Raw genomic sequence first — 72,089 nt, 5'->3', positions numbered from 1 at the left:
TCCTATTTGGAACCAGTCTGTTGTTCCATGTCTAGTTCTAACTGCTGCTTCCTGACCTGCATACACATTTCTCAAGAGGCAGGTCAGGTGGTCTGGTATTCCCATTAAGTTCTAGATCCAGATTATCTGAGGTCATAAAATTCTAAATATATGATCAGCAAAAAACATAAAATTTCTTTGTGTACTCAAAGCAATTTTTTCATTCTTATGAAATTTCCCTCTCCCTGAGATGTGTTGATAAACAAGAACTCAATGCTTGGGCTTGCTTCAGAGAAAGTGATATACCATCACCTTCTCCACAACGGAGCATTTGTTATAGACTTTGAAGTATATATTTTATCTGGAATACACAATGAAAGTGATGATAAAAATGTGAAAGTAAGAACTGCCTCTAGCCTTAATTATTGTCAGTGTTCACCATACATACTGTTCTAACATTTGAGAGAGTATGAAGAGAATGGGCGTCCATTGGCATAAGATAAGAACAATCGAGAAGGAAAAATAAATTTTCAAATTAAATTATTTTAATTAAAATTTTTAATTAAATAAATAAAAATAAATTTATTTCCCCTAGAAAGGAAACATCAGTCTGCTCCAGCACTCTCGCCTGGGAAATCCCATAGACAAGAGGGTTGCACCGAAGTGACTTAGCAAGCACAAAGTAAATTAATTTAAAAACAAAGAAAAGCTATGAAATAAAAAAGCAAAGCAATGAATTGTCAGGTACTGTTATATTATATTATAGGTACTGTTATATTATAGCCCTGTCAGGTACTGAATACATTATACCAGCCAACTAAGCAGTAAATGGGGCTTTACAGTAGTAGTGTAGGACTGCTGCTGCTGCTGCTGCTAAGTCACTTCAGTCGTGTCCGACTCTGTGCGACCCCATAGACGGCAGCCCACCAGGCTCCCCCGTCCCTGGGATTCTCCAGGCAAGAACACTGGAGTGGGCTGCCATTTCCTTCTCCAATGCATGTAAGTGAAAAGTGAAAGTGAAGTCGCTCAGTCGTGTCTGACTCTTAGCCACCCCATGGACTGCAGCCCACCAGGCTCTTCCATCCATGGGATTTTTCCAGGCAAGAGTACTGGAGTGGGGTGCCATTACCTTTTCTGACAGATCTATTTAAGAAGAGAAGTCTGGAAATGTATCTAAGAAAAAATATATATTTAATACACAATACTGAAGATCCACTAGGGGAGAAAATGGCAACCCACTCCAGTATTCTTGCCTGGATTATTTCATGGACAGATGAGCCTGTTGGGCTACAGTCCATGAGGTCACAAAGAGTTGGACACAACTGAGCAACTGAAAAATGCACACATGCATTGGGAAAATTTACAAGAATTTTAAAAGAAAACTCATTAAAATAGTCTTGGGACAATGGATTAATAGTTTAATCAGTTACAACATATACTATTACTGCTTCCAAGCATATGAAGGAAAAAAAAAAAAGACTGGGTTACTATTTCATTCTTTGATAGACTCCTTGTTCTGTACTCTACCCTGAAAAGTCTATTCTTAAAAGCAGCCCATGTGATAATTTAAAAACATGTTAGACCACGTCAATATCTTTTCAAGTGTTTTTTCATCTTTCCATCCCACTCAGCATGAAAACCAAGTCTGTAAATGGTCCAGATCAGTTCAGCCACTCAACTGGGTACGATTCTTTGTGACCCCATGGACTGCACCACTCCAGGCTTCCCTATCCATAACCCACTCCAGGTACTTGCTCAAAGTTATATCCAGTGAGTCGGTGATGCCATCCAACCATCTCATCCTCTGTTGTCCCCTTCCCCTCCTTCCTTCAATCTTTCCCATTATCAGGGTCTTTTCCAACGAGTCAGTTCTTCACATCTGGTGGCCAAAATATTGGAACTTCAGCTTCAGCATCAGTCCTTCCAATGAATATTCAGGACTGATTCCCTTTAGGATGGACTGGTTGGATCTCTTTGCAGTCCAAGGGATTCTCAAGAGTCTTCTCCAACACTACAGTTCAAAAGCATCAATTCTTGAGTGTTCAGCTTTCTTTATGGCCCAGCTCTCACATCCATACACGACTACTGGGAAAACCATAGCTTTGACTAAATGGACCTTTGTAGACAAAGTAATGTCTCTGCTTTTTAATATACTGTCTAGGTTTGTCCACAAGGCCCAAATAATTCAGTTTTTCTTCTACATGTCTGATTTTTTTCTACCATTCCTCCCCACTGCTTCCTTTGGTCCACCCACTCTGGGCTTGTTTCTGTCCGATAAGCATGGCTTGTGTTCTCCTGTCTCAGGGCTTTTTCTGTTTCCTTTACTTGCAATTCTCTCTTCTCAGAGTTCTGTGATTTCTTTTCTCCTTCAGTAATATGTGTAATGCCACCTTCTCAGAGAAGCATTCCCCTTCCACTCTAACTAGAGTATCCTGTCCTGTAAGCCAGGACCATTTTATTCAATGCTATATTCCTAATGCTAATATTGGTGCCCAGAACAGAACAGAGATTCATTTGTTAAATAATATCTGGATAAATGACTACATGAATGAATAAATAACTTCATAATTTAAATATTTCAGCTTTTATATTTCTAAAAACCAGAGTCACTCAGCTTGTTTAGATTTATACAACAATTTTATTTTTGCTGTAATGTTATAAATTCAAGCAAACAATGTAAAATAAAAAAGCTGACTGGTGACTTGTTTTTTCCCTGGTTACATTTCTACTAGAAAAACCTTAAATCAAAAGGACTAGAATATTCTGACCCAATGAAGAGTATGAAAAGTGAAAGTAAAAGTATTATTCGCTCAGTCAAATCCGACTCTTTGTGACCCCACGGACTGTATCCCACCAGGCTCCTCTGTCCTTGGCCCTCTCCAGGCAAGAATACTGGAGTGGGTAGCCATTCCCTTCTTCAGAGGATCTTCCTGACCCAGGGATTGAACCCATGTCTCCTTCATTGCATGCAGAATCTTTATCATCTGAGCCATCAGGGAAGACCAGTGAAGAGTATAAAATAATTGTGGATCAGAAATTACAAAAAAAAAAAAAAGAAGTCAGTGAAAAAACTATCCTGCCCCAAATTCATGTTCCTAGTAATATTTTGTATCCCAAAAGAGATATTATTCCCTCCTTGAGACAGTTACCAGTTTGCCTTGGTCCAGAATTTGCTTTCCCAGAGTAGAAATCCCACATAGAAAGCTGCCCTAGACTTGCATAGACTCCAGGTTCAACCATTGTCCAGTAAGTAAACTTGGGACATTTTCAGATACCTTGCCAACCTGGTCTAAGGTATTAGGAATATATTTCTCAGGTTCTTGTGTGTGATGGTGGCCCATTTTCCCATTATTTGAAGACAAAACTTAGTTTTAATTTATTTAATTCTGGATAATTTCTATGTCAAGGATTTAAAACAGAGATTGAGATTCTGAGCCAAGAGTAAGTATTACCTCCTTCATTTTCATTTCCTAGCTCTGCTTCATGGCTCAATATCTGCTTTCTCATGCCTTAGTGAGTTAAAAGTAAATGCTTTCACTGCCTGAATGGCTCACTACTGTTACACTTTGTTCAAACTACCCTTGATAACAATAGTTTTCCACCTATGTTGCCCTAACAATAGTTTATTTCTGGAAATTGCTTTACTTGTCTAATGGTTTTCCACCTCAGTACCCTGTAGACACCTGCACCTCTTCTCCATAAGATAGAGAACTGGCTACTTCAACCCTTTGCCAGAAATTTTTCCCAATTTTGCAGTTTTTGAAACTTTAGTCCAGTAGAGTGACTCTTCTGCCCTGTGTTCTGCCAAGATTTCTATAAATTGAGCTAAGGTTAATTGCCTCCTGAGGAAGGCTCTTCAATATTGTGCCCTTCTTGTCCACCGCAAAACAGAAACAGCTAGTTATCTCAGGTCTTTTTCATGTTTAAAAGAAATAAGTTAATAGCCAGTGGCAAAATTCCTGTTTCAAGGGTGGCAAAAACATTTTGTTTGTTCAATTAAAGTGTCTCTGATACCTTTAGGTATGGACCAGTTTGCCTTTCTCAGTCTCTGCACTTCAGTTTGCTGAAATGCATCCTGGAGCAGAGAGCTCTTGAACTGCCTCTCCGGACATGAGATAATTAGAGGACCATACACAGAATATTGGCACGAACTTTGCTGATTTTCCCCCACCCCCACTACTTTAGGTGGGATAAGCTTTCACACAAAAAGTGCAGTGATCAATCCAGACACAACTCATTATCATTTCCAAGGGCAGGAAGGAAGTCTCTACTCAGAAACATCAGTGGTTTTGTTTCCCAGATAAGCTTCCTGAGTGACATGGAATTCAGATATAGATAAAGCACACGTATCTTACACAGACTTGCTTCTTCTGCCAATTAGAAAACAAAAGAAAATGAAAGTGCTTTTTATTTGATAGATGTTGTCTACAAACATCTAGAGCAAACATAATTATTGGTGATTTCTTAGAATTAAGACCACTTTAAAGTCAAAAGCCTAAAAACATCAGTGTTATTTAACATCATGCCAGAGGAAGTTTATAGCACACTGAAGAGCTTTATAAAAATCTTTTGTAAATTCAGACTTTATTGTAATATCCACTAAAGGATTGCAAATACAAATATACATTGAAAATGGAGGCTTAATTCCCCCTATTGCAAATAAAGAAGATTTTCCTTCTCTCATTTTCCTCAGCTTATTCACTTTGGAAAATCTGTAAGTTTTAAATACTAGCTCCTCCCCTTGAAATGACTGTAAATTATTCTGAAGACGAGGCTGGCATTTAATTAGCTTTATGATCCGAAATTGTCTTTCTCAAAGATCTGAGAGCCACTTCTTTGAAATGTAAACATCAGAGGTGATGTTGGCCCAGTCTCCCAGTGTCTGTGGGAGTGAAGGACCTAACTTCTTCTGTGTTGAGGTCCTTTAATGGACTGGAACCTGGTGGTCTGGAGTTGACTGAAAAGAAAATAGAGAGAAAGAGGTTGATATTCCTTGGTTTATGCAGAAAGCCAATAAAGCCCCTGGCCCAGGGCTTGCTCTGTTCACAGAGGCCTCAGGCGCCCTCTCGATGGGGTGAAGGCCCAGAGTGCCTTCTTGAGAGGGTCTTAGAAGCCCGGGCAGGAAAGTGAACTCAGAGAGCCTCTGAGCTCCAAAGAAATAGCCTGAGAGAGAGAGAGAGAAAGAGAGAGAGAGAGAGATAAAGAAAGAGAAAGAAAGACATGGGAACAAAAGCTCTGATGGAGCAAAGGTGTTTTAATCAACATGGGGTGGGCATATATACTGTAGTTATTCTCAGCAAAGATAAAGATTAAAATTCCAGACTTACAAAACATAGGTGATTCATATTTAAGAGAGAGAGAGAGTTGTAAATAATCACTTTTACCGTATGGTTCGCAAGAAGGAAGAGGGTACTTATCATCGTATTGAAAAAGTAATGAGGTAAATGCCTGGATCCCTCAGCCCCGGGAGATGCTTGCCTCTCCTCTTAATTCCTGAATATTCAGGAATTAATAAGGAACAGAGGGTTCCTGATGGACCCAAAACAGCACACATGAAGCCTCCTGTTAAATGCTTCCTGACACTTCTGGACACCTTGCTCCCACTTGCAAAAGTCCTTTTGTTATAAAGATATGAGAAGTTTGTTTTTCCTCTGGATAAAACCTATTAGCAAACACAGATAGTCACCTCAGTTACCAAGGTGTGCTAGTTTGTGTGAACATGTGTGACAAATGGTGCCCTCGAGTACTTGTACTTAGGACTTGTTGTTCAGTCGCTAAGTTGTGTCTGACTCTTTGTCACCGCATGGACTGCAGTACACCAGGCTTCCCTGGTCTTCACATCTCTCTGAATTTGCTTAAACTCACATCCATTGAGTCAGCGATGCCATCCAACCATCTCATCCTCTGTCGCCCCTTCTCCTCCTGCCTTCAGTCTTTCCCAGTATCAGGGTCTTTTCCAATGAGTCAGTTATTTGAATCAGGTATCCAAAGTATTGGAGCTTCAGCTTCAGCATCAGTCCTTCCAATGAATATTCAGGTTTATTTCCTTTAGGATTGACTGGCTTGATCTGCTTGCAGTCCAAGGGACTCTCAAGAATCTTTCTAGCACCACAATTAGAAAGCATTAATTCTTCAGCATTCAGCCTTCTGTATGGTAGAGATTGTTTATCTTGGAAAAGGTGTATGAAGAGTTGTAACATAACAGCTTGGCTACTGTTATGAACCAAATATTTATGGCCTCTTAAAATTCCTATGTTGAAATCATATTCCCACAATTGTGATGTTATTAGGAACTGGGAGTCTTTAGCTGATAATTGTATTTTATGAGGTTATAATCGTGGAGACTTCATGAATGGAGTTAGTGTCCTTATAAGTCATGAGAGGTCTTACTTGCCCTCTCTGCTCTCTGCCATGGGAGGATACAATGAAAAGTCAGCAGTTTGCAACCCAGAAGAGGGTTCTTTCCAGACCCTGACCAAGCTATGACTCTGATCTCAGACTTCCAGTCTTTGAAACTATGAGAAATAAATTTCTGTCACTTAAAAGTAACCTAACCTATGGCCTATTGATTTCAGTAGCCCAAACAGATTAAGACAGCTTTCTAAGTGGATGAGATTCCGTCCTGTCTTTGCAATCTCTTAGCTGACAGCATGTGATGCACATCACATCTGGTTTAATCCTTATTCAATAATCAAACTGTTTTCTTTTGCTATTACTTTGTGGAGAAGCTTTCCAGGTGGGGAGACCTTTTAAAATTCTATTTCCCCAGCAGGATGCAATGTCAGCAAAAATATTACCAGAGAAATTAGCTGGTAAATATTCCATGACACAGCCTCTTGAAAGTCAGTTCTCCAAGAAGGCATGGTTGGATTGGTGGTGATGGAATTTTTCCTGAGCAGGAAGCAGTTCTGCGAAGTTCTGCAAAGCTCCATACCTTAAGCCTTACAAAGTCTAACTACTTCACCTAAAACCCTAACACCTTTGCTTCATATGGACCCCAAACAAACAAAAGAACCAACAAACCCACAAAAACCTTTAGAAGTCTGTGGGGATTAAGGGAACAGTTTTCTACTGTACTATGAGTACATTCGCTATTTTTTTCTACACAGTTCTTAATATGAAAACTAGACATCACCTATGCAAAACTGCAGTGTAATCTTGTAATGATGACCAAAATGTGGTTATGCACAATCAATTTAAAACCTTGAAAGAGGAGATTTGGAGATCTGCCAAGGGACAAATATATAAAGAAATATAAAAAATGAAATGGCATGGTTAATTATAATTTGAAATATGTATCCATCCATTCAGATTTGATCTAGCTACAAACAAAATGATAACAATAAAAAAAATCAGTGGTCTAAATAAATAACATCTTTTCTGTCTCAAAGAGCATAGGGAAGGTTACTATTCTTAAACCAGACAGGCTCAACACTGCTACTTTTTTTCAGAATTCTGCACACTAAAGGAAGAAAAAAATTGCTAGATCTTAGGAAATCCAAAAAGATCTTTTTATACTAATTCTTCAGGGCAAGAATTGCTTCTACTTCCACATTTACATAACTAAAGAAGGTTTTCTTTTTTTTCCCTCAGAATAGAAAATATCCTCAAAATGACTTGGCATTTCCACCTCTAGGCTGAAAACAGACTGGCACAATTGTTTCAAAATTCCAAAGCACTAGAGGCTCAAAACTTTTAATTATTTGCTCACATTTACTGCAATGTCTAACTCTTATCTTGTAAAATGATCCTTCAGTTCATATTTGTTCTGTTCCCTTGATCCTTCAAGGATTGAACTCATTAGTTCATTCATAATTTAAGATTGTGTCTGTCTGTCTCAGTTTTGGTGATGACCCTGATATCATATTGCAGATGGGATAATTTTGATAAGGATAATATACAGCTGGATGTCAAAGTGTCCTAAATAATTGTAGTAGACATCAGCTACTTTCATCAGTCCAGAATATTTTCTCCTTTATTTTCAGCAAAGTAGAATCTATCATTTCTTTAGGGAAACAAATTATCCCTGGAACTGAGCAGAATCCTGCATCCCTCCCTGCCCACTCAAGCACAAAGACACCCTCCATGTCCCCGACCCTTATTTGTAGAAAAGCTGAAGTCTCCCAGGCATCTCTGAAGCACAAAAGAGAATGTTCAGGCAGTTAATGATTAGGACAATAGAATCGTAGACTCAAGGTCTGATGCACATTCTTGAATTGTTCTACAGATACTATAACATCCATCAGAGGGGAAAAGCTAACTGAATGATGACCAGATTGTAATGATGACATAAGCTGCTCCATTTTGAGCAGTCCTGAATCTATGGTTAGTACAGTTCCAGTAACTGGCCTTAAGAGAGTGGGATTAACACTATTGCTCACAATAATCTATATTTTTGTGAGCATCAAAATAATTGTAGCTTTCCCTGCCTATAAATTGCCTATAAATTAAGCAAGCAACTAAAATTGTCAGCAAAGAGAACTACAGACCTATGTCAACATCTTCCATTGTAAGAATATGGCATGCTATGTCAACATGAAGAAGTTACAGATGACAGAATTTGCCCATAATCCCACAGAAATGGAATAATGTCTGACAAGTGAAGATTTGTAGCCAGCTTTTGGCAGGAAAGAGCTCTTTGCAGGAGACCTCTTTTGTCTTGTCACTTTAGCAAAGCTGTGTTTTAATTAACCTTAAACCAAGTATCCCCATGCTGTACTTCTCTCTGGCTCAAAAATAGCTTTCAAACCTTTTGAGAACAGGATATCCTTGCTCTAACCTGATGGTTCTTTCCATAGATCAAAGAAGTAGGTGACTAGATCTCTTTTCTAACTTCCCCTTCAATAATCTCTCCAATAAACTGTGTGAAGGAATTAGCATCTAAAGAAAGATCACAATAAGTCAACAAGCCTTCATGTAGTAGGAGATGGGAATGAGTCTGATTTCCTAACTCAATGATTAACTGAGATTACTTCCCCTTTTCCCTTTAAAAACTTTCATGACCAAGCAGAATCTTTGGAGTTGGATTTGAGATAAGGGTCTGCCTTCTCCCCAGAATGCTGGTTTTCTGATTAAAAGCATTTTCTGCTTCTACCAGCACTTGCTTCTCAAGTATTGATTTTCAAGCAACAAGCAGCTGAACCTGAGTTGAGTAACATCCCTACACTTGTGGCTTTAGGATGATCATTGATTGCCAAGCCAAGAGCACCTCCACCCTTCACTCCTGGGAGTAGGAGTGGTCACACGTGACCCAAAGAAGCTAAACAGAATTTCTCTCTCAGTTTCTTTACTTCTTGTTAGAATAAGGCATTTACAGATGTCAGTAAGAGGTCAGCTAGGTTCTGGGCAGGATGCTACCTAAATGAGATTCTCTATATGAATTTTAGATTGAGATTTTTCTCACTGTTCTTCCTATTTTTCCTAGAGTCTTTTATATATAATTTTTGTAATTTTGAAAGCTTACAAGAAGGGTTGATTGAATTGTTAGCCTGGATTCTTCAACTCTTCCATCACCTACGCTCTTGCCACGGCCTTACCTTGGGTTACACATTTCCCTTCATCCTGTGTTCCTCCACACCTCAACCTTGGTTTGGGCCATATGAACTGCTTTCACCAAATAACAATCCTTCTGAGCCTTAAGCTTAAGAAGTTCCCTCCCCCCATGATTCTGCTTACCATTTAGCACCTCTGTCATCACCAAGATAATACTGTACTTAAGAAAATCTGCTGCTCCCAGTAGGATTAAGCAGAACCACCATCAAAAATGAAGATAGCTAAGTGCAACCTAGATCAGCCAACTGTGAGCCATGCTGTAGTAAGTGAATAATAATAAGTGAATGCTGTTTTAATACACTATATTTTTGGGTGGTTTGTTTCATGATGATATCAGATTGATATACTTAGATCCCTTTGGAAAAATTCTCTTTTATCCCTTAAAATATCCAGGTCTCCTTTCAGCTATTGGCACCCACAGAGCACTGATTTAATCATCAATAAAATTATGTTAGTTTCCATCCTATAAAGACCTAGGAGGTCCTAGGAAATTCGGAGCAAGAGTGAAAATACCTTTATGATGATATCCTGATTTCAGAAGTAGACTCTCATTCTAAGGGATTTTCCCTACCCTTTAGAAAACCTGGTCTTGGTTCTTGAACTTTCAATATTTTCAACAAATGCTCTTGGAGTTCAATCTGTTACTTGAAACAATAATGATATATATTAACCTGGAAATTAACTGATTATTACATATACCAAGTTTGGGAATAAAAATTCTACTCCTGTTGAAGCAAAACTTATGATCACTGAATGTATTATAAAAGAAACAGTTGCTTGGTGAGCTAAACTTCACCAAAACTCATGTTCTGGAATATCTAAACTCTATTGCGGATAATAGGCACTGATGTGAGTTGTCCAGAAATGTCCAGAATTCTGTAGAGAATGGGTTCTGTTTGTTCAGAACCACAAGTTTAACCATCCTTCCATACCTTTTTCTTTTTTCAACTATCACACCCCTGTTAAAATATTCTTTATTCTAAGGCTTAAACGGTAAAGCGTCTGCCTGCAATGTGGGAGACCCAGGTTCGATTCCTGGGTCAGGAAGATCCCCTGGAGAAGCAAATGGCAATCCACTCCAGCACTCTTGCCTGGAAAATCCCATGGACGGAGGAGCCTGATAGGCTACAGTCCATGGGGTCGCAAAGAGTCGGACACGACTGAGCGACTTCACTTTCACTTAGAATATAGTGAAACTTCAGTGCTACCTGCCTAGAGAAATGATTGGAGGCAATGAAGAGGATATTCATTCATTGCAAATTATGACCATCAGTAGCACACACTGGGACTTTAGCTCATAAAGAGAATATGAGGGTCCCAGCAATTTTCCTCAGCCTGCTTGTACAGGCTACTGCTACAGGAAATTTTCCAATCAGAGCAACCAAGTTAAATACCATTGTATTGGCAGGAGAAAAAGAAACAAGTTAAGGCCACTTTAGTGATAGACCAGGATGGTTAAGACCACAGACTCCAGAATCACATTATTTGGGTATAAATCTCCATTTGCCACAGACGAGTTTTGTGAATTGGGGCCATTTACTTAGTTTTGTTAACTTCCTGAACTGTAAATGGGATAAAAATATTATCTACTACATTGGATTTTAGCTACCTGATGCAAAGAACTGATTCATTGGAAAAGACCCTGATGCTGGGAAAGACTGAAGTCAGGAGGAGAAGGGGATGACAGAGGATGAGATGGTTGGATGGCATCACTGACTCGATGGACATGAATTTGAGCAAGCTCCGGGAATTGGTGATGGACTGGGAGGCCTGGCGTGCTGCAGTCCATGGGGTTGCAAAGACTTGGACATGACTAAGCGACTGAACAACATAAGAAAGACAGTAAAATTATAGAAATTAAAATAAAACATTTTTTCCCTTGATTTACTGTCTTGCAAATGGTTCTTGATGCTCCAGTCAGAAACCTGGGTTTAAATTTGTCTCCTCATTCCTTACCTCTCATATTCAATCATTCAATCATACACGTACACACACACACACACACACACAATTTATGCTGCATCTTTCCAGTTGCCACTGCCATTTCTATAGTAGGTGGCTCTGTTATCTATAACATGGATTAAGGTCACAGCTTTTTAATGGGTCTATCTATTATCTTATTCCCTTCATTTTCTACAATCCCCTACTTACACACAATGTTTTTCAAGTCACTGCTTTCCTCTCTGTTTTCATCTCCAGCCATTCCCTATATTGAACTCCAATAATCCTGAACTTGTCTCAGTTTCTCTCTACACCAAACTCTTCATCTTATCCTTAGGATATTTCTAGCAATTCTCATTTCCATTTCTCTTTTAGATTGTTCATTTTATATTGATGCATAGAGGTGTTTTTCTTAAAATATATTCTAAATGTGACCTATTTATTGATTACATGTCAGGCAAATATTCTCTTCCACTCTGACTCATCTTTTTTTTTTTTTTTTAAACTAGAAGTGACTTTTGGTGAACATAAGTTACACATTTTAATGTGATCCAATTTATCATTTTTCTAGTTTGGAATATTTGTTTACAATTTAACAAATATTTTTCTACCCTAATAGCATAAAGTATATGTATATTATCTGTAGATATATAACTCCTCTTTGGAGGCTTATAATTCTAATTTTTATTCCATCAGCACTATGACCCTATCAAAAGCATTTTAATGTGTTCTAGTAATTACTTTTAAATCATTAAATCCATCATGGATAGCAATTCTGAAACTTTAGTGTACATCAGAATCACCTGGAGTGTTTGTTAGAATGCAGATTTCTGGACTCCACTCTCATATTTTTCCATTCATTGGATCTAGAGTATTGCTTGAGGATTTGCATTACTCAGAAGTCTGCATGTGATGCTGATGCTGCTTACCTCGGGCCACACTTTGAGGTCCAATGCTTTTAGAAAAGAAAGCACCAATTTAAGGCTCACATCCATGAAGTTTTCTTCCCTCTCATATTGAATCCTTCAATTTTTCATTGACATTTTAACTTTCTTAAACTTATAAACAGTTGTGTGCGTGTGTGTGTGAGTGTGTGTGCGTGTGTGTGTGTGTGTTATGTTACCCAGAGGTCCTAGTTCTCAATAAGGGGTGGATTGTTTGCTCCAAAGAACCTAGTCTTCCACAGTCAGCAGAAAGTTTTCTTTTTAGTTTTATATAACAGCAAAGAAAGGAGAAGGAATGGATAATGATGAATAAATTGGTTGGTGGCCACTAGTTATTATCTTGTGGAATTTTGTGAGATGGCTTTTCCTTACCCATGTCCCTCTAACACTGATACTGTATACTTGTTTCTCATTAGAGACTTTGCTGTGACCCTTGTTTTTGAATCAGTTTGACTCATTACATGTAAACTCAGACAGTGCTATTTCTGAGACATACTTATTTACCATCAATATTTTCTTTTTATTTTTTATCATTTTAATTTAGCAATTCTATCCTCAGAGACCGTGTTCTGCAGGTTTTCCTGGGTGATCACATAGCTGAATATCTGATATTTTCTTTATGGCCTTCCCCTACTTGTTAGTCACATTTGGAGATCAGTCAATTTCCCACTGATTACTCTTTTCTCCTTAGTCTTCATTTGCATTCTGGACAATGATAAACATCAACTTCCTGTCTTTTCCCTTCTTTTGGACTGATATGGTTATAAATCTCTTTTCTGAAAGCATTTGAATATCAGATCCTAATTCCCTCCACTTTTAGGTAACTAATAATTCTTCACTCTTTTCTGTCTGCAAGCCAGGTTAGAGCCTCTTTTGACCTTTCAGAAGGGCAGAAACAGAACATGTTTTATAATGAAGAATATTTACTTTTGATTACTGATATAATATATATATCCTTTAAGCCTAAAATTAAGATTCAAAAATGACCCAGGCATTCTGTTGTTCTTAAAATTCTAAAATCTTTCTGTGAAGTAATTAGTACTTACACAGACTTGAAATGTCCCTGTTGTGAATCTGCTGACACTGTAAATCCTCTACCATCTTAACTGGAATGGGATTGCATTATTAGTACTTTCCCACACAATTACATAGATTTTTTTTAAAGAAATATATCAACAATGCTATGAGTTATTTTTATGGCTAATATTCTCAATTTCTCATCATAATAGTTGGAAAATATTAGAAAGACTGAGAAAACAAAATGTATATAATGCAAATTTACATACCACAATGATTTAAAGGGAAACAAATGAGTGATATGTTTTCTGGATGAACTATTTCTAGAATCTAGAATTAAAAAATAATCTATGAATGGTGAATATATAGGATTTTTAAGAGTATGAATGTCCAGGTTATTACTCTTAGAAATGGGAAATTTATAAACTAAAGAATAATTAAGCAAGAGCTGACTCATTAGAAAAGATCCTGATGCTGGGAAAGACTGAGGCAGGAGGAGAAGGGGACCACAGAGGACAAGATGGTTGCATGGCATCACCGATTCAATGGACGTGAGTTTGAGCAAGCTCCGGGGGATTGTAAAGGATAGGGAGGCCTGGAGTGCTGCAGTCCATGGGGTCACAAAGAGTCAAAAACGACTGAGCAACAGAACAACAGCAACAAATTAAGCAATAAATCTGTAATCAAATCCTCTGATCTTAGGTGTCAGAGAACACTTAACAGGAGGATTCCTGCATGCGGTTTTCTATTTCTCAAGGATTCTCTTTTCCTTATTAGTTCCTATTCCGAGAACGAGTAAAGCTGCATGCAGTTCTCAGGATTGAGGTCATAGGCTGAGATATTCAGTGACTCTTTTCAGCGTCAGCGACCTTGTATGTATTAGACTATCCATATTGTCGGAGAAGGCAATGGCACCCCACTCCAGTACTCTTGCCTGGAAAATCCCATGGATGGAGGAGCCTGGTAGGCTGCAGTCCATGCGGCCGCGAAAAGTCGGACACGACTGAGCAACTTCACTTTCACTTTTCACTTTCATGCATTGGAGAAGGAAATGGCAACCCACTCCAGTGTTCTTGCCTGGAGAATTCCAGGGACAGGGGAGCCTGGTGGGCTGCCGTCTATGGGGTCGCACAGAGTCGGACACAACTGAAGTGACTTAGCAGTAGCAGTAGCATCCATATTGTGGCTACTGATAAAATTTCATCCTGTGTAATAGCTGAGTAATCATCTTACTAAAGATATATAAGCCTGCATTTCTGCTAATAAAGCACCCTTGCTCCATCAGAGCTTGGGTCCCCGTGTCTTTCTTTCTCTCTTTCTTTGTTTCTCTCTTTCTCTCTCTTCACTTTATTATCGTAGACTACGGACCGCCAGGTTCTGGTCCATTCAGTTCAGTTCAGTTCACTTCAGTTGATCAGTCGTGTCCTTCTCTTTGCGACGCCATGAATCACAGCACGCCAGGCCTCCCTGTCCATCACCAACTCCCGGAGTTCACTCAGACTCATGTCCATCGAGTCGGTGATGCCATCCAGCCATCTCATCCTCTGTCATCCCCTTTTCCTCCTGCCCCCAATCCCTCCCAGCATCAGGATTTTTTCCAGTGAGTCAACTCTTTGCATGAGGTGGCCAAAATATTAGAGTTTCAGCTTCAGCATCAGTCCTTCCAATGAACACCCAGGACTGGTCTCCTTTAGGATGGACTGGTTGGATCTCCTTGCAGTCCAAGAGACTCTCAAGACTCTTCTCCAAAACCACAGTTCAAAAGCATCAATTCTTCAGCTTTCATCACAGTCCAACTCTCACATCCATACATGACCACTGGAAAAAACCGTAGCCTTGACTAGATGGACCTTCGTTGACAAAGTAATATCTCTGCTTTTCTATATGCTATCTAGGTTGGTCATAACTTTCCTTCCAAGGAGTAATCATCTTTTAATTTCATGGCTGCAATCAACATCTTCAGTGATTTTGGAGCCCCCCAAAATAAAGTCTGACAATGTTTCCACTGTTTCCCCATCTATTTCCCATGAAGTGATGGGACCAGATGCCATGATCTTTGTTTTCTGAATGTTGAGCTTTAAGCCAACTTTTTCACTCTCCTCTTTCATCAAGAGGCTCTTTAGTTCTTCTTCACTTTCTGCCATAAGGGTGGTGCCATCTGCATATCTGAGATTATTGATATTTCTCCAAGCAATCTTGATTCCAGCTTGTGCTTCTTCCAGTCCAGCGTTTCTCATGATGTACTCTGCATATAAGTTAAATAAGCAGGGTGACAATATTTAGCCTTGACGTACTCCTTTTCCTATTTGGAACCAGTCTGTTGTTCCATGTCCAGTTCTAACTGTTACTTCCTGACCTGCATATAGGTTTCTCAAGAAGCAGGTCAGGTGGTCTGGAATTCCCATCTCTTGAAGAATTTTCCACAGTTTATTGTGATCCACACAGTCAAAGGCTTTGGCATAGTCAATGAAGCAGAAATAGATGTTTTTCTGGAACGCTCTTGCTTTTTCAGTGATCCAGCAGATGTTGTCATTTTGGTCTCTGGATCCTCTGCCTTTTCTAAAACCAGCTTGAACATCTGGAAGTTCACACTTCACGTACTGCTGAAGCCTGTCTTGGAGAATTTTGAGCATTATTTTACTAGCGTGTGAGATGAGTGCAATTGTGCAGTAGTTTGAGCATTCTTTGGCATTGCCTTTCTTTGGGACTGGAATGAAAGGACCCCAACACTTAAGAATCTGATATATGTCACTTTCAATTATGTATTCTAAATAACAGTGTTCAAGCTCCCAGTTTAACAACATACTGTACTAGATGCTATGGAGGATCAAAATATGAACAACAACTTTCCTTTGTTCTCTAGTTTTAGAGTCTAAAACCTGAGGTAAGCCATATAGGAAAAGAGATGTCAACATATTCTTATCACAGATATAAAACATATGTCCTCAAAATGCAAATATGTAAAAATGCAAACTCCTAATGAGGTCTAAACTCCAAATGAGTTATTGACTGATCTCCAAGTGTAGCATAAGTAGGAGAATATCATGAAGAATATCATGACAGTTGTTAGATACAGTTTAGAATTTAAGGAAACTGAGAATTGGGCTTCAAAAACATTTTATTGCTTGTATACAATTTTATCAAAGGCATTGACAATGTGTAGATTTTTCAAAGAGAGAGGTGAATGGGCAGAAACATGAAAATAAAGACATACTGAAATTAGTAAGTTCTTCAGTTTAGATAAAGATGAGTTACATGAAATAGTAATAGTTTAAGATTTGAAAGATACATTGAAGTTATCGTGAAAAATGACATTATATATTCAACTTTATTTAGGAAACACATTGTGATGGAAAGTTATGAGTCAAGGAATACATGATATTCATTATTTAACATACTACCAACACTTGAAGATTTGGAAATACAGAGATGGATTTCAGAATGTAGCTGAAGCTCAATGAATGACATTGGGTGACTATTCAAAATCAATACAATTAGTAAAAATGAAATTGAGAAGGAAAAGACTTTCAGGAATGTCCACATTAAGAGATGCTGGGAGGATGATTAAGATGACTATATTTTCAGATAATGAGAAAGAGGCAAAAAAAGTTGGGAAGAACCTCAGAAGAACGAAATAATGAAATATTGTGCAATATAGTATATGATAATATTTCAAGAGGAAAGATAAAATTAAACTATGAAATGCTACACAGAATTTTATAATTTTTAAAGAATAAATTATTCTATAAATAAGAGATTACTGATTACTTTTCAGAAAACTTACACAATAAGGTCTGTATCAGTTAATCTATATTTTAACATTTACACAGCTTAAATGAATATTATACAGATTAAAAATAAATAATCAAATACCTGTTTTAATTCCAAATACAAGAATAGCTCTTAACTGCCTCTGCTTTACCTATACCAAAATACCCAAAGTTTTATTTTTCTCTGACATTTCTATACTGACTGCCCATGACACATTAATGCTTCCCACTTGTATGCTGATGCTCTTTCTCTTTTCATTCACAACTGCTTACCAAAATTCAATGCTTCTTCACAAAATTGTACGTCACTAGACCATTTTATAACTAACCGACATCTTACTAAGCATTGCGTAAGTTGATAAAATAACAATATAAAATGAAAGAGGGTGCTTTCCAGATTAAAGCAAAATTACATAAGAAAAAACAATGATATTAAGTCACTAAAATCCTATTAATTGGTACTTGGTGGAGACTGCTTTAGAAGTTAAATAATAAAATTCAACAGTTATATTGCTTCACAAATGTCTTTAAGTTCTTTTTGCTTTAAACGTTTAGTGGAAATCCTGAAAGTTGCATTAGATTTGTCGCTAGTACAAGGAAAAATGGAAAAGAAAAAAAACAGTGGTCATTGGACTCAAAAGAAGTTCAACAAATGAATATGCATTTACATATTTTAATATTTGAGGTAGATACGATGTTTAAGGTAAAATGACATTGGATGTTAACTTTTTTTTTCTTTCAATTTTGTGCCAAAAGACTCGCTTTGGGCTGCCACTGGATATGTAGGAGTCACGGGTAAATCCTGTAATGTCACATGTCATGGGATAACAAATGAATTTTATTGGGAAAATGGAAAACTCAGATCAACATCAGAAAGATAGATATGAATATAGTCCTCTAGTCTCCCAGTCTTCCCAGGGAGAAACATGAGAGGGCCAGGGTCATGAAAATGGAAAATGGAAATGAATTCCCTTTCTAGGGGAATATCTTTTCCCATTGTGGATTCGTCTTTTAGGGCAATCGAGCAAGAGACAAACTCTGTCATTGGTATGATAAACAGATTTTTCTTTTAATCTCCATGGCATACATTTATTTACTAGAGATATCTGAGGAAACTATGATGCAGGAGACCCTGGTTCGATCCCTGGGTTGGGAAGATCCCTTGGAGAAGGAAATGGCAATTCACTCCAATACCATTGCCTGGAAAATCCCATGGACAGAGGAGCCTGGTAGGCTACAGTCCACGGGGTCGCCAAGAGTCGGACACGATTGAGCGACTTCACCTTCACCTTCACCTTCTGCAGAAGTTTAGCTAGAACACTACCATTTCTAGCTCGGGGTAAGGGGATCCCCAGAATTTCAGACTTCAACTAGGCCATGCAACTAAGTATCAGATAAGAGTAATTTTCAAACTATCCTAAAAATTACAAACAACTGACCCTAATATTATCAGATAGGTTAAGTACCAAATCTAATATATTATTTTGGGGTTTCCATGGTGGCCCAGTAGTAAAGAATCTGCCTAACAATGCAGGGGACAGGGTTCGATCCCTGGGTCATGAAGATCCCCTGGAGAAGGAAATGGCAACCCACTCCATGTGAAATCCCATGGACAGAGGAGCCTGGTGGTATACGGTCTGTTGAGTCACAACAGAGTCAGTCATGACTTAGTGACTAAACAACAACAGCTAATATATTATTTTAGCTGTAGATCTGAATTCTTTATCCACTTCCTAAAGAGCTTCCATTTTTTATCATTTACTTCTTTGAATGTAATATGGTATAATTTGTTAAAAATAGATCTGTAGTTGTTTGAGACAGGACAAATAACCTAGAAGCAACCACTTCATATGATTAGGTTATATTTAAAGCTGTCTTTAAAATGATCCCTGATAACAGTTTTTCATGAATTTCTCCATTGGTTTGTTCCATTGGTATATTCAACTGGTACTCCAATTATATTCAATTCCTTGCTTTACCAAACCAGTCATATATTACTTACCGTGATCATTCCACAAATATACTTTAACTGAATAACCTCATCACATAGTTCTTGTCAACTGTACAAAGGACTCTTAAAATGGAGCGATTTGTAATTTTCACATCTTTCTGACTGAGTAAATATAATAAAAAATGAACTGTCTGAATATGTTTATGGTAGTTTGATTTCCAGCTGGAAATTTATCTGATGACTTGACTAATAAAGTTTTTGTTTTAAATTCCATTTGCTTAACATTTTCATCAAAGACAAACAAGCCCCTGTTACATGATTTAATGAATAAACTTACATTCTATCAACTGAGAGCAAAGAGCTCAAAAATCCATTAGTGCAAAACTTCCTAATCATGGTAGAATATTGTGAAATAAACTACAAAATGCATCCCCCAGCAAAAGCTGAATTTAACAAACCTTCAGTCCTTGGAGATATTCAAGAGATCTCAGTTAGTGAAGGGATATTGTTTCAAGGCAAGAGTTGATAGATACTATCATTTCCAGTGAGAACAGAAGTGACTCTATTGAAACTAAACATAATTCTTTTTAAATCACTTTAATAGTACACTGTCAATATAACCCTAAATTTTATTTTGAAAGTATCCTAGGTTATCTCAGCAAGTGAAATTTCTTTGTCCCTCATTAGTTGTATGTAACTTGTCTTTGAATGCTGGTCAATACATATCACAATCACTTGTTATGAAATATGGTACAGTGAGCACAGAGCTGTTTAGCATACTGATCATTCTTCCCACATCCAAACGTGCTGTCTTTCTTCTTCATGTAAGTTTCTCCTTCACTTTTAAATGTTGTTCTCTCTGTCAGCATTGCTATAAGCTGAAGAAATCATCTTTAATAAGTCAAGTCACTCTGACTCTACACTTTTTTGAGAATTATAGACTTCTTGGTGAAGACACTTCCTTCATACCATTATTTCAAAAAAATTCATAAAATAATATTTAATGTATGATACTTATGCAGTTGTAATGATTACATTTTATAAATATGTCAAAGTAAAAAAAGAGTACATACTGAATAAGACTAAAATAACAGAAAGTAGCAAGTATTCTAATCTACTTGCTCCTCCTCTAAACCTAAAATTTTATTACTGTTATGCAGATTTTTAGTTTCTCTGCCCTCAAATATTTAGAAAATCCAGATTAGGATACTTATATATGTTACTGAGATTTGTAATCCATGTGTATCAGATACTATAATTATGAGTCACTAATATGTCTGATTGGAGAAGGCAATGGCAATCCACTCCAGCACTCTTGCCTGGAAAATCCCATGGATGGAAGAGCCTGGTAGGCTGCCATCTATGGGGTCGCACAGAGTTGGACACGACTGAGCGACTTCACTTTCACTTTTCACTTTCATGCATTGGAGAAGGAAATGGCAACCCACTCCAGTGTTCTTGCCTGGAGAATCCCAGGGATGGGGGAGCCTGGTGGGCCCCATCTATGGGATCACACAGAGTCGGACACGACTGAGGCAACTTAGCAGCAGCAGCAGCAGCAGCAGCAGCAGGATGTCGTATGTTAAATATGCTTATATTGTATAGCTGTTTAACATACAGGATTCTAGTTTTTAAAAAATTTGTTTTCCATGTGAAAGTACACTTATTACAGCTTGTAAAACATATACTCTGGCCCAACAATTTCAATTACAAGTGTCACACAGAGAAATACACCCAGTTTTATTGGTGGATACAAGGACATTTGTGGTAGAATTATTTTGGGTAGCATGAATTTTGGAAACAAAATGGATGCCCATAAATAGAAGAATGTTTGGAAAAAGTAGATACATTTATAGTCTAAAAAGTTATAATGCCACTAAATGAATTCATTACAACTTTCTAATTAAAGAACATAGATTTCCATAAGTTATAGTCAAATAAAAAAAATGAAATTTGCAGATACATAAAAATAATGACAAGGATCTACTTATGTCAGAATTTACAACATGGTATGTTGTAGAATTATATTAGCATGGAGAAAAATATGGATGCAAACACGGGGTTATTAAAGGGTTATTTTGAGGTTGACTAAACTGAGAGAGGCATTTGTGGTAAAGAATCCACCTGCCAATGCAGGACATGCAAATTCCACCCCTGGGTCAGGAAGATTTCCTGGAGAAGGAAATGGCAACCCACTCCAATATTCTTGTGTGGAAAATCCCATGGACTTTCCCGTGGAAAATCCCAGAGGAGCCTGGTGTGTTACAGTTCCTGGGGTCACAAAAAGTCAGACATGACTGAGTAACTATTATCATTATTAAATTGAGGGAGAGTGGAAGAAAAGGAGAAATAAGCCAAATAAGGGGAAACAATATGAAAAAAAAGATTGCCCTATTAATAAACATGAACAACAACAAAATCAAGTCCTGTATTCCCAGTTAGGATAGAAAAGATCTGCATATTTAGCCCATTGAGGTAGTAGCTCAGAGAAGAAAAAAATGTGGTACCTTGAGCTCCAAGGGTGGAAATCTGAAGTCTCCATTTTGTTTTCCTTTATTCCTGAGGAAGAGGATTAACTGACCTCAGTGAGTTTAGTGTTTATTTCTGAATATTCTGTTGGCTAGCGCTTACCAGAACTGCTTCCACTAAGCCAGATTTAAAAATTCAGCACCTGGAATATGGTGCTTTTGGATATGCTTAGTTCCAAGAGCCGGGAGTGATAAGGGACTGTTCTCCTTGGGCAAAGTACTTGCCCACTGTTTCCTCTATTCCTTCTGTTCTTTCCTGTTGGTGACAAGGCTTCTATTAATACTATTAACATCCACTGTCATTCAATTCATTAAAGATCCTTCTCGAAAAGTATTATTAGTGTCCCCATTTTACACCTGAGAATGAGCTTGGTTATCAAATAAGTTGTTCAAGGTTTTTGTTGTTTATAAATGTTAGAGTGGTTGGAACTGTTAGGTAGTTAGAATAGGAAAAAGGAGTCCAAAATGGTAGTGGTTAAAAGACAAAGAAGGGAAAAGCCTGTGAAAATAGAACAAAGGAATGTCCAAGGACCAGAGTGAGGACCTCAGGTGAAACAGACAGCCCTCCTGGCTAGCCCAATTTACATAGGGCAGGCTCAAGGGAGGAGGAAAAACATAAAAAGAGGAGCCAAAATTGAGCCCCGGTCTTCTCTTCTCTTCCCTTCTTTTGGGTTGACCCACCCTCACGCCTTGAGGATGTATTTTCCTTTGCATTCTAAATAAAACTAAGCTGTAACACTGGTCTGTCCATCACTTCAAATTTTTGCTGCAACGAGACAGAATCGAGGAAATTACACACTCCCCTGACAGAACCATGTCTGTTTATCTGAGAAAATTTGGCTCTTAGGAACAAGTGAAACAGAATTTTTTTCTCTTTCTGCCTGCTTTTTTCCTTTTTCTCTGAAACTGTCAGATATGCTTTGGATCAAGATTCAAGACTTGATTTGGGGCTTGTGAACAATAGACTAAATGGTCCTTTCAGCTTGCCCTGGGTTCAGCATTCATAGCTTACCTACAGAGTTATGCGACAATAATACCCTATCCAGCCAACCACTGAAGTGCCATATTGAGGTTTAAGGGCAAAACCTCAGATACAAACAGTTTTACACTTTGTTTTTCTCTCCTATACTCCCCCTGCAGGAATTTCACAGAGTATGGTTACTTTGGAGGCATTATTTGATTATTTTGGGGTCTTCTGGGCAAAATAATCTTAATATAACCCCAATAAAACACTTTAAATTTACTGATGAAAAATTTTTTCTGTGCAATTCACAAAGCATAAAATTAATCATATTAAACAATTCAAAAACATTTCCCATATTCACAATATTGTACAACCAACCACTTTTATGTAGCTCCAAAACACTTTTATCACCCCAAGAAGTAACACTGTACCCATTAAGCAGTTACTCCCCATTCCTCTCTTCTTCCAGATTATAACAAACACTTTAAAAGTGTTTAACTTTTTTCCCCTGCACTAAGAAAATGAATGAACAAAGAATATTAAAATCTCTGGGCCTATTTTTTTTAACCTATATAATTGGGATAGTATGCTCATGTCACCATTTAGCGAATAAACAGGGCATGTGGTGCAAGACAGTGAACCCTGAGTGCAGATATTGCTTCTCTCATCATACACCTCTACACACATTTATTATTGTGTAGTGAACAAAAGGACCTTTTCTTTGCAATACACTGATTTGTCACTCTTTAACTAGGAACACTTCCCTGCTTATACAAAGTGTTTTTTTGTACAGTATGTAATTCATTCTTTAAAGCTCTTTGAAGGCTAAAGAAGAAGAACAAAGAGTATAAGAATGAGAAAGAGAGTAGGGGAGGAAAGCAAGGAAATGTTCTTTTTCTATCACAGGGATTTCAGGGCCACAGAGTGACTGAGTATGCAGAACAAGAGCCAGGACAGAAACCTCATTTTACTGACTTTCAGCTCAACCCCTTTCCACTTGGCTACACTGCTCTAAATGAGCTCCTAGACAAAGGGATCTCTAAAATATGAAAGGATGCTAAGGAGGGTGATTCATGGATGGAAAAATTGAAATTTCCTAAAGGACAGTCTCTCAGTCATTAGAAAGTCACTTTCTAAAGTTAGTGCTGCACAGCAGGGAGGCTTTTCAGGCCTTCCATTTACTTATGAATGAAAGTCAGAAAAGCAGAAGAGTAGAAAAGAGCTGGGAAGTTTGAATTCACTGTAAACAATGAGAGATGAAAACCAGGTTTTTCTGAGAAAAGGAAATCATTGGAAGGATGCCAGGGAACTGAATAATATTAAGGGGAAACTATGAAAAACCGCTATAACTTTAACTGAAAATCGATTAGAAATACAAGGATGTGTGTGATCTCTGTCATGAAAAAAGTCATCGTATTTATACTCACGGGAAAAATGCTGCTTTTTTTTAAATTTTATTTTATTTTTAAACTTTACATAATTGTATTAGTTTTGCCAAATATCAAAATGAATCTGCCACAGGTATACATGTGTTCCCCATCCTGAACCCTCCTCCCTCCTCCCTCCCCATACCATCCCTCTTGGTCGTCCCAGTGCACTAGCCCCAAGCATCCAGTATCGTGCATCAAGCCTGGACTGGCAACTCGTTTCTTACATGATATTTTACATGTTTCAATGTCATTCTCCCAAATCTTCCCACCCTCTCCTTCTCCCAGAGTCCATAAGACTGTTCTATACATCAGTGTCTCTTTTGCTGTCTCGTACACAGGGTTATTGTTAGCATCTTTCTAAATTCCATATATATGCGTTAGTATACTGTATTGATGTTTTTCCTTCTGGCTTACTTCACTCTGTATAATAGGCTCCAGTTTCATCCACCTCATTAGAACTGATTCAAATGTATTCTTTTTAAAGGCTGAGTAATACTCCATTGTGTATATGTACCACAGCTTTCTTATCCATTCATCTGCTGATGGACACCTAGGTTGCTTCCACGTCCTGGCTATTATACACAGTGCTGCGATGAACACTGGGGTACACGTGTCTCTTTCCCTTCTGGTTTCCTCAGTGTGTATGCCTAGCAGTGGGATTGCTGGATCATAAGGCAGTTCTATTTCCAGTTTTTTAAGTAATCTCCACACTGTTCTCCATAGTGGCTGTACTAGTTTGCATTCCCAACAGTGTAAGAGGGTTCCCTTTTCTCCATACCCTCTCCAGCATTTATTATTTGTAGACTTTTGGATCGCAGCCATTCTGACTGGTGTGAAATGGTACCTCATAGTGGTTTTGATTTGCATTTCTCTGATAATGAGTGATGTTGAGCATCTTTTCATGTGTTTGTAAGCCATCTGTATGTCTTCTTTGGAGAAATCCTGCTTTTATCTCCTCTTTCTTTCTCTTTGTGTATTTTTTTCTTTATCTCACAATTCAAACAATTAGATAATACATATTAGTAAGAGTAAAGTGAAGCACAAAGGGAAAACCCCTTTGAATGATTTATATTAATATGTTTTCTTTAAAAATCAAAAATAAGCATAAACTGCCACTAAAGTATTAATACAAATGTGTAAAATTAACTAAAATGATAATGGTACTTTAGTAATCAAAAGTAAAGTACATAGATGTATTGCCTTGAATCTTTTTGAAAATAAGATGGTGATACAAATGAATGTATATCTTTAAAAGTGTTATTTCACTTCTTTTTTTTTTAATGTATTAGACTATTCTCAGATATCACCTAAAATATCACTGTTCCTAAAAATAATGATTTTTGGTATATATTAAATAATGAAGTATCAGAGCATTAAACTGATCAGTGTATATTTTTCTTAAAAAATCTGAAAACGAATTTTGCATTTTAAATCAAAATTTTTTCTGAAAACTTTATTACATTAATTTTATCATTCCTTCACTTTTATTCTAGGAAATATTTCTCACTATTCTTGGAAAAGTGATACTGTTGAATACCTAAGCCCCATATACCTACCAAGTACCTCTCTTCAAAACTTTTGTTAAGAGATTTGGCTCAGACTTAGCGTAACGTTTATAAGTAGAATCTATATTGAATTATGTTAGGTAGAGTTATAGCCTTCTGTCTAATCTAAACAATACTACCAAGTAATGATCAGAGCTCCCTCCATCTAGAATCTATGCACAATCGATGGAATTAGAAGTAGTTCTTTAATTACATGACATTAGACTTTGAGAATGGACCAAAAAGATAAGACTATAAATACTTTATTGAGATTAGACAGATCTGGTTTGGGACCATTTTTAAATTATTTTTTAATGTCTCCAAAAAGTAGTTAAGATTTTATTAGTGAGAAGAGGACAACTGATTTTCTTTATATCAATTTCACTATGAAATAACAGTAGACTAATTCATGTCATATTACTGATAACTACATTAAAAATGATATTTCTGATAGACTAGTCTTTCTTTTCTCCACCCTTTTTAAACTTATCCCATTATTAATTACCCTGAAAATGGAGGAAGAGCTCTCGGTCCAATTATGGAGAGAAGATTGGGTTACCATCGGTACTTGGTTCCTTCAGGATGAAAGTCTTGTTTAGAAGGTAGTTTTAAATTACAACTAAAATTATCTGAGAAGAATTGGGGGTTTGGATGCATCTAAAATCTTCAAAAAGCATTTAAAGAAACTATAAGAAATTAAAATCCTTAAAAAAATATAAGAATCAAGGGATAGAATTATTACATATTACATATATATATATATATATATATATATATATATATATATATATACATATGTAGTTTTGAGTGCAGTATTTTCAAAAGCACCGGTCTTTTAAAATGCCAAATTATTTTGGGGGTAGGGAAGTGGGATGAGAGGAAGACATTCATTTTATCATCACAGTATCTGAAAATTTGTTTTTTTTTTTTTTTGCTGAGAAATGAGTAGAAATCTTCCTGGTTTTTTTTTTTTGTTTTTTTTTGGATTAGATGATTCCCTGGAGTTACAAAGCAAGATAACATTTGGTGCTAGTTGTAAAATACATAATGAAGGAATAAGAAAACAGTTATGCTATGACATATATATGAACTTTTAGCTATTCTTAAAATAACTTTTGCTTTGCTTTGATAGGGAAGATTCAACCAAATCAGTTAAAGGTAGATTTATTTCGATATGATTTATAGTATAGATTAGATTTAACTTTATCTTCAGTATAATTTTTTGTTTCAGCAAGAAGAGAAATATAGGCTTTTCCTGGCTTTGCACAAAATACCATGAAGAATTAAGGGCACTTTGTATAAATTGAACTAAAAAGGCTCATTTGCTTCAAATAGCCAGGTAACTCAAGAAAATTACTTTTTAAGCTTAAATTGTCATGATAACTGGCTCAATTTTTCATTTTTTATCAGAGTTTGCACATACTTCAGTGGGTCTTTTTCTAACTTATTGCACTCATTCTTAAATTTATTTCTAAATTTCAGAAATGGTAAGAAAATGAATGATTATTTATCTTTCTGAGACTGTTGTGTAGGGACATTTTTAGTAGGATAAAATCATACTACTGAATTTCTCAGTAGAGACTACTTTGGTTATTTTTATATTCTACACAAGTTTTTCTGTAACTAGTATATATATATATATATATATATATATTTATTTATTTATTGAGTTAAACAGAATCATGAAATCATTGGGGAAAATCTCTGAATATTTTTTAGGTAATCCTTTGTGTCCCCCAAATAATATATATTATCTATATTATATTTTATTAATTATAAATGACTGATATATATTATATAAGAAAAATATTCCTTCTTAAGAATATAAAGCTGGAAAATATTAAAACAATACATTTGGTATTCGCTTATTAAGTTAAAAAAGGGAACTAAGTAATAAACAGATCATTAGTATCTGGATTAACAAACTGCTATTTTGTTATACATTGAAGTTAGATTTGGCTCAAGAGGCAGTGGCTAAACTCAGTCAGAATGGTTATAGGAAAGCTGTCCAAATATTGGGTGGTGTATATTATAAAGAACTATATTACTACTTTAGAAGAGATAGTTGGTGAGTGGTATTTGAAGATCACTGATGGGGTATACAGGTGGCATTAAAATTTTGAATTATCGAACCTCAATTTATTCATTTCATGTCCAGTTATTTTTTAAATATTCTCTTATATTCTGTTATATCAAACAAGTTGCTCTTCAGTCAAAAGACTCTTCAGTCATGAGGAAGGACTTCAATGGGGACTTGAAACATGGTTAGGATCTAAACGGGCAGAGATAACTAGGCTTGTATTACAGTCTTTAAGTCTTTTAGAATGAAGTAGCATAGGAAGGATAGACATGGCATATTTGAACCAATCTAACTAGAGTGGAAGGTGTGGATTGAGGTTTACTAGGATGTAATATTGGAAAAGTAAGTAAAGGCCAAATTATGAAGGCCATCAAATCAAAGGCAAAACAAGAAATTAGTTGCTCTTGTTTCCTTCTCCCCTGTCTTCTTATATCCATGTTTGTGCTCATTTTTCAATCATCCACTGAAGCCATCTCTTCAAGAACCACCCAACTGTAACTAATGTCCCCCTCCTATGAATTACATGAGAAAATAAATTGTATTTAAAGTAACTGAATCTACAAGGATAGGAATAGTGGCTGGCATACAGTGGATGCTGATGCATGTTTGCTGAATGACTTGAGAGAAACTCTACTAACCCTACTATTGTTTTTTTTACAAATTTCCTATGCTTAAGATAATGGTTATAGGCATATCTGTATACTTTATCTTGTTTGCTCATTACATTGGAGCTGTGAAGAAGGTAAAACTTACCTACTTGGTAAGTGAAGTAAATAAATCTCTGGAAGTTTTATCTAATTTAATCTGAAAAGCAAATTAAAGCAATACTTAATTATGATTATTTAGTCAAAAACTGATAAAATACTTGAAAACACACAATATCTACCAAGTACTTGGTCAAAATTAATATAAAATATTATGCATGGGCTTCCCTGGTGGTTCAGATGGTAAAGAATCCACCTGCAATGCAGATGACTCAGGTTCAATCCCTGGGTTTGGAAGATCCCCTGGAAAAGAGAATGGCAACTTACTCCAGTATTTTTGCTTGGAAAATCCCATGGACAGAGGAGCCTGGCGTGCTACAGTCCATGGGGTCACAAAGAATTGGACATGACTGAGCGACTAACCTATTATACAGCTGTGGAAGGGAGTGTGATTGGTATTATCTGTTGATATAGAGGGAAGAGCATAGTACATTGCTAAAAAAGAACAATACAGGTATGGTAAAGTAAGTACAAAAGCAAAACAACCTTGTGATATGTGCAACATTTCTCTTTACAAGGAGGAAACTGTGGAACATACAATTTTGTCAGCACTGATTTCTTCAGGCAGTCAGTGGCGGGAAGGAGGAGGATATGAGTAATGATTATTTTTTCTTTATTTATTTTATATTGTTTCATTTGCTATGGTGATTGTGTGTGTTAGCTTTGTAATTTTACACTAGAATTTAATAAAGACAAAATAAATGATCAAGAAAGAAAAAATGTTCAAAATAAAATACTTTTTAATTGAGAAAATTTAAGAATACTAGATTGTTATGGGCCAGAACAGATCTAAAATTATAAGCTAATTTTATATGCTTATTTGTTAAAGTTTGAAGTGAGTAAAAGTAACAAAAATTCCATTTGTTTTTGAGTTGCTTTAAAGCTACTTTTCAATTGAAGGGAAAACTCTCACTTTGAGACATGAGGTTTTCAAGCTGAGTTTTGTTAAACACTTATTGGAGGTGTTGTATAGAACCATCAAGCACCAAAGAGTTACCTGAACAAAACAGATGTTCATATGCCTTCCAAATTTAAGGTGATGTATTTTCTTGGTACCAAGGTTTAAGTAGGGACTGGGGAACCATATTTAGAATAGTAATAAAAAGATAACATGGGAGTGGAAGTAATACCCTAAAAAGTTAATTGTAAACACACTTCAAAAAAAAAAAATACAAGGTGTATTGTGTATGTGTGTGTATGTATGTTTTATGTTTCACCATACAAGGAGAAGGTTTGAGTTTAACAATACAGATGGTAAAAAATGAAACAGGAGAAACAAGAGAAGGGAAAAGGGACTTAAATTTTCTTCGTAGCTTATATTCTGCTGAAAACTGAACATTTCATAAAATTTTGACTTGAACATTTGACAATTTCAGCTCTCAGTAGGATGAAGGATCAAGATGAGAAACTTACTCTGGACTTTTCTCTATCAACAAGGAAGAGTTGGATGATAAATTGGAAGTAGGGAGAGAGTTGTATAAAAAACTACCTGGTTTAAGTTCATAATAGGCAAGTTGAACAACTTTCCTAGTCTAAAAAGGAAAACAAATTAAAAAAATTTTTTTTCCATAATATGGGAATGAGGACAAATCAGAAATTCTAAAGGAAAAGACAGTTCTAAAAGTCAGAATCTCATTTAGAAATCCTAAGGAAAAGAAAACTGATAGCACTTCAAAACAAATAAATAATAAATACAATAAATTTAATTTTATAGTCAAAATTACTTTGTATAATAATAGTGAATTTAAAAATGCTCTGGAATTATTTTCTTTATTAAATTATACTTAAGGAAATTGTCTGTGACAAGAACTTGAGTTATAAAAATGGTATGACAATTCCCACCAATAAAGATATCACAGTATTGAGATAGATACCTATAACAAAAGTTAAAATTCTTTTACTAATAGAATGTATTTTTTGCAACAAAAAAACCCCAAATGTTTTAGACTGGCTTTGCAGGGTTAGCAAACCCTGTTGAGCAACAGATAAGGTGCAAGGAATTTCTTGCAGAGAGCAAAATAGATAATATAGTTATGTGAGAAAGCTATACATAGTTTGATCAGATTGGACAAAAGACTGATACAGGAACATGTTAGGATGTGCAGGTAGATATTTTGACTGATCATGGAAAATACTGTATATCACACTAAGGAAGCAGCACTTTTTTTCTTTGAAGCTTTGGAAACTGTGCCCTCAATCCCTTGTAAGAACTGTGGAGGCTGGAGTAGTAAAGACTGAAGACACAGAGAACAATTAACAATAGTCAGACTTGAAATAAGGTAATGCCAGTGGCTTTTGAGAAGAGAGACAGGAGAACTACTCTGGATAGATGTGTATTATAGGCTTTCAGTAGTTACTGCCAGAGACAATAGCTTATTTAGGGCACAAATTTCTTGAGTTTTTTTTTTTTTCCCCTTAAAATTTATGAAAGTACTTGTTAATATGGGGCTTCCCCTGTGGCTCAGTGGTAAAGAATCCATCTACCAATGTGGGAGACATAAGAGGCACAAGTTCAATTCTTGGGTTGGGAATATCCCCTGGAGGAGGGCATTGCAACTGACTCCAGTATTTTTGCCTGGAGAATCCCATGGAAAGAGGAGCCTGGTGGGCTACGGCCCATAGGGTTGCAAAGAGTTGGACACAACTGAAGCAACTGAGCACGCACGCACTTGTTAATACATACAGATTACTAAATTTTCTTTATTTAGTTCATCGAAGAAACAGAATCAATTCCTGACTTGATAAAATGATATAAAATGGAATAATCTGTATTTCCCATTTGTAGATGAAAAACAGGACAATTGCTGGTAATTCCACAATGATCTGAAATCAAACATCTTATGTCCAGGTTTCATATATTACTCATTTTTCCTTTGCTACTGAGTGAAAGTGCATAATGATATAAATTTAATTCTGTACATCTCATGAAGATATTCCAATATTTAGAAGGAAATGTGAACATCAAATTTAACAATATGATTTCAGGATATTTGTAGGTATTTTCTTCCTTTGCTGATTTTTTAAGAATTATCTATTATTTAAATAGGTACTTGGTGGGCTACAGTTCATGGGGTCTCAATGGTCGGACATGATTATTTGTCCATCCTTCTATCATTATCTAAATGGCACTGCTTTAGATGCTGGAAACATACATGTGAACAAAACTGACAAAATTCTAGCCCCCATGGAACTGTTCTCTATAATGAGAGGAGAAAGAAAACATATAGTTAAAATATTTATTAATATTATATCAGATGGCTATAAAGACAACTAAACAACACGGAAAAATGTGCTGGACTGGAACTTGAGATTCTAAAGATAGCAAATGTGGAAAACCTTACTGAGAAGGTTGACTTTGAGTACAGGCCAAACAGAATTAAGAAAGTAAGCTATACTAACATTTGGGGCTGGAATATTCTGGATAAATCCACGCACCTATGGACACCTTATCTTTGACAAAGGAGGCAAGAATATACAATGGATTAAAGACAATCTCTTTAACAAGTGGTGCTGGGAAAACTGGTCAACCACTTGTAAAAGAATGAAACTAGAACACTTTCTAACACCTTAAACAAAAATAAATTCAAAATGGATTAAAGATTTAAACGTAAGACCAGAAACTATAAAACTCCTAGAGGAGAACATAGGCAAAACACTCTCCGACATACATCACAGCAGGATCCTCTATGACCCACCTCCCAGAATATTGGAAAAAAAGCAAAAATAAACAAATGGGACCTAATTAAACTTAAAAGCTTCTGCACAACAAAGGAAACTATTAGCAAGGTGAAAAGGCAGCCTTCAGAATGGGAGAAAATAGTAGCAAATGAAGCAATGGACAAACAACTGATCTCAAAAATATACAATCAACTCCTACAGCTCAACTCCAGAAAAATAAATGACCCAATCAAAAAATGGGCCAAAGAACTAAATAGACATTTCTCCAAAGAAGATATACAGATGGCTAACAAACACATGAAAAGATGCTCAACATCACTCATTATCAGAGAAATGCAAATCAAAACCACTATGAGGTACCATTTCACGCCAGTCAGAATGGTTGCGATCCAAAAGTCTACAAGCAATAAATGCTGGAGAGGGTGTGGAGAAAAGGGAACTCTCTTACACTGTTGGTGGGAATGCAAACTAGTACAGCCACTATGGAGAACAGTGTGGAGATTCCTTAAAAACCTGGAAATAGAACTGCCTTATGATCCAGCAATCCCACTGCTGGGCATACACACTGAGGAAACCAGAAGGGAAAGAGACACGTGTACCCCATTGTTCATTGCAGCACTGTTTATAATAGCCAGGACATGGAAGCAACCTAGATGCCCATCAGCAGATGAATGGATAAGAAAGCAGTGGTACATATACACAATGGAGTATTACTCAGCCATTAAAAAGAATACATTCGAATCAGTTCTAATGAGATGGATGAAACTGGAACCTATTATACGGAGTGAAGTAAGCCAGAAAGAAAAACACCAATACAGTATACTAACACATATATATGGAATTTAGAAAGATGGTAACAATAACCCTGTGTACGAGACTGCAAAAGAGACACCGATGTATAGATCAGTCTTATGGTCTCTGTGGGAGAGGGAGAGGGTGGGGAGATTTGGGAGAATAGCATTGAAACATGTAAAATATCATGTATGAAATGAGTCGCCAGTCCAGGTTCGATGCACGGTACTGGATGCTTGGGGCTGGTGCACTGGGACGACCCAGAGGGAGGGTAGGGGAGGGAGGAGGGAGGAGGGTTCAGGATGGGGAATGCGGGTATACCTGTGGCAGATTCATTTTGATGTTTGGCACAACTAATACAATATTGTAAAGTTTAAAAATAAAATAAAATTTAAAAAAATAAATTAAAAAAATAAAAAAGAAAAAAGAAAAAAAAAAAACAAAATTCAATCATCATCAACATACTAGTTACAAAACCTAATGCTTTGTATGTAAATATACATTTAAATTGAGTGGTATTTTATGTACTAGGTATACTAGTTTATATTCAAACTTTGAATTTAATTAAGTTTTAATGTAAATAAACACCTGCTCATTTCATTAATGTATATTAGGCATTCAATAAAGACAAGTACTCTACTCAAAAAAAAAAAAAAAAAAGAATCAATAAGTGCAACACACCAGAGATAAAAATCATGCCCAGTGAGTCAGGAATAAAAAGAAGATAGTGTGGTTGAAGCAAAATGAGAAGAGGAAGGTTGGTAGTCCAGTTCAGTTCAGTCAAGGAGACTAAATAAAAGAGATCTTGGGGGGATCTGTTCATGTAAGGCCTACAGGCAAGTGTAAGGACTATCACGTTTAAGTAAAGTGTGAAGTGTATGTAAGGTTTTCATGATTGACATGATCAGGTTTACAGAAACTGAGAATGATCTTGGGAGGATAGTGACAGGGTAAAACCACAGCAATTATGCAGGTGAATTGTACTTGGATAGAAACAGTGGACGTGCTGGAAAAATTACATTTCCTAAACCAATTTCTTTAAAAAAGAAGAGGGTCGATTCTTTGGGTAATAATAAATATGGAATCATTTGAACCTCTCTCCTAATTGACCTATAATGATATCAAGATAAGATATTTGCATGGTTCTGTTTTTCAGCCATGGAGTGGATATGATTTGTAAATGGACATTGGTTCACAGAAAATGATGTAGCTGCACTGGGTATCTCATAAACATCTTAGACTTGATTATATACCAGAGAACATCTTTGCTGGAAAGAAGTGTACCGTGATAGGTCCACTTCCTGTGCATGGCTAAGTCTTTTTATTTGGTAATATCTGACTATAACCATTAAAACTTGGGTTTGTTCCTTATGTTCCATTTCCACAAGGTTGTTAATCAGGCTTAGGGAGTTATTTCCTATAGGCTTGTTTTCTCCTAAGTGTCTGCTCATTAGATAAGCCTGGCCTAATTATTATTAACTCAATTATTCTATCTTGAGAATAATTTATTTTACTAGGAAATGAAACATTTGTGTCACCAGGTGAACAATAATGAGGACACTTGCAGTTCATAAACAAGTTAGAAATTTACTCTCTACTCTTCATCTCACAAATTGTGATAATCACCATGAGAGGCTTTTAGAAAATTTCATCAAACTGCTCCACTTGACTATGCTTAATTAGAGTTTAATGTTAATCTATTTTTTTCTGTTCATCATAGACACAAGATAATTTTATAGGTTCCCTTTGTTCCAAATGGCTGTATTTATTCCTATTCTTACTCATGCCATTATCATTTTGCCAAATTTGGGGGTTTAATCCCACTCACTTCCTGGGCATCACCTATCTCAACACCAATCTTCAGAAATCTTTAAAAGCATCCCTATGTCCCCAGATCATTATGTCCCAAGACCATTTTGTTTTATCAGTATTTACCCTGGCTGCTTTCCCAGAAGCTCTGAACACTGGTGCTACATTTTTATCAGCCAACATTATTACCATCAGTAGGTATGGTAAAACTGGATAAAGTTTATTTCAGGATTCATGCATGTATAAAAATTTAGATCTAGTAATCATAAGCTATTTTCTTTCTTACCCTAATACCAAAGATTCTCAATCAATTTGCATTCACTTTTTTTTCACCAAAGAACAGTTGGTGATTTTTTTTCTTTTTTGTTTTGTTTCATATGCAGTTTATCAGTATATATTCTGTATGCCAGCTAACTATTGTTAAAACAAACCCTGCTTTGAATTGCAGTGGTGCCCAGAATTGTAGAACTATCAACACTGAATTAACATATTATGGCTGCTTATCCCACATATCAATGCAATTCATTCCACATCTATTTATTTATTTACATGATTAACAAATACTTCCAAAACTTCTGAACTTTTTTTTTTTACATTTTGTAAATGTGTCTTAATGAAAGCATATTCCTAAATAAAGCGAATAGTATAATGAGTTATTATGTACTCATTACTTAGGTCTAGCCAGCATCAACATTTAGCCAATTTGGTTTCATCTATAAACCTATTTCCTCCCCACTTTCCTCTGTATAATTTTGAATATATACTCCACCTCATTATTTTATAATACATATTTCAGCGTGTAAATAACTCTTATAAATAAAAGGACTTTTTAAAAAACCCAAAGGTAACCATCATAACTAAAAAACTCCCCAATTCCTTAATATGATCAAATATTCATCAGTGATCAAATTCCTCCAATTGTCTTTTTCATTTTTGTAAAAGTTGACTTATCAAAATAGATTCACAGCAATCATGGATTTTAATCAAAGCCAAATTTCACTAACAATTCAAGTGACAGAAGTAAAAAAGAGGCATAGACATTTCTTTTTTCTTGAGGTGAGTGGCATTCATATGTAACTTAATTGCCCCATCCCTCTACATACATTTTGATTCAGTTCAGTTCAGTTCAGTCGCTCAGTCATGTCTGACTCTTTGCGATTCCATGAATCGCACCACGCCAAGCCCCCCTGTGCATCACCAACTTCCGGAGTTCACTCAGACTCACGTCCATCGAGTCAGTGATGCCATCCAGCCATCTCATCCTCAGTCGTCCCCTTCTTCTCCTGCCCCCAATCCCTCCCAGCATCAGAGTTTTTTCCAATGAGTCAACTCTTCACATGAGGTGGCCAAAGTACTGGACTTTCAGCTTTAGCATCATTCCTTCCAAAGAAATCCCAGGGCTGATCTCCTTCAGAATGGACTGGTTGGATCTCCTTGCAGTCCAAGGGACTCTCAAGAGTCTTCTCCAACACCACAGTTCAAAAGCATCAATTCTTCGGTGGTCAGCTTCCTTCACAGTCCAACTCTCACATCCATACATGACTACTGGAAAAACCATAGCCTTGACTAGATAGACCTTTGTTGGCAAAGTAATGTCTTTGCTTTTCAATATGGTATCTAGGTTGGTCATAACTTTCCTTCCAAGGAGTAAGCATCTTTTAATTTCATGGCTACAGTCACCATCTGCAGTGATTTTGAAGCCCTCAAAAATAGAGTCTGACACTATTTCCACTGTTTCCCCATCTATTTCCCATGAAGTGATGGGACCAGATGCCATGATCTTCGTTTTCTGAATGTTGAGCTTTAAGCCAACTTTTTCAATCTCCTCTTTCACTTTCATCAAGAGGCTTTTTAGTTCCTCTTCACTTTCTGCCATAAGGGTGGTGTCATCTGCATATCTGAAATTATTGATATTTCTCCTGGCAATCTTGATTCCAGCTTGTGCTTCTTCCAGCCCAGTGTTTCTCATGATGTACTCTACATATAAGTTAAATAAGCAGGGTGACAATATACAGCCTTGACGTACTCCTTTTCCTATTTGGAACCAGTCTGTTGTTCCATGTCCAGTTCTAACCGTTGCTTCCTGACCTGCATATAGATTTCTCAAGAGGCAGGTCAGATGGTCTGGTATTCCCATCTCTTGAAGAATTTTCCACAGTTTATTGTGATCCACACAGTCAAAAGCTCTTGATTCAGGACCACACAACTACAGATTGTTCGAATGTGTATATGTAGTCAATGTAAGCAGAGAAAGAGGTGCTAAAATCGGTGGTTTCTTGGATATTATATTTGGGAATTACCTTGGGTAAAGAGATTATATGACTAGCTTAACCTCTTTAGTCATATATTTTCCATAAATTACACACACACACACACACACACACACACACATAGGCAGTCTAGTTAAATCCTGTTAAACTGTTAAAAACAAGGAGTTCTGGTGAAGACCAGCATTCCCCTAGGAGAGAAAGCAGGAGTTAGTTACAGGGCCATTATTAATTATTTTTGTTCCATATATGACTTTTGGAGAAGGAAGTGGCAACCCACTCCAGTATTCTTACCTGGGAAATCTCATGGATAGAAGAGCCTGGCAGGCTATAGTCCATGGGATCTTAAAAGAGTTGGAAAACTTAGCAACTAAACAACATTACACAAATACACACACATATAGCGAAGAAGGAAATGGCAATTCACTCCAGTATTCTTTCTTGGAAAATCCCATGGCCGGAGGAGCCTGGCAGGCTACCATCCATAGGGTTGCAGAGTTTGACATGACTGAAGCGACTTAGCACAGCATATATGACTTTACAGATCACTTTCTAAATAAAAGTCTGGTATTGCAAGTAGTGGGTTGAGTCTTATAAAGTGTATTGCTATCTCTTCCCTTTTCTCTTTTTTTTCTCTCCTTGCAATTTGTTTGTTGAAGAAAACAAGTTACATGTCTTGTATGATTTTGTAGTCTCGATGTTTCTGTTGCCTTTCTGTGGTATCATTTAATATGTTCTTTTATTTTTTATTGCTGTTGTTATTGTTTAATTTTTGCATTTCTTATACATGAGCTTTATCAAAGACACTGATTAATTTTATTTTATATATATTTTTTTTTTAATAAGCAGGGGCTTCCCAGGTGGTGCAGTTGGTAAAGAATCTGTCTGTCAACACAGGAGATGCAAGAAATGTGGGTTCGATCCCTGAGTCAGAAAGATTCCCTGGAGTAGGAAATGGCAACCCACTATAGCGTTCTTGCTGGGATAATCCCATGGACAGAGGATCCTGGCAGGGTAGAGTCCATCAGGTTTTGGAGTCAGACACGACTGAGTGACTGAGCATGCATACACACTTTATATATAGTTTTGCATAGGTACTTTGTAATTCCATCAGAAGCATATAACATCTGTGCTATTGATAGTCACTAATGATCATTGCCTAGATACATTTCCTTATAAGGGGATGCAAAATAGTGATTACATAATACTATTATCATTTCTTTACTTATTAACTCTAAACATTTGTATAAGAAAGTCATCCTTATTCAGTTACTGTGACTGAGATACAGTCCATATAGGAAAGCCAAGATGGAATTAGGTTATTTTTGCTTCAGTTGCCTGTTTTCAAAATAATGAGCTAGTGTATTAAGCACTTTCCAAATGAGAGTTTTATTTTTGAGAGTTTTATTTTTGTTGGGTCTACTTTATATATTGTTACAAATGCATAGATTTAAACATATCTGATGTTTAAATATGCTGTGTCCAGTGGCCAGGATCCAGGATGGAGGCATTTGTGGGCCCTGGGCGCATGGGGCGGATCCAGCCACACTGCCCAAGTTCAGTTCAAACTTGCATTTGTTGGTGATGGTGGTACTGGAAAAACTGCATTCCTGAAATGTCATCTGACTGGTGAATTTGAGAAGATGCATGTATCTTTCTTGGGCTTTCCTGGTGACTCAGTGGTTAAGAACCTACCTGCAATGCAGGATCCATAGGAGATGCAGATCAATTTCTGTTCTGTGTTTACACTAACTGGATATATTGTAAACATGTTATTCATTTCATTGATACGTTTTTAATTTGACTAGATCAAGAAAATTCAATTTCTCAATTGGTTAGTTGAAATAAAAAAATGACTTCCCCCTTGGGTGTTCTTTTACTCACTATTAGAAAATTCTGTGATGCATAGACATATTATGATTGCTTACCTTTTTAACAGTGACTAATTCACAAATAATTTTTATCTATTATTCTCGATTCAATAACACTACTTAGCATTGTATAGACTTGAATTATTTACAAAGCAAGCTTTAGTGCATGTTCTATTGTTAGAATATATCTTCATTTTGCAGTTCTGGAATATTTATTAGTATATTCAATTTTCAACCATTGTTACTTCTACAAATATTTGGATAACCTATGGTGATGTGATGAAGCAGAAGATTTTTTTTTCTTATTTTTAAAATACTTTTGAAGGTGAAACACATGCACAGGACATGTATACATTTTATGTTGATAGTTTAATTATTGCAAAATGACCAAACACATGTAAATATTACCCAGGTCAAGAAAAAATGGTATTGTCATGCTCTCCTCTCTTTCCTTCTTAAATTTCACCTCAAATTTACCACTATATTTAAAATTTTTCTACTTCTGAACATTTATAAATTGAATCATAAATATGATTTATGATTTTTGTTGTTCAAAATGTTTATGAAAATCTTTTGTATAGTGATTTGCAATTTGTTAACTTTTTCACTACATTTTCTTTTTCCATTTCATGAATTGCATTTTAAAAAACCTTTTTCTTACTCTTGATGGACAGATTATTTCCAGAAAGACCTATTATGAGTAGTGTTATTGTAAATATAGTCACTTATTTCTTGGTACATATGTACATAATTTTTTGATAGACACATTTCTAGGAGTAGAGTTGCTAGATATGTTCAAATTTTATAGATAATGCCAAAAAAAAACCATATTTCAAAATAAGCTGTAACAGTTTCACTCTCATCAATAATACACGAGAATTCCATGTTTCTTTACCATCATACCAATGCTTTCTGTTTTCTTTTTTCTTTTTCTTTTTTTCATTTATATTTAGCCACTCCAGAGGATGTATAGTGGTAGCTACTTGGAAGAGGATTAAAGGTTGTAAGTGTCCAGGCTGAGGAAACAATCAAAATTGGGCAGATTGTAGGAGGAGCAGATGTGGTGGGGCTGTGGCTGGGCATCAAGGGCTCAATTTTAGACAGATGTTTGAGGATTTCATGAATTGTCCAGTTGGAAGTGTTGAATGGATAGTTGCATTCAGCAGTCTTCATTCTTGGAAGTTATTTAGGCAAGAAATTAAAATTTGAGGGTAGTCATATTTACAGCCATATATATATACAGAGTACATCATGAGAAATGCTGGGCTGGATGAAGCACAAGCTGGAATCAATATTGCAGGGAGAAATATCAATAACCTTAGATATGCAGATGACACACCACACCCTTATGGCAGAAAGTGAAGAAGAACTAAAGAGCCTCTTGATGAAAGTGAAAGAGGAGAGTTAAAAAGCTGGCTTAAATCTCAACATTCAGAAAACTAAGATCTTGGCATCTGGTCCCATCACTTCATGGCAAATAGATGGGGAAACAATGGAAAGAGTGACAGACTTTATTTTGGGGGCTCCAAAATGACTGCAGATGGTGACTGCAGCCAGGAAATTAAAAGATGCTTGCTTCTTGGAAAAAAAGTTATGAACATAGACAGGATATTAAAAAGCAGAAACATTACTTCTCCAACAAAGGTCCACCTATTCAAAGCTATGGTTTTTCCAGTAGTCACGTATGGATGTGAGAGTTGGACCATAAAGAAAACTGAGTGCCGAAGAATTGATGCTTTCGAACTGTGGTGTTGGAAAAGACTCTTGAGAGTCCCTTGAACTGCAAGGAGATTCAAAAAGTCCATCCTAAAGGAAATCAGTCCTGAATATTCATTGGAAGGATTGGTGCTGAAGCTGAAACTCCAATACTTTAGCCACCTGATCTGAAGAACTGACTCATTTGAAAAGGCCCTGATGGCTGGGAAAGATGGAAGACAGGAGGAGAGGGGAGGACAGAGGATGAGATGGTTGGATGGCATCACCGACGTGATGGACATGAGCTTGAGCAAGCTCTGGGAGTTGGTGATGGACAGGGAAGCCTGGCATTCTGCAGTTCATGGGGTCACAAAGAGTCAGAGACTGAACTGAACTGAGTCAGATAATATTGCCAAGGGAGCGAGGGTTGACTGAAGAGAGATGTACAAGAAACAAGTACTGAACATTCCATGAAGAGAATGAGTAGATGATAAATAATTTAGGAAAGGAGATTTAAAAGGAGTATCTGATGAGGTAAGAGGAAAATCAGATGTGCATGGTGTCTCAAAAATAAAAAATACATATTTTAAGAAGGAATTGTCCAGGTTTGACGCAGGATACTGGATGCTTGGGGCTGGTGCACTGGGACGAGCCAGAGGGAGGGTATGGGGAGGGAGGAGGGAGGAGGGTTCAGGATGGGGAACACATGTATACCTGTGGCGGATTCATTTCGATACTTGGCAAAACTAATACAATATTGTAAAGTTTAAAAATAAAATAAAATTAAAAAAAAAAGAAGGAATTGTTGAGTTTTCTCAAATGCTATCGAAACCAAAATGGAGTAAAACCAAGGAACTGACCATTAGCTAATAAAATTGGTAACTACAAGAGACCTTGATATGAAAAGCCATGGTAGGATAGTAGGAAAGAGAGCTCAATTTTGTGGGCTCCAAAAAACAATGGAAGAATAACTGAAAATAGGAGTCTAGGCAACTATTTCTGAGTTATTTTGTCTTCTCTTTTGTATACACCTGTTTCCTGTGGTTTGTCAGTAGTAAAATTCAATATTTTTTTTAAGTCCCATTCTCATTCTCTTTGGGAAAGTAAATAACCATAAATTAAACTTTATTTTAAAAGAAACAAAAACTAGAAAACATGGAAGATAATTTAAGTGATTTTTCCTTATTTCTTTGTCTTCAATTTAAAAATTTGTCATTGGAGAGTAACTTGAAAGGTCAAAATTTGCACATGTTGTGCTTCCCAGGTGATACAGAATGAAAAGGTTTTAAATCATTCACTGTGAATGTACTCAAGCATTTCTGGAAAAAGACTAAGATATGCCATTAGAAACTGATATATAGCTATGGCTAAAATCCAAGTCAATACTGTCTTACATCACAGGAAAAGTTTTAAGTCAATAGTGCAGTAATGCAAAATGTGCTGTCATGTCTTGAGACAAATAGGTTTTATATACATTTAATATGATAATGAATCATATAATAGTTGATGGTTTTAAAACTCTCAGTTATGCATTGTGTCAAAAAAGAAGAATTAAATACGTTGTAAAATACAGAGATAGTGGACAGGTCCTTTGTTAATATCACGTTGGGTTTTCAACTTATTGAAATTATTTAGTGACCTCTGGCATCTGGTCCCATCACTTCATGGGAATAGATGGGGAAACAGTGGAAACAGTGTCAGACTTTATTTTCTGGGGCTCCAAAATCACTGTAGATGGTGACTGCAGCCATGAAATTAAAAGACGCTTACTCCTTGGAAGGAAAGTTATGACCAACCTAGATAGCATATTCAAAAGCAGAGACATTACTTTGCCAACAAAGGTCCATCTAGTCAAGGCTATGGTTTTTCCAGTGGTCATGTATGGATGTGAGAGTTGGACTGTGAAGAAGGCTGAGCGCCGAAGAATTGATGCTTTTGAACTGTGGTGTTGGAGAAGACTCTTGAGAGTCCCTTGGACTGCAAGGAGATCCAACCAGTCCATCCTAAAGGAGGTCAGCCCTGGGATTTCTTTGGAAGGAATGATGCTAAAGCTGAAACTCCAGTACTTTGGCCACCTCATGCGAAGAGTTGAGTCATTGGAAAAGACTCTGATGCTGGGAGGGACTGGGGGCAGGAGGAGAAGGGGACGACAGAGGATGAGATGGCTGGATGGCATCACTGACTTGATGGATGTGAGTCTGAGTGAACTCTGGGAGTTGGTGATGGACAGGGAGGCCTGGCGTGCTGCGATTCATGGGGCCGCAAAGAGTCAGACACGACTGAGCAGAACTGAACTGAACTGAACCAACAGATAATTAATTGTGGAAACAGAAGTGTGTAATTATATTTTGATTTATATTTTAGATTATATACATTTGAGAAATATGATTCTATGTAAACTTATTTAGCACTTGAAAATTACAGAGAATTGCTGTAATTAAGAAATTTAAACATGTTTGAAGCATATGAAAGCCTAAGGAGAAAATGTCACTTGGCCAGTAATAATCCATTATCCTACTACCTATTGTGGTATATGGTGTAATCACTGTATCACCCCAATGTGAAAATGGTTTTGTGGTATTCTCGTAATGTTACACTGTAAGTTTAAAAGGTCACTGTGCTTTTAATCTTCAATATTTGGAATAGAAGAGTTAACAAAGCATATCCTCTTGTGAAATCTACTAACAGAATTGACTAAGCAACAAATGAGGCTTTTGTAAGTACTGATCTGACTGGTGATTTAAAAATGCTTTTTCAGGGTACGCTTTTATGTCTCATTTATTGTAAATAAACCTGAAGTTTAAGGGCTGATGCTTGTGTCTGACAAATTCAAGGCTTCTAAATACGGCATCCACACGTGCTTTGTATATTTACTACTTATTAGTAAAGCTAATTGGTCTTTGTGATGATACAAATACAATGAAATAAAACATAATAATATCTCTGACTCTTGCTCTTTGTGCACTACCCACTCTCTTGGTCATTTTTCAGCCTTTTTATACTGCACTATACTTCTGGACTTCAAGTCCATTTTCTCCCACTTTTCAAGATGCCAATATTCTGCACATTGTTTGGAAACTATTCACTAATCTTTTAATTAATCTATCCAATTACAGTCCTAACATGGATGATAAATTGACAACTACAGCTTAATCAGCTGGCATCTTACGTTGATTGTAACATGACAAATACTTTAAATTTCATCACAAACAATACTGAGGCAGTTTTTTAAAAAAAATTTGAGAATATGTTTCAGAACTATTCAGACTAGAACTCTGATTAGACCTGTTTTCTTCTAAATTATATTCAAAAGCAAGATTCCTACTTTCCCTATTCTTATGAACTGAATGTGTTCTAGTCGTCTACAATGACATCATTTTCTAGCCATTTCCATGTTTCAAAGATATTAATTTCAAGGTACCTGACAACAATAGAAATGCAAATACATAAGAACCGAGAAATCTTCTCTTTTACTTATAGGGAGTCTGTGACACTCCCTTCAATAATATGGAGCAGCAGAGACAAATGTCACTGAAACTTAACATGCCTGTTCATATATCAACAGCCAAACATTTTATTTTCTCATTTTAATGTTCTTAGAAGTGTAACAGTTGCTCATTACTCTATTCCTAGTGCTTAAAAAATCTTTGTAGAAAGAAAATTTAATAGACAACAAGTGAATGAATATTGAATATTTTCAGACCTATTGAAAAGGAGTGAGATATAGCCATTACCTAAATGCCAAAACTGTCATGTTAAATTTCTTGGTTGGGATAATAATTATGAGTGAGAACCTACTGAATGGTACATAAACTTAGAAAGATATTATCAAGCTCACTTATCTCTCATAAATGACAGCTGATATCCTGCCTATATTTTTACAAGAGAATAAAGCATTAGCCTAAAATTTTGCAGGATATACTGGGAACTCATGAGATGCCCAGTTTTACAAAACTATTGAGGTATGTCTGCACAATTTTCAAAAATTAAAAAATCATACTGCTTTCAACAACCATACCCTGTAGAGGTTTTTAAGAATTCCTTCTCTGCCCACTCATTGTTTATTCTCTCACTTTCACTAATTGCAGCAACTATTTATACAGCTTTTGCTTCCCATTACTACCTCTCACCCACATCTACTTACAGAATAATAGGCCACACTTGAATTGAAAAAAATTTTCATAAGCAACATCCTACCAAGTTTTCTTACTGGCATATCAACCATGAATATTTCCAATGTGGTCTGAAAAATTCTTTTTTTCACTTAACTTTTATGACTTAGCAGTCTCATTTTGTGGTCATATATATGAGAAACTACACAGCAATAAGTTTTGATTCCATATTTTCCCATTCTATTCACTGTTTCCTTTATTAATCTGAATAACACATAAGCATATGAATTAAGAGCTCTCACAGAAGTTACAGTTACATCAGGGCCTACTACTGGCTGAAGCTTTATGGTTTTGTTAAGAGCACAGAGGCAAAACAATTTTTATGACAACTAATTGTGTATAAGTATGATATATAAATGATTTGAGTCATATCCAATTTTGCTGGCTCTATTTCCATCAGTTAAAATAACTCCCGAAAGCCTGGGACTTGCTATAGCATCTACTGCATCCCAGTGGAGAAAACAATATTACAGATATCCTTTCTGGTTGTTCTTTATAGACAAAATGAATGATTTTTACTTATTAAGCTGTCAACAATATTTTATATATGAATAATTTAACATCATTCTAGGATGTTAATTATTTTAATTCTCTTCTTGTCTTGTTTATTTTTATTTTAAAAGGAAAATAGTCTTCAAAACAGAAATCTAGCTAGGGGTTATTTAAATTACTACATACTTAAAGAATGACCTACTACTGACTTAACTTTCTACTTATGCAAGATGCTTGTTCAAGAACCAGGAAATACTGACAATTTACCAAACTTGTCCATGGCTAACCCAGATGTAAATTTTATCATCATGTAAATTTTAAATGTGCCAAAGTATTTCCCTGGTTGTTCAAATGGTAAAGAACTTGTCTGCAATGCAGAAAACTGGGGTTTGATACCTGGGTTGGGAAGATTCCCTGGAGAAGGGAATGGCTATCCAATCCAGTATACTTGCTGAAAAATTCCATGGACAGAGGAGCCTGGTGGGCTATAGTCCATGGGGTTGCAAAGAGTCTAATATGAGTAACACTTTCACTTTTTCATGTATTTCCAACTATGAATCACCTCTTTTCTAAAGTCATTTAAATTCACACAATAGAGCTAGTCTTGAACTTGAGGCACATGATTAAAACATATATTCAAGAACTACATATTTCTTCACTGCAACAGAAAGAAACTTGAAAGAATATTTGGAGTGAAGAAGGGGAAAATGTGGATGTGGAAACTCATGGCTCATTACTGTTACTATTATCATTGCAGTTGCTACCTTTAATGATAAAATCAGTATCAAATAACCAATGTATTCAATTTATCATTTTATTCATATGTAAAAATGAAATGTTATTTTCTTCTTTTCCTTTTAGAATACTAAAAAGTACTTTGGAATTAGTGTTCTATAATTTTCCTATTTCAGTATTATTCCCTTCCCTCAAACTGTGCACAGTTTCTTAAGAAAGAAAATCTAAATAATCATATAATATCTTTCTTTTTCCCATAAATTTAGGAAATAGATATTCCCTAATATAGGGGAATGGAGAAGGCAATGGCACCCCACTCCAGTACTCTTGCCTGGAAAATCCCATGGACGGAGGAGCCTGGAAGGCTGCAGTCCATGGGATGGCTGAGGGTCGGACACAACTGACCGACTTCACTTTCACTTTTCACTTTCATGCATTGGAGAAGGAAATGGCAACCCACTCCAGTATTCTTGGCTGGAGAATACCAGGGACGGGGGAGCCTGGTGGCCTGCCGTCTATGGGGTCGCACAGAGTCGGACATGACTGAAGTGACTTAGCAGTAGCAGTAGCAATATAGGGAAAAGAGTGGAAACAGTATCAGACTTTATTTTTCTGGGCTCCAAAATCACTGCAGATGGTGACTGCAACCATGAAATTAAAAGATGCTTACTCCTTGGAAGGAAAGTTATGACCAACCTAGATAGCATATTCAAAAGCAGAGACATTACTTTGCCAACAAAGGTCCATCTAGTCAAGGCTATGGTTTTTCCAGTGGTCATGTATGGATGTGAGAGTTGGACTGTGAAGAAAGTTGAGCGCCAAAGAATTGATGCTTTTGAACTGTGGTGTTGGAGAAGACTCTTGAGAGTCCCTTGGACTGCAAGGAGATCCATCCAGTCCATTCTAAAGGAGGTCAGCCCTGGGATTTCTTTGGAAGGAATGATGCTAAAGCTGAAACTCCAGTACTTTGGCCACCTCATGCGAAGAGTTGACTCATTGGAAAAGACTCTGATGCTGGGAGGGACTGGGGGCAGGAGGAGAAGGGGACGACAGAGGATGAGATGGCTGGATGGCATCACTGACTCGATGGACATGAGTTTGAGTGAACTCTGGGAGTTGGTGATGGACAGGGAGGCCTGGCATGCTGCAATTCATGGGGTTGCAAAGAGTTGAACACAACTAAGCGACTAAACTGAACTGAATATAAAAAGAAGTTCTGGAGTCTAACTGTTTTTAAAAGGCATCTCTTTGATGTAGTTTTCAAATTGTGGTAAAAATTTTGAAACATTTAACTTAAGTGCTTATTACTTTAAGACTTGAGGAAAAACAATTTCAAATTTTTGCTCCAGTGTGAATTTTTATTGTATCTACCACAAAATGAGCCAAATACTACTTTTCTTTTTAATGTCATAGTTTTTGAAAACCTAGAGAGTAGGAAAGGTAGTTGTTTAGTGTGAGAATAGACAATAAAAGTAGATTTATGATGTCAAGAACTCAAGAGCTTAAGATCAAAGCTAAAAAACATAAGAAGTGAAAAAAACAAATGATACCAACATCCTGTCCTAGCTAACAGGACATAGATTGCATAATTGTTTAATCAAGTAGATTAAGAACTGCACAGCCTTGAGTCTGCTGTTACGTTTGTTATACCTTTAAAAAAAAAAAAAACCTAATTAGCAATTAAAATGAACAATAACAACATCCCATAATTTCTTGAGTTATATAACATGTTTGGGTTCCTTAAATTACTTTAAGTTTTTACCACAATTGTTCTCAAATCATAGCTTTAATTGTTTTGTTCTTTCTCCACTGAATTCTCTTAATACTCAGATACACCATGAAAATAAAACCAAAAAGCATACTTTTAATTTTTGTAGTATCATTTTATTTTAGTTTAAATTCGATATTTAAAAACTTACATGTTCAAATGTAAAAATGGAATACTGAACTACAAAATAATGGCTGAAGCATAAATTTAGGATTGTTGTTTTCAGCATAGTTTGACACCTCAGAGTATTCTATGGATTCTCAAAAAAAAAAAAAAAAAAAAAAACTTGCCTAGGGTTACATTCCCATGCTTGCATTTAAGACCTGTGTATCCTTAATCTCTCTGTTTCTGTTTCCATATTTATAAATTGCAGATTATTACTCTGTTTTATTAGCATTGTTTTCCAATTCCCTACAATGAAGGAAGTAGATGAGAGCAGAAGCATACATAAATCTAGTGAATTGTTTAAGGAATAGTACTGATTTAGATACTAGTTATTGGATATAATTTGATGTTTATTTAAAATTATGTTTCATTGTGAGGATATACAATCGAGATGAAATGTGACCTTTCAAATACTACTGCAAATGAGACATTCTAATAACTTCATAAGACGATGCAAATGATTGAGATATATTACTCATTTAGTCTTTTATTACTTTTATTACATTTACACTATGATATCTAAACTTTTTATTTGCATTGATAAAAAACAATTATGTTTCCTATATTTGCATCCATGATAAAGTCATTTTAAAAATAATGTGTGAGGATTTTAAGCAATGTGATATTTACTAGAAAACATTTAAAAATATAAGCATGTGAAATCTTATCCTGTTACAAAGATACATGCTACAGAATTTTCAAAACTGGGTAGTATTCTTATTTTCAATTATAAAAGCAATCCCAATGAACTAGGAAGAGTTGGATGAAATAAACTCACAGATAAAATAACTCAGAACTTGATTTTCTTTTAATAGGATAAAAACTCATAAACTGGCATAATGTATCACTGACTGTTACAAACAAATGAAGTGTGAGTAATTCTCAGAGAACATGAACACAGTCTAGCTGCCTTGGTCTTCTGGCTTTCTCATCTTCTCTCTTTAACTCTCTTCTCCCCACACTGTAGCCTTGAAACTCTTTCCAGGTGGTAGCTGGGGCAACAGTCAAGGTTACTTTGTTTGTCTCAAATGATCAGATATATAAAACTGGTAGGCATAAAATTCAGCTCTTACTGATGTCTAATAAAAGTGGAACGTCTTTCTCATTAAGAACATATTCAATAATATGTATATACAATTATAAGTGCAACACATATTCATTTTCCTTTTTGTTAAGAATTGCACAAAATAATTTTTATTATTCTGTGTCTGTGTGCTTGTGAAATTTGTACCAGTATTAAAAACAAGGAATATGCTTTTGAAGTGCTTCAGGCTCGAACTCAGGGTTCGGAAGTTCCTCTCACTTCAATCAAAGTGAAAGTGAAAGTGAAGTCATTCAGTCATGTGGGACTCTGCAACCCCATAGACTGTAGCCTACCAGGCTCCTCTGTCCATGGGATTTACCAGGCAAGAATACTAGAGTGGGTTGCCATTTCCTTCTCCAGGAGATCTTCCCTACCCAGGGATTGAACCCAGGTCTCTTGCATTGTGGGCAGACACTTTATCATCTGAGCCACCAGGGAAATCTTTAAGTGCTTATATATGAAGAAAATTTAATAGAGGTTTTCTAGAATTTGATAATAATTCTAACTTTACCAATAACAAGTAGTGAAGCTGAAACTTTTCTAAATTAAAAAAAAAAAAACAGAATTCATCAGCATATTAAAAATTTTTTATAGCATGAGCAAGTTGAATTTATCTGTGGAATGCAAGGATAAGTCAATACATATTGACCACATTAACAGAAGGAAGAAAAATACACACACACACGTAATCACTGCAATTGATTCAGAAAAAACTGACAAAATTCCGTATCTTTGCATGATGGAAGCACTCAAAATCTAAGAGAGTAACCTGAACATAATAGAAGAGAGTATTCTATTCTAAGAGTATTACTCTCATAGAAGAGAGTAACCTGAACATAATAAAAAAAATAAAAAGTCACAGCAAACTTCATACCCATGGTGAAATACAGAAAGCTTTTCCTCTTAGATCATGAACAAGAGAAGCATGTCTGGTTTCACCACTCCTATTTAACATGGTAGTGGAAGTTCTACCAGAGAAATCAAGTAAGATAAAGAAATAAACAGTATCCAAACTGGGAAAGAAGAAGTAAAATTATCTCTGGTCACAGATGCTTTTATCTTATATACAGAAAATGCTATAGACTCCACCCAGAAGATCTGAATTAATAAGTGCATTAAGTGAATTAATCACAAAGTAGCAGCCCACAAGGCCAATCTAGAAAAATAAGTTTCATTTCTGTTACAAAAACAAAGAATAGTCTGAAAGCAAATTAAAAAATCAACTCCACTTACAATAACATCAAAAATAATTAGTATTTATGAATTAACTAAGAAGATAATTATGAACAAAGAAAACTATACAACATTGATAACATAATTTAAATAATTAAATTATATATCATTTAAACAAATTAGATACATGGAAACTCGTTGCCCATAAACAGGAGAATAACTAAATCAGTGTTGCTGTATTCAAAGAATGGAAAATTATATAGTGATCAAACAGAACAAATTATAGCTACACATAATAATATGGATACTTCTTACAATCATAATACTAAGTAAAATATTTAGGGAAGATTACTTCTGTATGATTTCATTTTATGTAAATATTTAACTCATACAAATATGGAAAAAAGCCAAGGAATAACATGCAGTTAGAACCATAATTACTTTGGGGGGAAAGAGAAGTTCCTAATTTGGAATACAAAAATAGTAGTTTTCTGCATGGCAAAGCTTCAGGTCATGCCTGGTGGTTGGTAAAATGAAAACCTACTTTAAAGGAAAACAATAAATTCTAATTTGTTTTTTTCTCTATAGAATTTTTATGTGTTATTTTCTCACTCTTTAAGAATTAAATAGGGAAATATTTTTTAAGTGGTGTAAGCAAAAAAAAAAAAACATTATGAGAGATAATCTTGGTTATAAATAACAGGTCAACAGTTTTAAATATAATAAGAACTTCAGAAAGAAATAATAGTAGGAGAGGGAGATGAAAGATCATTTACTCAAACTGAAGGAAGTTACAAGCCTTTCAGTAAAACTGCAGATCACAAAACTACAAGTCAAATCTTAGCTCTTGCCTTGGCACAGGGGCCTCTTAAAGAGAAAACAGAAATAAGTCCAAGAAAGGGTAGGCAATACTGGGTACTGACTGACTGAAAAAGAAGTACTGACCATAATTTATAAACATTCTCCCTGTTTATTTATAGAAATACAAGGTAGAGAAATTCCTGGTCAGGGGGGGAAGCGGGGGTGTGTGAGGAGGGACCTGTCTGAGATTGAATGACAATACCAGCCAAATAACAACTTTTAATCTCCCCTTATAGCTTCTCACTTCCCTTACTCCATCTCTGGAGAAATCAAAACCTTGGGATAGGTGTCATGTCAAACAGCATTGTCTCATGAAAATTGGAGTTTTGTAGTAGATTTTTTTTTTTTTTTTTACTGTAAAAAGTTGAACTTTTGGTGGTTATGGACTTATATAGATGGTTCTGTGCACTAACATCTGAAATATATTAATAGTAGATTTTTAAAAATATAATTTTGTTAAAATACCTAAGTTACTGATATGGTTGTGAAGGAGATAAAAAATAGGCCAACTCCAAATATGTCACTCTGGAGTAAGGACTAATTTGAGCTGAAGACATTTGAGAATCAACAAATGCAGGGAGAGACTTTAGCCAAACCCCTTTCTCTGCCTTAAAACAGATTCTACCATACAAAAAGAGAAGAAAAAACTGTCTTAAATCCCTTCACTGAGAATTTCATCTACCAGGTAAGATTAACTTTTATCACAGGAGAGGAAATGTCTTGATAGGGATAGTCACCAGACCAAGACAGATATTGTCACAAACTATCATATCTTCCATCTATTCTCCTAACAGCCCATTTATCTTTCCTGAAAATCATTTTTTTCTTCCATGTGTAACCTTTCTCTCAGTCTGTTTCCCTTACTAAAAATTAATAAATATTTATGCCTTTTCTCCTAGTAATCTGTTTTTACTTTTACAGACCTTTTAGATTCTGAACCTAAGAGAATCTATCGTTGTTGTTTAGTCACTAAATCATGTTGGACTCTTTTGTGACCCCATGAACTGTAGCCTGCCAGGTCCTCTGTCCATGGAATTTCCCAGGCAAGAATACTGGAGTGGGTTGCCCCTTCCTCCTCCAGGGGATCTTCCCAACCCAGGGATTGAACCCGCGTCTTCTGCATTGGCAGGTGGATTCTTTACCACTGAGCCACCTGGGAAGCCCCAAGAGAATCAAAAAGTTTTTCATCTGCTCTGATGTATAGAACAGTCTTATGGACTCTGTTGGAGAGGGAGAGGGTGGGAAGATTTGGGAGAATGGCATTGAAACATGCATAATATCATGTATGAAACGAGTTGCCAGTCCAGGTTCGATGCACGGTACTGGATGCTTGGGGCTGGTGCACTGGGATGACCTAGAGGGATGGTATGGGGAGGGAGGAGGGAGGAGGGTTCAGGATGGGGAACACATGTATACCTGTGGCGGATCCATTTCGATATTTGGCAAAACTAATACAATATTGTAAAGTTTAAAAATAAAATAAAATTAATTTAAAAAAATAAATAAAATTTTAAAAAAAGAAAAAAATTCTAAATGATGATAAAAGTAACAAATAAATTATTTATGTCAGTAACTGATAGACCATTTTGTATACAAGTTTTGCATACAAGTTCTGCTTGTAGTTGTATTTTCTTTTCTGAGTTACTCAGCAAAAGTAATTTCAGCCAGCATGTTTTGCATTACTTTTGCTTTATGGAATAATGGTTTCCAAGTATAATCTAATTATTTCACCTTAATGACTTCAAATTTGTGGACACATTTTACAAAATAGAAATTGTGGTTATACTAGAATTTATGAAAGTTTAATTTTATCAACTCATGCTAAATCATTTCTTTAATTACAACTGAGTTAACCATATGCTTAACTCCATAAATGACACACTAATTTAATGATGAGCAATAGTGCTTGTTATAGAGGCCTATGAGAATGAAACACAAAAGGCAACTTTGAAAGAAGAAAAAGACCATTTGGCTGAACTTTAATTAACACTTAACAAAACAAACGCCAATGAGTCCTGGCAGTAATTGAGTATATTTTCACTGATAAGTATTAATACCCTGAATACAACTTTATTCTAGTTGAGCTTTTCAAATCTGAATTAGCTACTATCTGTTCTAAATTCCAAAATGTTTATTGCCTATAGTTCTTTTCCTCCACTCTATATTCAACTATTATTTTAAAATTACAATTAAGGATATGAGAACTCCCTTTTAAGTTCTGTGAACATGATATAAAAAAACTTCTGATATGAGTGACCAGTTAGGTGAAAAGTACTATAACATACTATTAAAAAAATGGCACTGTCTTTGAAGATAGATATGGGAGGCTTCACCATCTGTCTCATGTTATCTCAGGCAAAACTTCTAATCATTCTAATGGCACTGTTCTCATCTATAACTGAACTAATCATCAACAAGCAGAGCTCCTTATACAATGTTGGCATCATGATTATTACCGAAAATAAATGCATTGGAAGCAGTAAATCTGGTTCATCTATGTTTATTCACTCACATGTCTTCATAGATTTACATATTATTACTTCAGTTTCATTATCCCTTATTTGAAAATCACTTGAAATCTAGCTGTGTTTTGGATTTCAGGTTCTAAATTAGATGACGCTGTTAGCAGAGTCTGGAAGAACACCTAGTGTCAATCATATGTCTGCATTGAAACATATAATTATTTATACCAAGAGTAATAAATATACAATAAATCATCTGATCTCTTTTTAGGTTATTCTTTGTACAAAATTCATTTGCTGCAAAATTTAAAAAAATAACATTTTGGGCTTTATGAATTTCAAAATTATGGATAAATATGGTAGCTATATGCTTTATTTCAAACTGAGACACTTTTGACAGTAAAAATGGTTATGCCAGGACCACAATTGATTCATAAGTTTGTCCCAGTAAGAAGGGATAGTCATAAATAAAGACTGAGGAACTGACTGATAAAGCATTGTTCTTGGCATTTTGAAAGTACTAATGGTGTATTATGTTTGTTTAGTAACATTATTTATTTTCCTGTATACTTGTTTATTTATACTACAGCCTGGTTCCTTTAAACAAATAAATGAATGACAAAGTGATTTACTTCTTATAGGTTGGAATCTAAAGACAAATCTGAGTTTGAATTATTGCCTTGCCTATTGCTACATATGTGACACTGGCAAGTTACTATGACTATGTATTGGTTTCCTATAAAATACAGGTTATAACACTATCAACTTCATAGGATTGTTTTGAAGACCAAATGAGATAATATATACTAAGACGTTACTGCAATATCTCCCAATAAATACACTCAAAATATGAAGAAGAAGTAGCAGTATTCTACTTTTCTATACCAGACCCTGATGCTGGGAAAGATTGAAGGCAAGAGAAGGGGACGACAGAGGATGAGATGGTTGCACGGCATCATTGACTTGATGGACATGAGTTTGAGCAAGCTCCAGGAGTTGGTAATGGACAGGGAAGCCTGGCATGCTGCAATCCATGGGGTCGCAAAGAGTTGGACATGACTGAGTGACTGAACTGATCGAAAGCAACTCAAAGCAAAATATAAATTGCAAATGTATAGAAGTAAATTTGTTGGATCTACTGTGATCTTCCTAAATTAAATTTCACTTTCCAGGCATATGACTAGATCATACTTTAGTGCAGATTTTGTAACTGTCTTTGAAATTGTATGTGGCCATTTGATTTTGTGGCCAATGGAAGATAAGTAGAAGAGCATGTGCCACATCTGAGCAGAAAGCTATAGAGACAGTATATGGTTTGTCACCTCCCTATCCCATGACATGATGACTAATGATGCCCCAGACCTAGAAGTTATGTTAGATTAAGTTAATGTTAGTTAAGTCCCATGATAGAGTAGCAGATAAACTTTTGTTTTAAGCCTAGAAGATTTGGGAGTTGCTTCCTTCTAGAATATAGACTAGCATTGCATGATAGAAATATATGTATATACATATATATACATATATTTATGGGGATGGGGGAGAGAGAGAGATGGAGAGAGGGAGAGAGATGAATTTTGTCCTCAAAGAGATCTGTTGAAATCCTTACCTCTGGCACTGGTGAATATGACTTGGAAATATGTTCTTTGCAGATGTTATCAAGTGAAGGGAGAAGGAAATGGCAACCCACTTCAGTATTCTTTCCTGGAGAATCCCGTGGACAGGGTAGCTGGTGGGCTGCTGTCCATAGGGTCGCACAGAGTTGGGCATGACTGAAGCAACTTAGCATCCCTGCATGCATTGGAGAAGGAAATGGCAACCCACTCCACTATTTTCGCTTGGAGAATCCCAGGGACAGGGGAGCCTGGTGGGCTGCCGTCTATGGGGTTGCACAGAGTCGGATACGACTGAAGCGACTTAGCAGCAGCAGCAGCGTCAAGTGAAGACAAAGCCTTAATTCAGTGAGTTAATGCAATAAATTAATTATATTCTTAAAAGAAAAGGGAAGGGAAAAAAAGGAAGGAAGGGAGAAAAAAAAAGGGGGGAAATGTGGAAATAAATTATTTTAAAGAGCAGTGTTAGAGAATAGAGAAAATACAGTTAGAACATTTATCCCTAGGAACAGCAGCTAAAACAAAATAACCCCTTTTTTCTCACTTTGATCATCACTATGACAAATAGATTATCAATGAACTGCCTAGTATGATCCACAAGAGTTCACCTCAGATTTTCTAGTACTATCTAGTCTAATCAAATGAGCTAAACACTAGTAGTTCAAATGACTTTACTTTTCAAAGTAACTTTGGATTCAACTGATTTAAGAATATTCTCTTTTATATAATGATTTTCATTGTCTAAGAGATACTACTGCTGCTGCTGCTGCTAAGTCGCTTATCGTGTCCAACTCTGTGCGACCCCATACACGGCAGCCCACCAGGCTCCCCCATCCCTGGGATTCTCCAGGCAAGAACACTGGAGTGGGTTGCCATTTCCTTCTCCAATGCATGAAGGTGAAAAGAGGAAGTGAAGTCGCTCAGTCGTGTCTGACTCTTAGCGACCCCATGGACTGCAGCCTACCAGGCTCCTCAGTCCATGGGATTTTCCAGGCAAGAGTACTGGAGTGGGGTGCCATTGCCTTCTCCCTAAGAGACACTAACGAATTTCAAAATATGTCTTCCTCTCCTATACCTAATTTCCCCCCATTTAAAGCCCACTCAATTTGGCCCACTTGACTCATATCTCACTACAAATGTAAGAACATCATCTTAAATTGATTGCTAGGTTTGAATGTTTAAATGTTGAAGGTAATATTTTCACAGAAATATTTTATATTCATTCCACAACCTCTGACTTTTGGCTTTTTATTAATTCATGTTAAAACAGTTCAATTCAATGAGAACATTTCAATATTTTAAATAATATCAGATCATTGATTAATATCATTTTAATAGAGGTCAAAATTTCCATTTTTGTCCTTTACAACACACAAAACACCAATTTATCAAAAAAGGTTTGCCAGGGCCAAGGATTTTTTTTAAATTCCTGTGCTGGGATTTTTTTTTTTTAACCCCATCCCATTGTCCCTCTGCTCTTTAAATGTTATAAGCCAACAGTGTTTTGAGGAGAAGCTTTTTTACAACTGTGCACACTTTTGCCATAGCAGTGGAGTTGTTTATTCAGTATCGAGTAGGATCCTATAAAAACTGCCTCAGAAGATAGGTTTTGTAGGGTTCATTTTCAATAAGATGGGTCTAACTTGCTGCTTGAAACTGACAATTCTGTGCCTAATTGAGCATGCAGTTACGCTTGAACACGCTGCAGCATTTTCATCGGGTATCTTAGACCACATGCAGCCCCAGGGCACTGAGCAGGTTAGGAGCAGTGTAAGAAAATCTGGCAAAATCTTGAGACTCTGCATTAATTTGCACTCCAGTTACTACTCCAATTCTGCATTTTTTGCCTTTTTTTATATCAGCATGCTATTAATCCAAAAGCAATAAAGTCAAGATTAATATACTAAAATATTATCTTCTATTTATAGAATAAATATTATTTAATATTTGTGTTATTTCCATATACTTTCTTATTGTTTAAACCTGTAAAATGGACTCAGCAGTATGTGTAAAAATTTGGTGAACTTTTCAAGTTCTTGACATTTAGGTAGCAGTAACAGAATTATTCCGCATGAGATTTTGTAATAGAAAAGGAGGCTGTATTTCAGTTCTACTTCACAACTGACAAAATGATATGCCATTTGACATGTAGGCTCATTTGTTTAGTGGTAGCTGCTAACCCACAATGCATTTGATTATTCTCTGGAATTTGATAAAGTGTTTTAATTCACTGAATGAAAGTTATAATAGTTATTACAGTGTTTCTTATATATTTAACTATTTTAAATTTAAAGAAAAGGACTTCTTAAATGTAGAAAAGTAATCACAAAAAATTATATCCAATCTGTCATGAAATTTTGCTAATAGTAATATAAGGAAAAAAATAAAAATGATATCAATCCTCATGGACAAAGAGAAACGGGGAGGGAATGAGAATAGAGATGTCAATACATTTTGGAAGATCAGTAAACAGATAGAAAATTTGTAACCAGCTTATCAGAGTGAAAAATGCAACCTCAGTGCTCACAGAAGGCAATATCAAGGAGAAGAAAGCTGATTCTTTTTGTGGAATCCCAGAAAAGCTTAGCAATGAGTGACACTAAGAACCTTACAAGGTGAAGATAAAGTGTGGTTATGAAATGGAGCATTGCGTGAGAACTTGTGAAGATAGCAGCTAAATACTAAATCTCCACCACCTTACCTGCAAATTCATTGAGCTACTCTTTTAGTGTGCGTGTGTGCTCAGTAGCCCACTAGCTCCTCTGTCAATGGAATTTTCCTGGCAAAAATACTGGATAGGTTGCCATTTCCTCCTCCCAGGGATCTTCCTGATGCATGGATAGAATCTGCATCTCCTGTGTCTGCTGCATTGACAGTTGGATTCTTTAGCACTGAGAAACCTATACAACACTCTCGAAATACCAGGAAATCATTCCTTAAGGATAACTGATAAACAAAAGAAAACAAACTTAGGACTCAGGGAAATCAGGGGCAAAAATACAAGTGTTTCCATGGCAGCTTCATATGAAAGCATCATCATCATCACAATGTATATACATTTTTGTAATACAAGTCTACTAACGAGAAAAATTTAATTTATTGGGGGGTAATATTTCACAAAAGGAGAAGAGTGTGGCAGAAGATGAGATGATTAGATAGCATCACCAACTTAATGGACATGAATTTCAGCAAACTCCAGGATACAGTGAAGGACAGGGAAGCCTGGCGTGCTGCAGTCCAGGGATTGCAAAGAGTCGGACACGACTGAGCGACTAAACAACAATATTTCACTTAACTGGGGTTCAAAGTCTGTGTCCCTTATCCTCAAAATCCATTGTAAAAGTTCATCAACACTAATCTCTAATGAGATTTTATGTATTTCATTTTTGAAACATTTTGAAAATGTTATTTTGCATAGATATTGCCAATTAATGATACAAATTTACAAGCTTATTATATTTTAAACCTTTATTTTGCAATATATAGATTCACAAGGAATTGCAAAAATAGTACAGAGTTCCTGTGTAACTTTCTCACATATTACTCCAATAACAACACTTCACACTGCTCTCTTTGACCTAAAAGGTGGAAGGACTGGGGAAGCAGGGGGCCGGGAAATTAGCTTTTGTGTTGTGCTGTGTGCTGTGCTTAGTCACTCAGTTGTGTCCAACTCTTTGTGACTCCATGGACTGTAAGCTTTCCAGGCTCCTCTGTCCAAAGGGATTCTCCAGGCAAGAATACGGGAGTGGGTTGCCATGCTCTCCTCCAGGTGATCCTCCAGGCAGATTTTTTACCATCTGAGCCACCAGGGAAGCCCAATAGGCCTTTGACCTAAAATACTCATGTCTACTCTTAGGAAACTACACATTAACATGGATATTAGAACTTACCAATATGTTTTCTCTGGGATAAAGGCCAAGAGTATGATAGCTCGATTGTTAGTAAGCATATAATTAGCATTTTGAGAAATATTTCCCTATATTCCAGGGCAGATGTACCTTTTAGTCTACCAGCAATATATGAGAGGTTCCGTTTGTCTGAATTGTCACATAATTTGTTACTGTGACAAATTTAGAAAGTATATGATGTCTCATTATGGTTTACATTTCCATTTCCCTAATGTCTAACAATATTGAATCTCTGTGTGCTTATTTTTTTTCAATTTAAGTGTAGCTGATTTACAATAATATATTAGTTTTAGGTGTACAACATAGTGATTTAGTTTTATAGACTATACTCGATCATGTGCTTATTTGATATCAGTATATTCTTTTTGCTGAAGTATACTGATGTCTTTTGCTCATAGTCTGATTGCATTGTTTGCTTTTTAATGTTAATTTTTAGAGTTCTTTATTCATTCCAGATCTGAGTCATTGGACAAATAAGTGGTTTGCAAATAATTTCCCCAGTTTTGGTTTGCCTTTTCATCCTTGTAATGCAGTCTTTTTCAGAGTATAGGTTTTTAATTTTGATGAAGCCCAGTATATCAAATTATTTTATGTATTATGAAAATTGAAAGGGAAAGTCACTCAGTTGTGTTTGACTCTTTGTAACCCCATGGACTGTCACCAGCCAGGCTCTTCCATCCATAGAATTCTCCAGTCAAGAATATTGGAGAGGGTGGCCATTTCCTTCTCCAGGGCATCTTCCCAATCCAGGGATTGAAGCCAGGTCTTCTGCAGTGTAGGCAAATTCTAAATCATCTGAGCCTTGAGGGAAGTCTTTAATGCATTAGAAAAAAAAATTAATAAAGAGAAATTTCAATTAAACAGTTGGGAGAACAGAAGAGGGCATTGTCACATTCTGCAACAATCAGTTCAGTTCAGTACAGTTCAGTTCAGTAGTTCTGTTGTATCTGACTCTTTCTGTGGACTGCAGTACACCAGGCCTTATGTCCATCACCAACTTCCAGAGCCTACTCAAACTCAAGTCCATTGAGTCAGTGATGCCATCCAACCATCTGTCATCCCCTTCTCCGGCCTTCAATTTTTCCCAGCATCAGTATCTTTTCAACTGAGTCAGTTCTTCAGATCAGGTGGCCAAGGTATTGGAGCTTCAGCTTCAACATCAGTCCTTAAAATGAATATTCAGGACTGATTTCCCTTAGGATTGACTGGTTGAATCACCTCACAGTCCAAATGACTCTCAAGGGTCTTCTCCAACACCACAGTTCAAAAGCATCAATTCTTTGGCCCTCAGCTTTCTTTATAGTGCAACTCTCACATCCATATGTGAGAAAAATATGGTTTACTGGAAAAACCATAGCTTTGACTAGATAGACCTTTGTTGGCAAAGTAATATCTCTGCTTTTTATTTTGCTGTCTAGGTCGGTCATAGCTTTTCTTCCAAGGAGCAAGCCTCTTTTAATTTCATGGCTGCAGTCACCATCTGCAGTGATTTTGGAGCCCCAAAAAATAAAGTCTGACACTATTTCCACTGTTTCCATATCTATTTGCCATGAAGTGATGGGACTGGATCCCATGATCTTAGTCTTCCGAATGTTGAGTTTTAAGCCAACTTTTTCACTCTCCTCTTTCACTTTCATCAACAGGCTCTTCAGTTCTTCTTTGCTTTCTGCCATAAGGGTGGTGGTCATCTGCATATCTGAGGTTATTGATATTTCTCCCTGAAATATTGATTCCAGCTTGTGCTTCACCCAGCCAGCATTTCGCATAATGTACTCTGATAGAAGTTAAATAAGCAAGCTGACAATATACAGCCTTGACATACTTCTTTCCCACTTTGGAACCAGTACATTGTTCAATGTCTGGTTCCAACTGTTGCTTCTTGACCTCCATACAGAGTTCTCAAGAGGCAGGTGAACTGGTCTGGTATTCCCATCTCTTGAAGAATTTTCCACAGTTTGTTGTGATCCACACAGTCAAAGGATTTGGTGTAGTCAATAAAGCAGATGTTTTTCTGGAGCTCTCTTGCTTTTTTGATGATCCAACAGATGTTGATAATTTGATCTCTGGTTCCTCTGTCTTTTGTAAATCCAGCTTGAACATCTGGAAGTTCTCGGTTCACGTCCTGTTGAAACCTTGTTTGGATAATTTTGAGCATTACTTTGCTACTGTGTGAGATGAGTGCAATTGAATGGTAGTTTGAACATTCTTTGGCATTTCCTTCCTTCAGGGTTAGAATTAAAACAAAAATTTAACAGGCCTGTGGCCACTGCTTAATTTTCCCAAATTTGCTGGCATGTTGAGTGCAGCACTTTTACATCATCTTTTAGGACATGAAATAGCTCAGGTGGAATTCCATCACCTCCACTAGCTTTGTTCGTAGTGATGCTTCCTAAGGCCCACTTAACTTTGGACTTCAGGATGTCTGTTTCTAGGTGAGTGATCACACCATCTTGGTTATCTAGGTCATTAAGATCTTTTCTGTGTAGTTCTTCTGTGTATTTTTGCCACCTCTTCTTAATATCTTCTGCTTCTGTTAGGTCCATACCATTTCTGTCCTTTATTGTGCCCATCTTTGCATGACATGTTCCCTTGGTATCTCTAATTTTCTTGAAGAGATCTTTAGTCTTTCCCATTCTGTTGTCTTCCTCTATTTCTTTGCATTATTCACTTAAAAAGTTTTATTGTCTCTCCTTGTTATTTTCTGGAACTCTGCATTCAGATGGGTATATCTTTCCTTTTCTCCTTTGCCTTTAGCTACTCTTCTTTTCTTAGCTATTTGTAAGGCCTCTTCAGACAACCATTTTGCATTTTTGCATTTGATTTCTTGAGGATGGTTTTGTACAATGGTCTGCCTCCTGTACAACATCACAAACTTCCATTCATATTTCTTCAGGCATTGTCCATCAGATCTAATCCCTTGAATCTGTCACTTCCACTGTATAATCAGAAGGGATTTGACTTAGGTCATACCTGGATGGTCCAGTGGTTTCCCCTACTTTCTTCAATTTAGGTCTGAATTTGCAATAAGGATTTCATTCTCTGTGCCAGTCAGCTCCGGGTCATATTTTTTGCTGACTGTATAAGATGTTGGTCAACCCTTGGGCCTCAGGCCAAACAATAGGGAGGGAACACAGCCAGCCCATCAAGAGAAAATTGGATTAAACATTTACTGAGCATGGCCCCGCCCATCAAATCATGACCTAGTTTCTCTCACAGTCAGTATCTCTCATCTGGAAGCTTCCATATGTCTTTTATCTTTATTCATCAGAGGGCGGAAAGAATGAAAACCACAGTCACAGAAAACTAATCAAACTGATCACATGGACCACAGCCTTGTCTAACTCAGTGAAACTATGAGACATGTGGTGTAGGGCCAACCAAGATGGACGGGTTATTGTGTAGAGTTCTGACAAAACGTGGTCCACTGGAGAAGGGAATGGCAAACCACTTCAGTATTCTTGCCTTGAGAACCCCATGAACAGTATGAAATGGCAAAAAGATAGTGACACTGAAAGATGAACTCCCTAGGTTGGTAGGTGCCCGATACACTACTGGAGAACAGTGGAGGAGTAACTCCAGAAAGAATTAGGAGATGGAGCCAAAGCAAAAACAACACCCAGTTGTGGATGTGACTGGTGATGGAAGTCCGATACTGTAAAGAACAATATTGCATAGGAAACTGGAACATTAGGTCCATGAATCAAGGTAAATTGGAAGTGGTCAAACAGGAGATGGCAAGGGTGAACACCGAGAGTTCAGGAATCAGTGAAGTAAAATGGACTGGAATGGGCAAATTTAACTCAGACAACCATTATATCTACCACTGTGGACAAGACTCCCTTAGAAGAAATGGAGTAGCCCTCATAGTCAACAAAAGAGTCCAAAATATAGTACTTTGGTGCAATCTCAAAAATGACAGAATAATCTCTGTTCATTTCTAAGGCAAACCATTTAATATCACAGTAATCCAAGTCTATGCCTTAATCACTAAAGCTGAAGAAGCTGAAGTTGAACAGTTCTATGATGACCTACAAGATCTTCTAGAACTAATACCAAAAAAGATGTCCTTTACATCATAGGGGACTGGAATGCAAAAATAGGAAGTCAAGACATACCTGGAGTAACAGGCAAGTTTGGCCGTAAAGTACAAAATGAAACAGGGCAAAGGCTAACAGTTTTGCCAAGAGAACAAAACACATAGCAAACACCCGCTTCCAAACAACACAAGATGATTCTACACATGGACATCACCAGATAGTCAACACCGAAATCAGATTGATTATATTCTTTGCAGCCAAAGATGGAGAAGCTGTATACAGTCTGTGACAATAGACAAGCTGAACAGGAAGAATAAAGACTCCTCTACTTTCCTGGCAAGTTTTCAGCCAATGAAAAGCCATGAATGCTTTGTTTACTATAGCCTTCCTATTTTTCTTTTCCTTTTTATAAGAGTATTATTTTCTTGCCATGCAGGAACTTACACGTGGACTTTCATGTTTGCATATCCCAAACTGCAATTCTCTGCTAATCCCAAATAAACCCATTTTTTGCTGGAGAAATATTTGGCAGTCTGTTTATGTCAAGTGAACAATTTTGTTACACATTGGGGGTCAGAGAAGATCCTCAAAGCCTTCAGGGCTGGTGAGCAAACAAGTGCTTGCACTCAGCATTTCTCAATCAGCTGCTTCACCTCCTATGAAGTCCTTGTATTAGCAGCTCCTAACAAGTCTTGGACATTTTAATAACCTTAACCCAGCTACTCTTCTCCCATTCATCATGGATAAAGTCTCTCAAGACTGCTTAACACTGACGAATGACCTCCTGATTCTTCATAGTGATCTGCAGGAAATCCATTTGAGAAATAGTGACTTCTCATGTTTCACTGACGGTTCTTTTTTAAAAGGAAACAATAGCAAATATTGTTCAGGATATGCTATTGCAACTCCTTTTGATGTTGTTAAGGCAGAATCTTTACTATGGCTATTTTAGCCCAACAGGCTGAATTATATGCAATTACACAGGCCTGTACTTTAGCCAAGGAGAAAACTACCAATATTTATCCTAATAGCAGATATGGTTTTGGAGTAACATGACTTTGGAATGTTGTTAAAGCAATATGACTACCTTACTTCCAGTAGAAATAAAATTTAAAAAATGGCTCCTATGTCCAAGAATGCTGGATGCAATATTTTTGTCTGCTGCTTTAGCTGTTATTAAGCTTCTATGGCATTTTAAACTTGACTCTCAGAAGCTAAGGGGTATTACCTTGCTGACATTTCCACAAGGAATGCTGCCCTTAAAAAGGCACACAGTGGCCAAAACTCTGTTGTGGTTTAAAGGGATAATTCTCCAATAATAACTTAGAAAAATCAGCAAGAGAACCCCAACAATTGGCCTCAGAAAAGGAAAACAAGTTTGGAAATCGAACAGTTGTAGCATTGCTAAAAAGAAAAAGCTCTGGTTTGGATCAAATAACAACTAGTACTATGAGAGACTCAAAAGTTTCCACTTATCACTGTACATGTATAAAACCAATTTCTCTATATAGAAGCATTCTCCTTGCCTTGCCTTGTGCGGATTTCCATGGTTGCAGACCATAGACTGCAGTTCTCTGCTGGTCCCAAATCAATCTGTCTTGCTGGAGAAATTATCTGGCAGTTTATTCATCTCAGGTTAACAATATCATGCTTTTATTGTTATGCCTAAGAATGGTTCACTTAGTTCTGTGTCCTAATGAGTTTATTCCATCTTTATAGCTGAAAGTTTTAGAGTATTTTGTTTTATACTTAAACCTATGTGAGATTATATATATATAAATATATATTTCCTATAGGAAATCAACCTGAATATTCATTGGAAGGACTGATGCTGAAGCTGAAGCTTCGATATTTTGGCCACCTGATGCAAAGGGCCAACTCAATGGAGAAGACTCTGATGCTGGAAAGACTGAAGACAGGAAGAGAAGGGGGTGACAGAGGATGAGATGGTTGGATGGCATCATTGACTCAATGGACATGAGTTTGAATAACCTCTGGGAGATAGTGAAGGACAGGGAAGCCTGGTATGCTGCAGTCCATGGGGTTGCAAAGAGTCAGACACAACTGTGTGACTGAACGACATCAACAAAACATATATTCACACACATGCACACACATCTACCCACCCATACACATATCCCAGAATCTTACTCAGTCCTGAGAAAAGAGGAAATTTTCCAATTTCATCAACATAGATGGACTTTAAGGGCATAAATAAGTCAAACAGAGAAAGAAAAATATAGTTTGATCTCACTTATATGCAGAATCAAGCAAGTTGAACTCGTAGAAATAGAAAACTGAACAATGATTGTCAAAGACTGGGGGAAAGAGAAAATGGGGAGATGCCAATCAAAGGGTACAAACCTCCAATTATAAGAGAAATAAGTCCCAGAGATCTAATATACAGCTTGATGAGTATAGTTAACAGTACTGTATTATAGACTTGCAAGTTGATATGACAGTAAATTTTAAGCACTCTAACCCTCATACTAACAACAAAATGGTGATTATGTGACATGAAGGATGCATATTCTTTATGGTGTGTTTTAACCATTTAATTGTTAAAGTGTGCATGGTCAATTAGGTTTTGTTTGGTGATGCAAGGCCCTACGGACCACCTCTTAGCAGCTATATGACTTTTACCTTGTAACTAAGAGATTTGTGTAACAATGAAAACCTGAAATTTTGGCAAAGATGAGACAATATTTGTGATGTCAATACCTTCAGCTGATTAATAAAATGTATGAGTTTTATCCAGATGTTTCAACTCTATAATGTTATATGTCCCTCTGCTGCTGCTGCTGCTGCTAAGTAGCTTCAGTCGTGTTAGACTCTGTGCAACCCCATAGACAGCAGCCAACCAGGCTCCCCCGACCCTGGGACTCTCCAGGCAAGAACACTGGAGTGGGTTGCCATTTCCTTCTCCAATGCATGAAAGTGAAAAGTGAAAGTGAAGTCGCTCAGTCATGTTCGACTCTTAGCGACCCCATGGACTGTAGCCCACCAGGCTCCTCCATCCATGGGATTTTCCAGGCAAGAGTATGGGAGTGGAGTGCCATTGCCTTCTCCAATATGTCCCTGTATGTCCCTCTAGGCTTCATTTTTGTTGCTATCATTGTTTGTTTTTTGACTACTGCAATAGTATAAAGAAGGACAGAGACAGAGAAATAGAAAAATACAGTGATGAGAGAGTGTAAGAGGAAGAAAGAATCTAAGGCTATAGGAGAGGCTTTAAAAATTATAGCTATAAAAGTGGTCAGGATAAGACACTGTAATATGTGCTTATAGGTCTTGATGAACATGAAGTGCAAGAAATTGAGATACGAAAAGAAAAACATAATTATCTAATAATAATATTAAGTGCTTAATAAATAGAATGCTTGTGAAATTGTGAAGTGAAGTGAAGTCACTCAGTCATGTCCAACTCTTTGGGACTCTGGGCTGTACTGTAGCCTACCAGGCTTCTCCGTCTATGGGGTTCTCCAGGCAAGAATACTGGAGTGGGTTACCATTTCCTTCTCCAGGGGATTCTCCCACATTGGAGGCAGATGCTTTAACCTCTGAGCCACCAGGGAAGTCTGTGAAATTGTGAGAGTTATCCTGTTAAGGGAATTAAACTTTAAATATACATCCACATCATATAAAATTTTAAATCTGTAAGTAAATGTCTTACCTTGATAAATTATTGTTAAAAGCAATTGTGTAAAATCCATGGTTTCACCATGTCACTTTCAAATTTTAAATATTTCATGTATGAAATAAAGAATTACCCCTTTGAACTTGTTTCTATAATAATGAGATCTATTATTTTGCTCTTATTAGAGTCCATAAATTGCATTGCAATTGTTTCCTTGTCATTATAAACTTCTCTAATCTCAGATTCCTTTTCTGCTTATAAAGTATAAAATTGGATTTCCCAATATTAAAAAATAAATTTTATTGACCTTATATAGTGAATATTAATCACTCAAATGCAGCTCTTGGCATCCAAAATCTAGGCTCCAGTGAAGTGACTTACACTGTCATAGCATTATTAATTAGTCCATTCACTCACTCATTATTCATCATGGCCCAAAGCAGTTTTGATCCTGGACTATTCTCTCATAGTTGAATAGTTTGGCTAATTGGGGCATGAACTAACCTCCTTAAAGTGTTTTGCATTTGTTTCTGAACTAAGACAGTAGATTGGCTTATTACATTTTTTTCCCAGATAGTCTCAAATTAAAGAGCAAGGCTATATCTGGTTGATTTATGCTTTTGTTCATGTTTTCTAAGCACTATTTAAAGCTCTGTTCTAAAGTTACAGGAGATACCCTTTTTGTTTGAGCTTGTCTTTATGTGTCTACTTTTTATTTTTTCCCCCATTTATCAAATGAGAGAATAGAATAGATGATATTTAAGGCTTTCTTGGTGGCTCAGATGGTAAAGAATCTGCCTGTAACTGGGGAGACCCGGCTTTGATCTCTGGGATAGGAAAATTCCTCGGAGGAAGGGAAGGGCTACCCACTCCAGTAGTCTTGCCTGGAGAATTTCATAGACAGAGGAGTTTGGTGGGCTACAGTCCATGGGGTCACAAAGAGTCAGATATGACTAAGCGATTAACACTTAAGGTCTTTTTAACCTCCAATGCTTTATGATTTCGGCAATCTCAACATATCTACTATGTTTATACAAATATATTAATCAATCTATGAACAAAAAAGAGAAAATTATATTCAGTGTTGTTATTAAAGCCTTCAAGTCTTTCTATTTTACTCACAATAAAGTCTTAAACAACATGCATTAACAAATGGCAGAGTTATTTTCATCTTTCTTTTAGATTCCTTAAGCTTGTCCCTACTCTGAAATAGGCACTACTGAATAATCAATGTTTAAAATATAATGGGAGGTGGAATTTAAAAAAGTAAAAGAAACAAAGTCAACTATCAGTCAATGGTTATAAAATATCATGAACTGGTTTTTATCTACTGAATAGATTATTATCATTCCATAGAAAAGCATGATGGGGCTTACAACTGGACCATAAAGAATGAGAATAATTTAGTGAATTGAATGTTTTTTGTCTCTATCTGAGAACTGAGAAAGTAAAAGGAGAATCTGAAAGTGGACAGTCTATGTTGATAATTATAACTGGGTCTGTTGGAAAAAGGAAAATATCTTTGTAAAAGGCAGTTTCCAATTGTAGGTTTCCTATCTCCAAGAGCTGATAAAATCCAAGCTCTAAATCATTATAGCAACAACAATGGCAAAAACATAAAAATATTGTTTGGAAGGAAGCTTACAAAGTCCAAAGATATATTAAAGAGTAATATAACTCCTGTCAGAGTCTGCCCTTTTTAGGGTCAATTATTTCCCAATTCCAACGTTTTCCTTTAAGGAACCATTAACCTGTATTTTATAAGAAGAGGCAAATGAAGGAACATTATAACATGAAATGAAGTCTAAAATATCTTCATTGAAACATTTGGCCTGAAACATTACCTCCCATTTTCTTCTAAGCTCTTAATGCATTTTTTTACATATAATTTATGAGGACTTATAATAGTCTAGGCTTCACCAGAAGTATTATTACTCAGTTCCCTTTTCATACCTGGCATCAACAGATCAGTAGAAGAATACTAGCAAACTACTAACGTTACATATAATCTAGGCCAGAGATTCTTAATCTTGGTTGCATCTTAGAATTACCTAAAGAGATTAAAATACTGATTTCAGCTATCTAACCAGACAAATTAAATCAGGAGCTTCTGGTGGGGGTACTGATATTTCATGGACTTATTGTTGTTCAGTTGCTAAGCCATGTCAGACTCTATGTGAGCCCTGAACTGCAGCATAGGCTTCCCTACCCTTCACAATCTCCAAAGTATACCGTCTGGACTCAGAATGATTAAACTGGGATGAAAGTGCAAAGTATTCTAATGTCGTTTAAATTATATTGGTAGTCTTTCCTGATGGATAGATACACAGATAAACTGTAATATAGTCTAATTTAGGAGTTACTCTGATTTAAGTCTTAAAATGTATATGTGTAAAATACCTATTTCCCCAATTCCAAGGTAAGCCACTCTAACAAGTTAATACTTGTAATTTACTTGTTGAAATATATCTTTAAAACTTGTTGTTTTCTGATTAGTGAGTTATAAATCACTAATTTTTATTACACACAAAAGGGCAACCCTAGAAATAGGTGAACTTATAAAACGGAATATTTTTATCAACTGTTTCTTCTTTGGTCTTATCTGTCACATTGCTCTCTCTAAATAAATTTTTTAATTAGTTTATTTTTTATTGAGGGGTAATTGCTTTACAGAACTTTGCTGTTTTCTGTCAAACCTCAACATGAATCAGCCATAGTTGTACATATATGTCCTCCCTTTTGAAGCTCCCTCCTATCTCCCTCTGCATCCGATCCCTCTAGGTTAATACGGAGCCCCTGTTTGAGTTTCCTGAGCCATACAGCAAATTCCCATTGGCTATCTATTTTACATATGGTAATATAAGTTTCCATGTTACTCTTTCCATACATCTCACCCTCTCCTCCCCTCTCCCCATGTCCATGAGTCTATTCTCTATGAATGTTTTTCCATTGTTGCCCTGTAAATAAATTTTTCATTACCATTTTTCTAGATTATATATATATATATATATAAATAAAAAGTAACATTAAAAAAAATAAAGCCCTGAGCCTGATAGTAATTTCTGATTGATGTAAAAAGTTGATTACAATGGTTAGAAAGTGTTTTGCAGGTTCAATAAAGGAAAAAAACACAGTCCCTGACTTCTGAAAATTGATCTCAGGCTCACATCTATACCTCAGTGTTATTACAAATTTATCTGATGCTTACAGCTAAGCCACGTTATTCTCCTGTTGAAGATAAACAAGCTCACAAAGCATTTTCTTCGGGCAAGGCAAGAGTATTTTTGTAACCCACAAAACATCAAACATCTCCTTTTCCCACTAAATGAGAAACCACTGTTTTTTTTTTTTTTTTTCCAGTTACAACTATAATCTAGTTTTTCCTGCTTATAGACAAGAATAATTTAGCAAGACATGGTAGACTTTCTCCAGCCTTCTGACAACAATTAGTCTAGAGGGAAACCCTGTTTCCTTAGATCCTCCAAAATTACCCAACCAAAGCTGAAAACCTTAAGTGTTCCCTAGAATGCTTGCTTACTAGAACACCCCAAGTTTCCCCATGGTGTGGGTTTTCCCTCATTGAGATGAGTAATAAACCCACCTTGTTTAACTGTTACAGACATGCACCTGGTGGTCTTTGGCTGAATATTACTGATAAATGTCTTTCAGAGTAGATGGCTGGCTGACTACAGACTGGCCCCAGCAGATGGAATCACTTGATAAACTCATTTATTTTAATTAAAAGTTTTAATTGGAGTAGAGTTGCTTCACAATATTGTGTTAGCTTTCGCTGCACTACATCGTGAATCAGCTATATGTATACGTGTATCCTTTCCCTCTTCAGGCACCTCCGGTACACACCTCCTCGAGCTCATCACAGAGCATGGAGTGGAGCTCCTGTGCTCTACAGCAGCTATAAATAGATAGCTAGTGAGAAGCGGCTATATAGTACAGGGAGCTCGGCTAGGTGCTCTGTGATGAGCTAGAGGAGAGTTATATGGGAGGTGGGCTTCCTTGGTGGCTCAGACGTTAAAGAATCCGCCAGCAATGTGGGAGACCTGGGTTCCATCCCTGGGTTGAGAAGATCCCCTGGAGGAGGGCATGGCAATCCACTCCAGTATTCTTGCTTGGAGAATTCCCATGGACAGAGAAACCTGGTGGGTTATACTCCATGGGGTTGCAAAGAGTCTGACTGAGACTAAGCACAGCACAGTGTGTAAATACATTTTAATCTTGCAAATTCAGAGACCACAAAGTTGCTCACAAAAATTATTGACCTTATATCGGTTGCAGTCCCTGTCAATTGACAATTCATGACAGTGAATCCTAGGATGATCCCTAGGATGATTCCAAAGTACCTGAAACTCAAGTCCTCTGGCTAGCTGCTTTTTTTTTTAGCAAGCAAGGTTCTATGGGGAGCTGAACTACAAAATTTTACCTAGATGTTTTGATAAAGCATGAAATAATACACAGTAGAAATGGGCATGGGAAAAGCATGGTTAAAAGCATCAAGGAAAAATATAGTCTGATTATTAAATCCTTTGAATGGAGGACACTCTTCTTTGGACATTGCTTGAAAGAGAACTGTCACTATTTTATGTTGAGATTTCTTCCTAACCTTGCTTTCCTTTCTGATTGGTGTATTTTTCTTTAGACAGTAATGCACGGTCAGGTTAATTGAAATATCACTAGCTTAGACACATGTATTTATCTTAGAAGATTTGCTCCTGTCTTCTGAAAATCATTATGCATTGATTTATATATTAAATCTCAGCAGGAATATTATTTCTTTGAAGACACCTAATTTTAGCTATCTCTCCCTTTCATGCTCTATAGTTAAAAAGGATTTTATACACATTATAACTTAATGTAGTTTGAGTCTTTGATGTTTCTTTTACTAACCTGATATTTCACTAGACATTTACAAAATTTTTCTCTTCTAGTGTATGTGTCTAGTATGTCAAACTCTAAAATACACAACTGGTTCTTTCAGACTGTTCAATCAAGAAATATATTACTATATGTGCACACAAAAATATGACATGTTTCTTATTTATCTTTCAGTGTATACAGACCTAATATCCGTTATTTTCTTTCTCTGGTCACCTTTTATTTTTATGTCCACACACAGTAACACTCCATCCTATATGACTGGAAGAATTTTTAATTATTTTGCTTTTCTCTGAGTATGTTAATATGCCCTAGTTATCACATTTCACTTTTACTTCATATTGTTCTATGAGACATCCTTCTGATTATGCATAGCAATTTTGTTATAAGGTCTCTTTTTTTCTTATAATAAAATTCTTCTTTACCAAGAAAACTATATATAATCAAATTCAAAATATCTACATAATTATCTTGGTTTAGCAAGTAAGAAGTAATTGCAATAGTGTATATACATGCACA

The sequence above is a fragment of the Bos taurus genome, chromosome 14 (assembly GCF_002263795.3).
Source record: "Bos taurus isolate L1 Dominette 01449 registration number 42190680 breed Hereford chromosome 14, ARS-UCD2.0, whole genome shotgun sequence".
Lineage (NCBI taxonomy): Eukaryota > Metazoa > Chordata > Mammalia > Artiodactyla > Bovidae > Bos > Bos taurus.
Note: the sequence above shows the minus strand (reverse complement) of the source record.